At 45.5% G+C, this 61,697-nt stretch overlaps 2 protein-coding genes across 5 annotated transcripts; both read right to left on the minus strand.

Moving 5' to 3' along the window:
* Positions 1-4,935: 4,935 nt before the first annotated feature.
* prelid1a (PRELI domain containing 1a) lies at positions 4,936-35,802 on the minus strand. Of its 4 annotated transcripts, none has more exons than XM_071399787.1 (6): positions 35,678-35,802; positions 35,009-35,145; positions 24,296-24,521; positions 22,075-22,188; positions 17,132-17,210; positions 4,936-10,391 (listed from the first exon to the last, which is right to left on the minus strand). In XM_071399787.1, the coding sequence occupies exons 2-6, from the start codon at positions 35,098-35,100 to the stop codon at positions 10,267-10,269; spliced, it is 636 nt and encodes a 211-aa protein (XP_071255888.1). In that variant the 5' UTR covers positions 35,101-35,145; positions 35,678-35,802; the 3' UTR covers positions 4,936-10,266. The 4 variants fall into 4 exon arrangements, with proteins under 4 accessions (XP_071255888.1, XP_071255889.1, XP_071255891.1 ...); XM_071399788.1 differs by lacking the exon at positions 35,678-35,802 and adding an exon at positions 35,387-35,490; XM_071399790.1 differs by lacking the exon at positions 22,075-22,188 and having other exon boundaries at positions 35,678-35,793.
* A 4,261-nt stretch (positions 35,803-40,063) lies between these two features.
* Positions 40,064-48,840, minus strand: LOC139574841 (neuropeptide Y receptor type 2-like). The gene is made up of 2 exons (XM_071399792.1): positions 48,757-48,840; positions 40,064-43,418 (listed from the first exon to the last, which is right to left on the minus strand). Exon 2 carries the CDS (start codon positions 43,127-43,129, stop codon positions 42,038-42,040), a length of 1,092 nt encoding a protein of 363 aa, XP_071255893.1. The 5' UTR covers positions 43,130-43,418; positions 48,757-48,840; the 3' UTR covers positions 40,064-42,037.
* Between the last annotated feature and the right edge of the window lie 12,857 nt (positions 48,841-61,697).

Genomic DNA, 61,697 nt, shown 5'->3' on the forward strand with positions numbered 1-61,697 from the left:
TGTACAGAATTATACTTCAGACACATTTACAGTTGAAGTCGGAAGTTTAAATACACTTTAGCCAAATACATTTAAATTCGGTTTTTTACAATTCCTGAAATTTTATCCTAGTAAAAATTCCCTGTCTTAGGTCATTTAGGATCACCACTTTATTTTAAGAATGTGAAATGTCAGAATAATAGTAGAGAGAATGATTTATTTCAGGTTTTATTTCTTTCATCACATTCCCAGTGGGTCAGAAGTTTACATATACTCAATTAGTATTTGGTAGCATTGCCTTTAAATTGTTTAACTTGGGTCAAATGTTTTGGGTAGCCTTCCACAAGCTTCCCACAATAAGTTGGGTAAATTTTGGCCCATTCCTCCTGACAGAGCTGATGTACCTGAGTCAGGTTTGCAGGCCTCCTTGCTCACACACGCTTTTTCAGTTCTGCCCACACATTTTATATAGGATTGAGTCAGGGCTTTGTGATGGCCACTCCAATACCTTGACTTTGTTGTCCTAAAGCCATTTTGCCACAACTTTGGAAGTATGCTTGGGGTTGTTGTCCATTTGGAAGACCCATTTGCGACCAAGCTTTAACTTCCTGACTGATGTCTTGAGATGTTGTTTCAATATATCCACATACTTTTACAAATATTATGTTACTTTACCTCTAGTAACCCATTATACAAATATTATGTTACTTTACCCCTAGAAACCCATTATACAAATATTATGTTACTTTACCTCTAGTAACCCATTATACAAATATTATGTTACTTCTAGATTTTATAGTTATATAATCTATGGTTCCAATAGCATCTGTAGTTATATCATCTATAGTCCCTATAGTTATATCATCTATAGTCCCTATAGTTATATAATCTACAGTCCCTATAGTTATATCATCTATAGTCCCTATAGTTAAATCATCTATAGTCCCTATAGTTATATCATCTATAGTCCCTATAGTTATATCATCTATAGTCCCTATAGTTATATCATCTATAGTCCCTATAGTTATATCATCTATAGTCCCTATAGTTATATCATCTATAGTCCCTATAGTTATATCATCTATAGTCCCTCTAGTTATATCATCTATAGTCCCTCTAGTTATATCATCTATAGTCCCTATAGTTATATCATCTATAGTCCCTATAGTTATATCATCTATAGTCCCTATAGTTATATCATCTATAGTCCCTATAGTTATATCATCTATAGTCCCTATAGTTATATCATCTATAGTCCCTATAGTTATATCATCTATAGTCCCTATAGTTATATCATCTATAGTCCCTATAGTTATATCATCTATAGTCCCTATAGTTATATCATCTATAGTCCCTATAGTTATATCATCTATAGTCCCTATAGTTATATCATCTATAGTCCCTCTAGTTATATCATCTATAGTCCCTATAGTTATATCATCTATAGTCCCTATAGTTATATCATCTATAGTCCCTATAGTTATATCATCTATAGTCCCTATAGTTATATCATCTATAGTCCCTATAGTTATATCATCTATAGTCCCTATAGTTATATCATCTATAGTCCCTATAGTTATATCATCTATAGTCCCTATAGTTATATCATCTATAGTCCCTTTAGTTATATCATCTATAGTCCCTATAGTTATATCATCTATAGTTCCTCAGCATCTATAGTCCCTATAGTTATATCATCTATAGTCCCTTTAGTTAAATCATCTATAGTCCCTATAGTTAAATCATCTATAGTCCCTATAGTTATATCATCTATAGTCCCTATAGTTATATCATCTATAGTCCCTATAGTTATATCATCTATAGTCCCTATAGTTATATCATCTATAGTCCCTATAGTTATATCATCTATAGTCCCTATAGTTATATCATCTATAGTCCCTATAGTTATATCATCTATAGTCCCTATAGTTATATCATCTATAGTCCCTATAGTTATATCATCTATAGTCCCTATAGTTATATCATCTATAGTCCCTATAGTTATATCATCTATAGTCCCTATAGTTATATCATCTATAGTCCCTATAGTTAAATCATCTATAGTCCCTATAGTTATATCATCTATAGCCCCTATAGTTATATCATCTATAGTCCCTACAGCATCTATAGTCCCTATAGTTATATCATCTATAGTCCCTATAGTTAAATCATCTATAGTCCCTATAGTTATATCATCTATAGTCCCTACAGCATCTATAGTCCCTATAGTTATATCATCTATAGTCCCTATAGTTATATCATCTATAGTCCCTATAGTTATATCATCTATAGTCCCTATAGTTATATCATCTATAGTCCCTATAGTTATATCATCTATAGTCCCTATAGTTATATCATCTATAGTCCCTATAGTTAAATCATCTATAGTCCCTATAGTTATATCATCTATAGCCCCTATAGTTATATCATCTATAGTCCCTACAGCATCTATAGTCCCTATAGTTATATCATCTATAGTCCCTATAGTTAAATCATCTATAGTCCCTATAGTTATATCATCTATAGTCCCTATAGTTATATCATATATAGTCCCTATAGTTATATCATCTATAGTCCCTATAGTTATATCATCTATAGTCCCTATAGTTAAATCATCTATAGTCCCTATAGTTATATCATCTATAGTCCCTATAGTTATATCATCTATAGTCCCTACAGCATCTATAGTCCCTATAGTTATATCATCTATAATCCCTATAGTTATATCATATATAGTCCCTATAGTTATATCATCTATAGTCCCTATAGTTATATCATCTGTAGTCCCTATAGTTATATCATCTATAGTCCCTATAGTTAAATCATCTATAGTCCCTATAGTTAAATCATCTATAGTCCCTATAGTTATATCATCTATAGTCCCTATAGTTAAATCATCTATAGTCCCTATAGTTATATCATCTATAGTCCCTATAGTTATATCATCTATAGTCCCTATAGTTATATCATCTATAGTCCCTATAGTTATATCATCTATAGTCCCTATAGTTATATCATCTATAGTCCCTATAGTTAAATCATCTATAGTCCCTATAGTTATATCATCTATAGTCCCTACAGCATCTATAGTCCCTATAGTTATATCATCTATAGTCCCTATAGTTATATCATCTATAGTCCCTATAGTTATATCATCTATAGTCCCTATAGTTATATCATCTATAGTCCCTATAGTTAAATCATCTATAGTCCCTATAGTTATATCATCTATAGTCCCTATAGTTATATCATCTATAGTCCCTATAGTTATATCATCTATAGTCCCTATAGTTATATCATCTATAGTCCCTACAGCATCTATAGTCCCTATAGTTATATCATCTATAGTCCCTATAGTTATATCATCTATAGTCCCTATAGTTATATCATCTATAGTCCCTATAGTTATATCATCTATAGTCCCTGTAGTTATATCATCTATAGTCCCTATATATAACTATAGGGACTAGTCTTAACTGACTTGCCTAGTTAAAGGTTAAATAAATAAAAATACATCTTGATTGTACATGCAACAGATGCCACCATGTTAGGAAAGTAGTACATGTTTGGGCAAAAAGCATTATTTTGATATGTAATCCAGTACCTGCAGTTTACATGTATGTATCTGTAGCCTTGGATGGCTTATGAACCAGATGTGGAAGGATGGCTCCGCGAGACGAATGCAACGGTCTTACAAGTACCTGTATACTAAACTCACTGTGGATTTGATCCTGTTAGGTGACTGACTACCTTCAGGATTTTACCCACTGAGGTGTGCTGACTGCTTTCAGGATGTTACCCACTGAGGTGTGCTGACTGACTGGTTCAGGATGTTACCCACTGAGGTGTGCTGACTGACTTCAGGATGTTACCCGCTGAGGTGTGCTGACTGACTGGTTCAGGATGTTACCCACTGAGGTGTGCTGACTGACTGCCTTCAGGATGTTACCCGCTGAGGTGTGCTGACTGACTGGTTCAGGATGTTACCCACTGAGGTGTGCTGACTGACTTCAGGATGTTACCCGCTGAGGTGTGCTGACTGACTGGTTCAGGATGTTACCCACTGAGGTGTGCTGACTGACTTCAGGATGTTACCCACTGAGGTGACTGACTGCCTTCAGGATGTTACCCAGAGGTGTGCTGACTGACTGCCTGGTTCAGGATGTTACCCACTGAGGTGTGCTGACTGACTGCCTGGTTCAGGATGTTACCCACTGAGGTGTGCTGCCTGCCTTCAGGATGTTACCCACTGAGGTGTGCTGACTGACTGCCTGGTTCAGGATGTTACCCACTGAGGTGTGCTGCCTGCCTTCAGGATGTTACCCATTGAGGTGTGCTGACTGACTGCCTGGTTCAGGATGTTACACACTGAGGTGTGCTGCCTGCCTTCAGGATGTTACCCACTGAGGTGTGCTGACTGACTGCCTTCAGGATGTTACCCACTGAGGTGACTGACTGCCTTCAGGATGTTACCCACTGAGGTGACTGACTGCCTTCAGGATGTTAACCACTGAGGTGACTGACTGCCTGCCTGTTACCCACTGAGGTGTGCTGCCTGACTGCCTGCCTGTTACCCACTGAGGTGTGCTGACTGCCTGCCTGTTACCCACTGAGGTGTGCTGCCTGACTGCCTGCCTTCAGGATGTTACCCACTGAGGTGTGCTGACTGCCTTCAGGATGTTACCCACTGAGGTGACTGACTGACTGGAAGTTACCCACTGAGGTGACTGACTGCCTGCCTGTTACCCACTGAGGTGTGCTGCCTGGTTCAGGATGTTTATACCCCAACAAGATGCCTTGTGACCTTGTCATTGCAACAATAGAATATCTATCTGAAGGCACTAACCCGTTTTCCTGTTCCAGTACTATTATGTACGAATACATATTTAATACTAATCACTTCCTTGTTATTCAAGGTAGTATGCAATTATTTGAGGAAAACAAATGACAAAAGGATCCAGTAACATAAAATATTTATTGGTATTCATCAATAAGCCGATACTGTTGCTCAAACATAGCACATTCATCATTTGTATGCATTCATTTAAAAATAAAAAATAAAATAAAAATTCTCCAGTACTTTTGTATACTTTTCAGCAAGAGGTTCTGAAAGTAGTACTCACAAGCCAAAAGTGGTCCCCGAATATTGTGTACTACATCACATATGTGCACCACGTCATTGCTCCCTCTCTCGCTCTGCATCTAGCTGTCACTCAAAATGTCAAGGGGCTGAAGCTGACCGACTAGAACTAATTGCTTGAGGGCTGGCCCATGTGGCGGAAAAAGGGCTAGAAACTAGGGATTTCATGGCTAATTGAGGTAAGACAGTAATTCTGCTCATAGAGATTATGCATGTTTATAAACTGGGTGGTTCAAGCCCTGAATGCTGATTGGCCGACAGCCGTGGTATATCAGACCGTATACCATGGATATGACAAAAACATAAATTTTTTCACTGCTCTAATTACATTGGTAACCAGTTTATAATAGCAATAAGGCACCTCTGGATTTGTGGTATATTGCCAATCCACATTGGGTTGTTGCTTACGAACAGCCCTTAGCTGTGGTGTAATATAGGACACGTGCAAACATCCCCTCGAGCCTTATTGATTAAACTACACAGACACATCCAGCCCAAAGCGGGAGGTAAAAAACAAACAAACAGTCACACCCAGGATGTCTTTAAGTGTCATTTACAACTTCAGCAATTTGACTCACTTTCTGGAGCCAATATCTTCAAGCATACAGACATTGATATCCACAGCAATCCTGTCTTTTCACTATGTCAAGAGCAAGGTTCACTTTCAAGCAACGACTACAAATAACGTGGACCCCCCTCATCACACTAGTAACACGTTTAATTTGAAGCAATGAAATATCATTCTGAAATCAGTAAAAATTAAATGAAAAACGCCATAACTGAAATCAATGAATATGCAGCGAAGAGAGATGAATCAAGAGATTTATTTTGAGATTTGCTTTTTTTAGCTAGCAGAAATAAAAGATTTGATTTTGAAATGAAAAACAAATATTTATAAATCGTAAGGCTAAAACACAAAACGTAAATGAAGATATGTAGGCGGTCTCATCTACAGTGTGAGAAACAAGACTATATGAAGGTAAAGGAATTACAACAGACAGGAGAAATGCGTCCCGTAACGGAGAAGACAAGAGAGCACAAGAGGTTAAAGAGCTGAAGAGAAGAGAGCACTGAGGCTCAGTGCCAAAATGGCACCCTATTCCCTATTTAGGGCACTACTTTAGATCAGGGTCTATATGTCTCTGGGACACTACTTTAGATCAGGGTCTATATGTCTCTGGGACACTACTTTATATGAGGTCTATATGTCTCTGGGACACTACTTTATATCAGGGTCTACATGTCTCTGGGACACTACTTTATATCAGGGTCTACATGTCTCTGGGACACTACTTTATATCAGGGTCTATATGTCTCTGGGACACTACTTTATATCAGGGTCTATATGTCTCTGGGACACTACTTTATATCAGGGTCTATATGTCTCTGGGACACTACTTTATATCAGGGTCTATATGTCTCTGGGACACTACTTTATATCAGGGTCTATATGTCTCTGGGACACTACTTTATATCAGGGTCTATATGTCTCTGGGACACTACTTTATATCAGGGTCTATATGACTCTGGGACACTACTTTATATCAGGGTCTATATGTCTCTGAGACACTACTTTATATCAGGGTCTATATGTCTCTGGGACACTACTTTATATCAGGGTCTATATGTCTCTGGGACACTACTTTAGATCAGGGTCTATATGTCTCTGGGACACTACTTTATATCAGGGTCTATATGTCTCTGGGACACTACTTTAGATCAGGGTCTATATGTCTCTGGGACACTACTTTATATCAGGGTCTATATGTCTCTGGGACACTACTTTATATCAGGGTCTATATGTCTCTGGGACACTACTTTATATCAGGGTCTACATTCCTCTGGGACACTACTTTATATCAGGGTCTATATGTCTCTGGGACACTACTTTAGATCAGGGTCTATATGTCTCTGGGACACTACTTTATATCAGGGTCTATATGACTCTGGGACACTACTTTATATCAGGGTCTATATGTCTCTGGGACACTACTTTAGATCAGGGTCTATATGGCTCTGGGACACTACTTTAGATCAGGGTCTATATGGCTCTGGGACACTACTTTAGATCAGGGTCTATATGTCTCTGGGACACTACTTTAGATCAGGGTCTATATGTCTCTGGGACACTACTTTATATCAGGGTCTATATGTCTCTGGGACACTACTTTATATCAGGGTCTATATGTCTCTGGGACACTACTTTATATCAGGGTCTATATGACTCTGGGACACTACTTTATATCAGGGTCTATATGTCTCTGAGACACTACTTTATATCAGGGTCTATATGTCTCTGGGACACTACTTTATATCAGGGTCTATATGTCTCTGGGACACTACTTTATATCAGGGTCTACATGTCTCTGGGACACTACTTTAGATCAGGGTCTACATGTCTCTGGGACACTACTTTAGATCAGGGTCTACATGGCTCTGGGACACTACTTTAGATCAGGGTCTACATGACTCTGGGACACTACTTTAGATCAGGGTCTATATGGCTCTGGGACACTACTTTATATCAGGGTCTATATGTCTCTGGGACACTACTTTAGATCAGGGTCTATATGACTCTGGGACACTACTTTAGATCAGGGTCTATATGTCTCTGGGACACTACTTTAGATCAGGGTCTATATGTCTCTGGGACACTACTTTATATCAGGTTCTATATGTCTCTGGGACACTACTTTATATCAGGGTCTATATGTCTCTGGGACACTACTTTATATCAGGGTCTACATGTCTCTGGGACACTACTTTAGATCAGGGTCTATATGTCTCTGGGACACTACTTTAGATCAGGGTCTATATGTCTCTGGGACACTACTTTATATCAGGGTCTATATGTCTCTGGGACACTACTTTATATCAGGGTCTATATGTCTCTGGGACACTACTTTATATCAGGGTCTATATGTCTCTGGGACACTACTTTATATCAGGGTCTACATGTCTCTGGGACACTACTTTATATCAGGGTCTACATGTCTCTGGGACACTACTTGATATCAGGGTCTATATGTCTCTGGGACACTACTTTATATCAGGGTCTATATGTCTCTGGGACACTACTTTATATCAGGGTCTATATGTCTCTGGGACACTACTTTATATCAGGGTCTATATGTCTCTGGGACACTACTTTATATCAGGGTCTATATGTCTCTGGGACACTACTTTAGATCAGGGTCTATATGGCTCTGGGACACTACTTTATATCAGGGTCTATATGTCTCTGGGACACTACTTTATATCAGGGTCTATATGTCTCTGGGACACTACTTTATATCAGGGTCTATATGTCTCTGGGACACTACTTTATATCAGGGTCTACATGTCTCTGGGACACTACTTTAGATCAGGGTCTATATGTCTCTGGGACACTACTTTATATCAGGGTCTATATGTCTCTGGGACACTACTTTATATCAGGGTCTATATGTCTCTGGGACACTACTTTATATCAGGGTCTACATGTCTCTGGGACACTACTTTAGATCAGGGTCTATATGTCTCTGGGACACTACTTTAGATCAGGGTCTACATGTCTCTGGGACACTACTTTATATCAGGGTCTATATGTCTCTGGGACACTACTTTAGATCAGGGTCTATATGTCTCTGGGACACTACTTTAGATCAGGGTCTATATGGCTCTGGTTTAAAACTCTTCAGTGCCTATGGGGCTCTGGTTAAAAGTAGTGTACTATATAGGGAATAGGGCTCTGGTTATAGGGAGGGAATAAGGTGCCATTTGGGATGCAAGCCTTTGATTTGGGAGGGAATGGTGGGTTGGCCGACAGGTCTAGGATCAGCTTCTCCTTCCCCCCGATCCTAACCGTAGACGTTAGTGGGAGGGAATGGTGGGTTGGCCGACAGGTCTAGGATCAGCTTCTCCCTCCCCCCGATCCTAATCGTAGACGTTAGTGGGGGGGAAATGCTAAACTGACCCAAGATCAGCGTCTATGGACAGCTTCACCCAACTGTGTGGAACTCCATCATGGTGTTAAGACTTTTTAAGACTACGAAAGTATCGGTCACAAAAACAGCCAGATGGAAACCATAACGAGTCATTTCTGGAGACATGGACCAGTCTCTTGTACTAGCTCCCGATTAAAAAGGACAAGACCCGAGCGACACCGACCGTGCACAGTAGACCACCTGCTGGGTGGGACTGGTGTTGTCCTGTCCTTATGGCTGCCGCATGCCTCCAACAATAACAGTTACTCAGTTGACATTCTGTGTTGCAGCCTCTGCAGAAGTCAAGAGCAAAACGTACTTTTTTTTGCGTTTCGCAGAGCTGCTGTGAAGGAAGTAAGTTTGTGATAATACAGGACCCCCCCCCCCCGCGCGCTTACCGTCAACCAATCATGTCAACGCGGAGCTATACAGAGCTCTCTGCATTGTTACAACATTTGAGAGGCGCATGGCGATGCGTTACAGAGTTTGATTTAGACTGCATGCCTCCGGAAGCGCCGTAATTGCGTCATACGAAGCCTCCGGACCACATTTCCAAATCAAGCTCAGTCACACCTAGTGGAGCAACATTACCAAAGCATTTACAAAATTCCAGAAATGTTCCAGAAATCCTGGTTGGACGATTTCAGATTTCCTGCTTATTACCTCTTGATCCGGGAATCTTCCAACTGGTATCTCTGGAAAAACTTGGAATTTTGGAAAAGTTACCGGAATTTTGCAACCTTAAATCACAGATCTGGGATCAGATTCCCCTACCTCCAAATGTAATCATTAAGGGGGGTGAATAAGATCTGACTCTGGACAAGCAGTTAGGGCCAAACAGATCTGGGTTCAAATACTATTCAACATTTTTATTTATTTACTTTTTGTAATTGCTTGAGTCTGCCTGGAGTGCCAAATGAGCAGGGGTTTTCAGTATTCTATTGGTTCCATTGTGCCAGGCATACTTAAAATCGATCCCAGATAAACTACTTGAAATTATTCCTGAATAGTCTTTGAATCCAGGCAGGTCTGACAGGGGCCAATGTCTACTTCCTCCCACTGGCACCTCAGGCTCCAGGATAAAGTTTCTAGGAAGACATTTAGGATCAGATTCCCCTGCCCCCAATCCTAATCTTAAAACCATATCAGCATCTAGGGGAAACTTCACCCTACACTGGCAGCTCAGACATACTGTTGTTTCTTGTGAGCCTGTGAGGCCAGGTCTTTAGCTTTCTCTTTAGCTGCCAGAGCCGTCTCCCTGGCCCTCTCTGTAGCATGCTCAGCCATGGTCCTGGAGGGGGCCTCACCTGGAGGAGAGAGGAAACGTGGTTAGAGGAGAGAGGAGAGAGGAAACGTGGTTAGAGGTTAGAGGAGAGAGGAAACGTGGTTAGAGGTTAGAGGAGAGAGGAAACGTGGTTAGAGGTTAGAGGAGAGAGGAAACGTGGTTAGAGGTTAGAGGAGAGAGGAAACGTGGTTAGAGGTTAGAGGAGAGAGGAAATGTGGTTAGAGGTTAGAGGAGAGAGGAAACGTGGTTAGAGGAGAGAGGAAACGTGGTTAGAGGAGAGAGGAAACGTGGTTAGAGGTTAGAGGAGAGAGGAAACGTGGTTAGAGGAGAGAGGAAACGTGGTTAGAGGAGAGAGGAAACGTGGTTAGAGGTTAGAGGAGAGAGGAAACGTGGTTAGAGGTTAGAGGAGAGAGGAAACGTGGTTAGAGGTTAGAGGAGAGAGGAAACGTGGTTAGAGGTTAGAGGAGAGAGGAAACGTGGTTAGAGGTTAGAGGAGAGAGGAAACGTGGTTAGAGGAGAGAGGAAACGTGGTTAGAGGTTAGAGGAGAGAGGAAACGTGGTTAGAGGTTAGAGGAGAGAGGAAACGTGGTTAGAGGAGAGAGGAAACGTGGTTAGAGGAGAGAGGAAACGTGGTTAGAGGTTAGAGGAGAGAGGAAACGTGGTTAGAGGAGAGAGGAAACGTGGTTAGAGGAGAGAGGAAACGTGGTTAGAGGAGAGAGGAAACGTGGTTAGAGGAGAGAGGAAACGTGGTTAGAGGTTAGAGGAGAGAGGAAACGTGGTTAGAGGTTAGATGAGAGAGGAAACGTGGTTAGAGGTTAGAGGAGAGAGGAAACGTGGTTAGAGGTTAGAGGAGAGAGGAAACGTGGTTAGAGGTTAGAGGAGAGAGGAGAGAGGAAACGTGGTGGTTAGGTTAGAGGAGAGAGGAAACGTGGTGGTTAGGTTAGAGGAGAGAGGAAACGTGGTGGTTAGGTTAGAGGAGAGAGGAAACGTGGTGGTTAGGTTAGAGGAGAGAGGAAACGTGGTTAGAGGTTAGAGGAGAGAGGAAACGTGGTTAGAGGTTAGAGGAGAGAGGAAACGTGGTTAGAGGAGAGAGGAAACGTGGTTAGAGGTTAGAGGAGAGAGGAAACGTGGTTAGAGGTTAGAGGATTCGCAATTCAACAGCTCAGACACAAGAGGTATGTGGCAGGGTCTACAGTCTATCACGGATTACAAAAAGAAAACCAGCCCCGTCGCGGACCAGGATGTCTTGCTCCCAGACAGGCTAAATAACTTTTTTGCCCGCTTTGAGGACAATACAGTGCCACTGACACGGCCCGCTACCAAAACCTGCGGGCTCTCCTTCACTGCAGCCGAGGTGAGTAAAACATTTAAACGTGTTAACCCTCGCAAGGCTGCAGGCCCAGACGGCATTCCCAGCCGCGTCCTCAGAGCATGCGCAGACCAGCTGGCTGGTGTGTTTACGGACATATTCAATCAATCCTTATCCCAGTCTGCTGTTCCCACATGCTTCAAGAGGGCCACCATTGTTCCTGTTCCCAAGAAAGCCAAGGTAACTGAGCTAAACGACTACGACTACGCCACTTAATATAATGTTTACATACCCTACATTACCCATCTCATATGTATATGTATATACTGTACTCTATATCATCTACTGCATCTTGCCATCTTTATGTAATACATGTACCACTAGCCACTTTAAACTATGCCACTTTATGTTTACATACCCTACAGTACTCATCTCATATGTATATACCGTACTCTATACCATCTACTGCATCTTGCCTATGCCGTTCTGTACCATCACTCATTCATATATCTTTATGTACATATTCTTTATCCCTTTACACTTGTGTGTATAAGGTAGTAGTTGTGGAATTGTTAGGTTAGATTACTTGTTGTTATTACTGCATTGTCGGAACTAGAAGCACAAGCATTTCGCTACACTCGCATTAACATCTGCTAACCATGTGTATGTGACTAATAAAATTTGATTTGATTTGATTTGATGAGCGAGGAAACGTGGTGGTTAGAGGAGAGAGGAAACGTGGTGGTTAGAGGAGAGAGGAAACGTGGTGGTTAGAGGAGAGAGGAAACGTGGTGGTTAGAGGAGAGAGGAAACGTGGTTAGAGGAGAGAGGAAACGTGGTTAGAGGAGAGAGGAAACGTGGTTAGAGGTTAGAGGAGAGAGGAAACGTGGTGGTTAGAGGAGAGCGAGGAAACATGGTGGTTAGAGGAGAGCGAGGAAACATGGTGGTTAGAACATGGTTGGAGGTAAGGAGTCTAAATCACTCAAATTCAAACCCGACCTGCAAGCCAGTTCCACTGCTTTGTTCCATTGTTCCCCTGTAATCAGGGCCTGGTTTAGACCTGGGACACCAGTCATTGTTCCCCTGTAATCAGGGCCTGGTTTAGACCTGGGACACCAGTCATTGATCCCCTGTAATCAGGGCCTGGTTTAGACCTGGGACACCAGTCATTGATCCCCTGTAATCAGGGCCTGGTTTAGACCTGGGACACCAGTCATTGTTCCCCTGTAATCAGGGCCTGGTTTAGACCTGGGACACCAGTCATTGTTCCCCTGTAATCAGGGCCTGGTTTAGACCTGGGACACCAGTCATTGTTCCCCTGTAATCAGGGCCTGGTTTAGACCTGGGACACCAGTCATTGTTCCCCTGTAAATCAGGGCCTGGTTTAGACCTGGGACACCAGCCATTGTTCCCCTGTAATCAGGGCCTGGTTTAGACCAGAAAAGCAGCAGTAGTCTGAACCTCATAGGGTAAGAATTAAATGTAGTCGTTGGTTGAATATTATTGTAATTGATGAGAAGATTAGACTCCAGCATGTCTTGTTGCTATGAAAGATTCAAGCAAAGAGCCAGTTCCTTTTATAGCACATTGAACTGTAAAAGGAGAGAGTATAGACGGTCCCTCCCTGTGTACAGTCGTGGCCAAAAGTTTTGAGAATGACACAAATATTAATTTTCACAAAGTCTGCTGCCTCAGTTTGTATGATGGCAATTTGCATATAGTCCAGAATGTTATGAAGAGTGATCAGATGACTTGCAATTAATTGCAAAGTCCCTCTTTGCCATGCAAATGAACTGAATCCCCCCAAAAACATTTCCACTGCATTTCAGGCCTGACACAAAAGGACCAGCTGACAAAATGTCATTGTCTCTCTCGTTAACACAGGTGTGAGTGTTGACGAGGACAAGGTTGGAGATCTAACTCAATCAGCATGACAGAGTGAATAAAAGCCTGGAAGCTTCAAAAGGAGGGTGGTGCTTGGAATCATAGTTATTCCTCTGTCATCCATTGTTACCTGCAAGGAAACACGTGCCGTCATCATTGCTTTGCAAAAAAAGGGCTTCACAGGCAAGGATATTGCTGCCAGTAAGACCCAAATCAACCATTTATCGGATCATCAAGAACTTCAAGGAGAGCGGTTCAATTGTTGTGAAGAAGGCTTCAGGGCGCCCAAGAAAGTCCAGCAAGCGCCAGGACCGTCTCCTAAAGTTGATTCAACTGAGGGATCGGGGGGGCACCACCAGTACAGAGCTTGCTCAGGAATGGCAGCAGGCAGGTGTGAGTGCATCTGCACGCACAGTGAGGCGAAGACTTTTGGAGGATGGCCTGGTGTCAAGAAGGGCAGCAAAGAAGCCACTTCTCTCCAGGAAAAACATCAGGGACAGACTGATATTCTGCAAAAGGTACAGGGATTGGACAGCTGAGGACTGGGGTAAAGTCATTTTCTCTGATGAATCCCCTTTCTGATTGTTTGGGGCATCCGGAAAAAGCGCTACCATCAGTCCTGTGTCATGCCAACAGTAAAGCATCCTGAGACCATTCATGTGTGGGGTTGCTTCTCAGCCAAGGGAGTGGGCTCACTCACAATTTTGCCTAAGAACACAGCCTTGAATAAAGAATGGTACCAACACATCCTCCGAGAGCAACTTCTCCCAACCATCCAGGAACAGTTTGGTGACGAACAATGCCTTTTCCAGCATGATGGAGCACCTTGCCATAAGGCAAAAGTGATAACTAAGTGGCTCGGGGAACAAAACATAGATATGTTGGGTCCATGGCCAGGAAACTCCCCAGACCTTAATCCCATTGAGAACAATCCTCAAGAGGCGGGTGCACAAACAAAAACCCACAAATTCTGACAAACTCCAAGCATTGATTATGCAAGAATGGGCTGCCATCAGTCAGGATGTGGCCCAGAAGTTAATTGACAGCATGCCAGGGCGGATTGCAGAGGTCTTGAAAAAGAAGGGTCAACACTGCAAATATTGACTCTTTGTATCAACTTTATATAATTATCAATAAAAGCCTTTGACACTTATAAAATGCTTGTAATTATACTTCAGTATTCCATAGTAACATCTGACAAAAATATCTAAAGACACTGAAGCAGCAAACTGTGGAAATTAATATTTGTGTCATTCTCAAAACTTTTGGCCACGACTGAACCGCGCCGTTTCTACCGCAACACCGCGCCGTTTCTACCGCAACACCGCGCCGTTTCTACCGCAACACCGCGCCGTTTCTACCGCAACACCGCGCCGTTTCTACCGCAACACCGCGCCGTTTCTACCGCAACACCGCGCCGTTTCTACCGCAACACCGCGCCGTTTCTACCGCAACACCGCGCCGTTTCTACCGCAACACCGCGCCGTTTCTACCGCAACACCGCGCCGTTTCTACCGCAACACCGCGCCGTTTCTACCGCAACACCGCGCCGTTTCTACCGCAACACCGCGCCGTTTCTACCGCAACACCGCGCCGTTTCTACCGCAACACCGCGCCGTTTCTACCGCAACACCGCGCCGTTTCTACCGCGCCGTTTCTACCGCGCCGTTTCTACCGCGCCGTTTCTACTGCAACACCGCGCCGTTTCTACCGCGCCGTTTCTACCGCGCCGTTTCTACCGCAACACCACCGCAACACCGCGCCGTTTCTACCGCGCCGTTTCTACCGCGCCGTTTCTACCGCAACACCACCGCAACACCGCGCCGTTTCTACCGCGCCGTTTCTACCGCGCCGTTTCTACCGCAACACCGTGCCGTTTCTACCGCAACACCGCGCCGTTTCTACCGCAACACCGCGCCGTTTCTACCGCAACACCGTGCCGTTTCTACCGCAACACCGTGCCGTTTCTACCGCAACACCGTGCCGTTTCTACCGCAACACCGCGCCGTTTCTACCGCAACACCGCGCCGTTTCTACCGCAACACCGCGCCGTTTCTACCGCGCCGTTTCTACCGCGCCGTTTCTACTGCAACACCGCGCCGTTTCTACCGCGCCGTTTCTACCGCAACACCACCGCAACACCGCGCCGTTTCTACCGCGCCGTTTCTACCGCGCCGTTTCTACCGCAACACCGCGCCGTTTCTACCGCGCCGTTTCTACCGCAGCACCGCGCCGTTTCTACCGCAGCACCGCGCCGTTTCTACCGCAACACCGCGCCGTTTCTACCGCAACACCGCGCCGTTTCTACCGCAACACCGCGCCGTTTCTACCGCAACACCGCGCCGTTTCTACCGCAACACCGCGCCGTTTCTACCGCAACACCGCGCCGTTTCTACCGCAACACCGCGCCGTTTCTACCGCAACACCGCGCCGTTTCTACCGCAACACCGCGCCGTTTCTACCGCGCCGTTTCTACCGCGCCGTTTCTACCGCGCCGTTTCTACCGCAACACCGCGCCGTTTCTACCGCAACACCGCGCCGTTTCTACCGCGCCGTTTCTACCGCAACACCGCGCCGTTTCTACCGCGCCGTTTCTACCGCGCCGTTTCTACCGCAACACCGTGCCGTTTCTACTGCAACACCGTGCCGTTTCTACCGCGCCGTTTCTACCGCAACACCGCGCCGTTTCTACCGCGCCGTTTCTACCGCAACACCGCGCCGTTTCTACCGCGCCGTTTCTACCGCAACACCGCGCCGTTTCTACCGCGCCGTTTCTACCGCAACACCGCGCCGTTTCTACCGCGCCGTTTCTACCGCGCCGTTTCTACCGCAACACCGTGCCGTTTCTACCGCAACACCGCGCCGTTTCTACCGCGCCGTTTCTACCGCAACACCGCGCCGTTTCTACCGCGCCGTTTCTACCGCAACACCGCGCCGTTTCTACCGCGCCGTTTCTACCGCAACACCGCGCCGTTTCTACCGCGCCGTTTCTACCGCGCCGTTTCTACCGCAACACCGTGCCGTTTCTACCGCAACACCGTGCCGTTTCTACCGCGCCGTTTCTACTGCAACACCGTGCCGTTTCTACCGCGCCGTTTCTACTGCAACACCGTGCCGTTTCTACTGCAACACCGTGCCGTTTCTACTGCAACACCGTGTCGTTTCTACCGTGCCGTTTCTACCGCAACACCGTGCCGTTTCTACCGCAACACCGTGCCGTTTCTACCGCGCCGTTTCTACCGCGCCGTTTCTACCGCGCCACCGTGCCGTTTCTACCGCGCCACCGTGCCGTTTCTACCGCAACACCGTGCCGTTTCTACCGCAACACCGTGCCGTTTCTACCGCAACACCGTGCCGTTTCTACCGCAACACCGTGCCGTTTCTACCGCAACACCGTGCTGTTTCTACCGCAACACCGTGCCGTTTCTACCGCAACACCGTGCCGTTTCTACTGCAACACCGTGCCGTTTCTACTGCTCCACTGCACATAGTACAACTAATAATAAGGAACTGAATTGATAGCCCCACCTTATTTTACAGCGTAATAAAACAACTGGCCTCCACCTTACCTTGCATTTTGGCCAGGACGTATTCAAACCCTTTCATGGTCTTTGTAACACTGGTCTTGAACCGGGCAAGGCCGAACTCCTGTAAAGTGAGGCCAGACATTAATGATGGTTAGCGTATGACAGACAGGGAATGCTGGTCTTGTTGTGTGGTATGACTTAATTTTAATTTGTTTACTGTAAAATAGCATTGTATCTGGTCAAACACCATATTTTCCAAAACTTTACAATGGGTTGGTAACAGGTCAGCTATTTGAGCCAGTAAATTATTTTTTTTACTATTCTTAGGTAGCGGAATGACTTTTGCTTCCCTTCAGGCCTGAGGGCACATACTTTCTAGTAGGCTTAAAATTTAAGATATGGCAAATAGGAGCGGCAATATCGTCCGCTATTATCCTCTGTAATTTTCCATCCAGATTGTCAGACCCCGGTGGCTTGTCATTGTTGATAGACAACAATAATTTATTCACCTCTTCCACACTGACTTTACGGGAACTCAAAATTACAATGCTTGTCTTTCATAATTTGGTCAGATATACTTGATGTGTAGTGCCAGCGTTTGTCGCTGGCATGTCATGCCTAAATTTGCCAATGAAAACAATCATTAAAAGTAGATAGTCGGTTTTGTAATGAATGTGCTGATATTGCCGAGTTTTCCAACATTTAAGAACCTCCAAAGCTTTTTACTATCATTCTTTATGTCATTTATTTGTTTCATAGTATAGTATATTTTTTATTTAGTTTAGTCACATGATTTCTCAATTTGCAAGACGTTTGCTAATCGGTTGTGCAGCCAGACTTATTTGCCATTCCTTTTGCCTCGTCCCTCTCAACCATACAATTGTTCAATTCCTCATCAATCCACTGGGATTTAAGTTTACAGTTATTTTCTTAATGGGGGCATGCTTATTGGTAACTGAAATAAGTAATTTCATAAATGTGTCAAGTGCAACGTCGGTTTGCTCCTCATTACACACCACGGACCAGCAAATATTCTTTACATCATCAACATATGAATCACTACAAAACGTATTGTATGACCTCTTAGACACTATATTAGGCCCAGCCTTTGGAACCGTGGTTTTACTAGATATGGCTACTGTATTGTGATCACTACATCTGATGAATCTGGATACTGCTTTCAAGCACAATTTCTGCAGCATTAGTGAAGATGTGATCAATACATGTTGATGATTTAATTCCTGTGCTGTTTGTAACTACCCTGGTAGGTTGACTGACAACCTGAACCAGGTTGCAGGCACTGGTTACAGTTTGAAGCTTTTTCTTGAGTGGGCAGCTTGATGAGAGCTAGTCAATATTTAAAATCACCCAGAAAATATACCTCTCTGTTGATATCACATACATTATCCAGCATTTCACATGTTATCCAGATACTGACTGTTAGCACTTGGTGGTCTATAGAAGTGTCCCACTAGAATGGGCTTTAGGTGAGGCAGATGAACCTGTAGCCATATTACTTCAACACTATTTAACATGAGATCCTCTCTAAGCTTTACAGGAATGTGGCTCTGAATATAAACAGCAACACCTCCACTGGCATTTCAGTAGATGTTATAACCTTGTATTGCTACCACTGTATCATCAAAGGTATTATCTAAGTGAGTTTCAGAGATAGTCAGAATATGAATGTCATCTGTTACTAGCAAATTATTAATTTCATGAACCTTGTTTCTTAAGCTGCCGGCTATTTTTAACACTTTTCTGGGATGCTTGCTTGTTTTTTATTGCTTTACTGGGAAGCAGAAGTAGATATTTTCATATTATTTATGTTTGTGTAGTGATGTTAGTGTGGTATGACTGGCCGTGATGTTAGTATAGACATGTCTAAACTGATTCCCGTTGTCACTAACTTTCACAAGGCTCAGTAAACCCGACTGGGCAGTTTAATAGCCAACACACCAGCTGAGGATTTATCAAAGTCAGATAACAGACAGTAAATCAACAACTTCTACACAGGCTGAAACAGGCAAACTGCCAGCTTGTGGTTCCTTTACGACAGTCTTTCTGTAACTCATACATGGCTCCATATCTACATCCTATAGATGGCTCCATATCTATGTACTATACATGGCTCCATATCTACATCCTATAGATGGCTCCATATCTATGTACTATACATGGCTCCATATCTACATCCTATTGATGGCTCCATATCTATGTACTATACATGGCTCCATATCTACATCCTATAGATGGCTACATATCTATGTACTATACATGGAGGTAGAAAGATTGTCAAGTCAGGGACTTTCTAGGGACCCCACCCTTCTCAGCACCACTTAGTTCCCACTGGCCCTTTAACCTTTAACCCCACCGACCTGTATAAACACACACCTGTATAGCTCTGGAGAGCCCGTAGAGGTTAACCCCACCGACCTGTATAAACACACACCTGTATAGCTCTGGAGAGCCCGTAGAGGTTAACCCCACCGACCTGTATAAACACACACCTGTATAGCTCTGGAGAGCCCGTAGAGGTTAACCCCACCGACCTGTATAAACACACACCTGTATAGCTCTGGAGAGCCCGTAGAGGTTAACCCCACCAACCTGTATAAACACACACCTGTATAGGTCTGGAGAGCCCGTAGAGGTTAACCCCACCAACCTGTATAAACACACACCTGTATAGCTCTGGAGAGCCCGTAGAGGTTAACCCCACCAACCTGTATAAACACACACCTGTATAGCTCTGGAGAGCCCGTAGAGGTTAACCCCACCGACCTGTATAAACACACACCTGTATAGCTCTGGAGAGCCCGTAGAGGTTAACCCCACCGACCTGTATAAACACACACCTGTATAGCTCTGGAGAGCCCGTAGAGGTTAACCCCACCGACCTGTATAAACACACACCTGTATAGCTCTGGAGAGCCCGTAGAGGTTAACCCCACCGACCTGTATAAACACACACCTGTATAGGTTAACCCCACCGACCTGTATAAACACACACCTGTATAGCTCTGGAGAGCCCGTAGAGGTTAACCCCACCGACCTGTATAAACACACACCTGTATAGCTCTGGAGAGCCCGTAGAGGTTAACCCCACCAACCTGTATAAACACACACCTGTATAGCTCTGGAGAGCCCGTAGAGGTTAACCCCACCAACCTGTATAAACACACACCTGTATAGCTCTGGAGAGCCCGTAGAGGTTAACCCCACCGACCTGTATAAACACACACCTGTATAGCTCTGGAGAGCCCGTAGAGGTTAACCCCACCGACCTGTATAAACACACACCTGTATAGCTCTGGAGAGCCCGTAGAGGTTAACCCCACCGACCTGTATAAACACACACCTGTATAGCTCTGGAGAGCCCGTAGAGGTTAACCCCACCAACCTGTATAAACACACACCTGTATAGCTCTGGAGAGCCCGTAGAGGTTAACCCCACCGACCTGTATAAACACACACCTGTATAGCTCTGGAGAGCCCGTAGAGGTTAACCCCACCAACCTGTATAAACACACACCTGTATAGCTCTGGAGAGCCCGTAGAGGTTAACCCCACCAACCTGTATAAACACACACCTGTATAGCTCTGGAGAGCCCGTAGAGGTTAACCCCACCAACCTGTATAAACACACACCTGTATAGCTCTGGAGAGCCCGTAGAGGTTAACCCCACCAACCTGTATAAACACACACCTGTATAGCTCTGGAGAGCCCGTAGAGGTTAACCCCACCGACCTGTATAAACACACACCTGTATAGCTCTGGAGAGCCCGTAGAGGTTAACCCCACCAACCTGTATAAACACACACCTGTATAGCTCTGGAGAGCCCGTAGAGGTTAACCCCACCGACCTGTATAAACACACACCTGTATAGCTCTGGAGAGCCCGTAGAGGTTAACCCCACCAACCTGTATAAACACACACCTGTATAGCTCTGGAGAGCCCGTAGAGGTTAACCCCACCAACCTGTATAAACACACACCTGTATAGCTCTGGAGAGCCCGTAGAGGTTAACCCCACCAACCTGTATAAACACACACCTGTATAGCTCTGGAGAGCCCGTAGAGGTTAACCCCACCGACCTGTATAAACACACACCTGTATAGCTCTGGAGAGCCCGTAGAGGTTAACCCCACCAACCTGTATAAACACACACCTGTATAGCTCTGGAGAGCCCGTAGAGGTTAACCCCACCGACCTGTATAAACACACACCTGTATAGCTCTGGAGAGCCCGTAGAGGTTAACCCCACCAACCTGTATAAACACACACCTGTATAGCTCTGGAGAGCCCGTAGAGGTTAACCCCACCAACCTGTATAAACACACACCTGTATAGCTCTGGAGAGCCCGTAGAGGTTAACCCCACCAACCTGTATAAACACACACCTGTATAGCTCTGGAGAGCCCGTAGAGGTTAACCCCACCGACCTGTATAAACACACACCTGTATAGCTCTGGAGAGCCCGTAGAGGTTAACCCCACCGACCTGTATAAACACACACCTGTATAGCTCTGGAGAGCCCGTAGAGGTTAACCCCACCGACCTGTATAAACACACACCTGTATAGCTCTGGAGAGCCCGTAGAGGTTAACCCCACCAACCTGTATAAACACACACCTGTATAGCTCTGGAGAGCCCGTAGAGGTTAACCCCACCAACCTGTATAAACACACACCTGTATAGCTCTGGAGAGCCCGTAGAGGTTAACCCCACCAACCTGTATAAACACACACCTGTATAGCTCTGGAGAGCCCGTAGAGGTTAACCCCACCAACCTGTATAAACACACACCTGTATAGGTCTGGAGAGCCCGTAGAGGTTAACCCCACCAACCTGTATAAACACACACCTGTATAGCTCTGGAGAGCCCGTAGAGGTTAACCCCACCAACCTGTATAAACACACACCTGTATAGGTCTGGAGAGCCCGTAGAGGTTAACCCCACCAACCTGTATAAACACACACCTGTATAGCTCTGGAGAGCCCGTAGAGGTTGGACGAGATCCAGGCCTCTCTGTTAATCTCCGTCCAGCTGCTGTTGTCAGGGTTAATTCTGTACTCACAACGCTCCTCCACAGACTGACAGGGGAATCAAAACATACACCTTATTAGGACTGAAATTAAATATAGTGCATTCAGAAAGTATAGCGTTACAGCCTTATTCTAAATCGATTAAATTAATTGTTTTCCTCATCAATCTACACACAATGACAAAGCGAAAAACAGGTGTAGACATTTTTGCTAAAATATTAAAAATAGAAAAAACATCAATCAACCAAATGTATTTATAAAAGCCCTTCGTACATCAGCTAATATCTCGAAGTGCTGTACAGAAACCCAGCCTAAAACCCCAAACGGCAAGCAATGCAGGTGTAGAAGAAATAACTTTACATAAATGTTCAGACCCTTAAGAGGATCTGCAGAGAAGAATGGGAGAAACTCCCCAAATACAGATGAGCCGAGCTTGTAGCTTCATACCCAGGAAGACGAGGCTGTAATCGCTGCCAAAGGTGCTTCAACAAAGTACTGAGTAAAAGGTCTGAATACTTATGTAAATGTGATCTTTTTTTTTTTTTTTTTAAATACATTTGTAACAATTTCTAAAAACCTATTTTTGCTTTGTCATTATGGAGGTATTGTGTGTAGATTGATGTGAGGGGGGGGGGGGGAGAAACAATTTAATCCATTTTAGAATAAGGCTGTAACAAAATGTGGAAAATGTCAAAGGGGCCTGAATACTTTCCCAATGCTGGAGTAGGAGATATAGTCAGTCATTTTTATTAGGATCCCCATTCGCTAACGCCAGCTAATCTTCCTGGAGTCCACATTGTATTAAGAGCTGGTTCATGTCTTCATGGTGACTTCAGGGGAACTCCCACCAGAGAAATACTGCTCAAAAGTATGTGGACACTTCAAATTAGTAGATTTGGCCATTTCAGCCAAACACATTGCCAACAGGTGTATAAAAGAAAATAAATCGAGCTCACAGCCATGCAATCTCCATAGACAAACATTGTCAGTAGAATGGCCTTACTGAAGAGCTTAGTGATTTTCAACGTGGCACCGTCACAGGATGCCACTTCTCCAACAAGTCAGTTCGTCAGATTTCTGCTCTGATAGAGCTGCCCCGGTCAACTGTAAGTGCTGTTATTGTGAAGTGGAAACGTCTAGGAGCAACAACGGCTCAGCCACGTAGTGGTAGGCCACACAAGCTCACAGAACGGAATCGCCGAGTGCTGAATTGCGTAAAAATTGTCTCTCCTCATTTGCAACACTCACTACTGAGTTCCAAACTGCCTCTGGAAGCAACGTCAGCACAACTGTTCGTCGGGAACTTCATGAAATGGGTTTCCATGGCCGAGCAGCCGCACACAAGCCTAAGATAACCATGCACAATGCCAAGCATCGGGTGGTATAAAGCTCGCCGCCATTGGACTCTCGAGCAGTGGTTCTCTGTAGTGATGAATCACGCTTCACCATCTGGCAGTCCGACGGACGAATCTGGGTTTGGCGGATGCCAGGAGAACGCTACCTGTCCCAATGCATAGTGCCAACTGTAAAGTTTGGTGGAGGAGGAATAATGGTCGGGGGCTGTTTTTCATGGTTCGGGCCTCTTAGTTGCAGTGAAGGGAAATCTTAACGCTACAGCATACAATTACATTCTAGATGATTCTGTTCTTCAGCCTTTGTGGCAAAAGTTTGAGGAAGGCCCTTTCCTGTTTCAGCATGACAATGCTCCCGTGCACAAAGCGAGGTCCATACAGAAATGGTTTGACAAGTTATGTGTGGAAGAACTTGACTGGCCTGCACAGAGCCCTGACCTCAACCCCATCGAATACCTTTGGGATGAATTGGAACGCCGACTGCGAGCCAGGCCTAATCGCCCAACATCAGTGCCCGACCTCACTAATACTCGTGGCTGAAGGGAAACAAGTCCCTGCAGCAATGTTCCATCATCTAGTGGAAAGCCTTCCCAGAAGAGTGGAGGCTGTTATAGCAGCAAAGGGGGGGACCAACGTTATATTAATGCCCATGATTTTGGAATGAGATGTTCGACGAGCAGGTGTCCACATACTTTTGGTCATGTAGTGTAGATTCAAAGATAAAGACTCCCTGAGCTAATAACGAGGCTTTAGCTCAGCAGGCTAGCACAGTCACAGTACGAATCCCAGTCGATCACACGTACCATCATGCGTGCGTGGCTGATGTTCCAAGTCAGCGTTGTCATGGTTCTGTTCTGGGGGTCCACGATGGAATCCTCGATGATGTAGGCGTGCCTGGCCATGGTAACCGGCAAGTACTTCTCCATCCAGCGAGGGGCGCGGTTAGTTTTGGTCAGCAGTCGCCTAGAGACCAGACGGTTACCGGGAGTAACGTCCCTGAAGATGATGTCCTCCGTCAGGACATGGTTACTGTGGGGGAGAGAAGAGAGGAGAGTTCATTGTAATATTGTATTACAGTTAGAGACATGCTGGGGAGAAAGGAGATGGGAGGTGTGAATGTGTGATTCAGAGACACTTTACGGCTTAAAAGGATACTAACAGATTAGAGGTCGAAACGTATCTGTCTCAATGGCGCTGCCCGAACCCTCACATAATGGGACAGCTACAACGTTGCGATCTCTATCCGTCTCTATGCTACAGCGTTACGATGTCTATCCGTCTCTATGCTACAACGGGGGTAAGAATGAGGAAGTGGATAGAATGTAATTTCTTATGATTATCAGTGAAATGAACATGATAAAAGAGATACTATCACAACAAAAGGTGTATTAACCAAAGTCCCAGAATGGCCCTTGATCCAGACATGTAAACTCAGCTACTGCTCTGTTCATATCATTGGGCATCTTTTGAGTTCAGTATCATTATATATATTTATATTATATATTTATTTATTTAAATACATCAAAACAATTCAAAGACAGTCATGCATTAATGAATAAATTATAGAAATCAGACTGTTTTTACCAATCTAAGTACACATGCACTCAGAACCCTTCACTTTTTACACCGTTTGGTTAAATTACAGCCTTATTCTAAAATGGATTGAATTAAATATTTTCCTCATCAATCTACAAACAAAACCCCATAATGACAAAGTGAAAAGGTTTTTAGAAGTTTTTGCAAATGTATAACAGAAATACCTTATTTACGTAAGTATTCAGACCTTTTGCTATGAGACTCGAAATTGAGCTCAGGTGCATCCTGTTTCCATTGATCATCCTTGAGATGTTTCTACAACTTGATTGGAGTCAACCTGTGGTAAATTCAACTGATTGGAAAAGCACACACCTGTCTATATAAGGTCCCACAATTGACAGTGCATGTCAGAGCAGAAACCAAGCCATGAGGTCAAAGGAATTGTCCGTAGAGCTCCGAGACAGGATTGTGTCGAGGCACAGATCTGGGGAAGGGTACCAAAAAATGTCTGCAGCATTGAAGGTCCCCAAGAACACAATGGCCTCCATCATTCTTAAATGGAAGAAGTTTGGAACCACCAAGACTCTTCCTAGAGCTGGCCGCCCGGCCAAACTGAGCAATCGGGGGAGAAGGGCCTTGGTCAGGGAGGTGACCAAGAACCCGATGGTCACTCTGACAGAGCTCCAGAGTTCTTCTGTGGAGATGGGAGAACCTTCCAGAAGGACAACCATCTCTGCAGCAGTGAAAGGCACATGACAGCCCGCTAGGAGTTTGCCAAATGGCACCTAAAGGACTCTGACCATTTGAAACCAAGATTTAATTATTTGGCCTAAATGCCAAGCGTCATGTCAGGAGGAACCCAGGCAACACTCATCACCTGGACAATACCATCCCTATGGTGAAGCATGGTGGTGGCACCATCCCTACGGTGAAGCATGGTGGTGGCACCATCATGCTGTGGGGATGTTTTTCAGCGGCAGGGACTGGGAGACTAGTCAGGATCGAAGTACAGGGAGATCCTTGATTAGAACCTGCTTCACAATGCTCAGGACCTCAGATTGGGGCAAAGGTTCACCTTCCAACAGGACAATGACCTGAAGCACACAGCCAAGACAACGCAAAACTGGCTTCGGGACAAATGCACATTTGTGGCCTGCTGGAGATCATTTTGCAGGGCTCTGGCAGTGCTCCTCCTTGCACAAAGGCAGGGGTAGCGGTCCTGCTGCTGGGTTGTTACCCTCCTACGGCCTCCTCCACGTCTCCTGATGTACTGGCCTGTCTCCTGGTAGCGCCTCCATGCTCTGAACACTACGCTGACAGACACAGCAAACCTTCTTGCCACAGCTCGCATTGATGTGCCATCCTGGATGAGCTGCACTACCTGAGCCACTTGTGTGGGTTGTAGTCTCATGCTACCACTAGAGTGAAAGCACCGCCAGCATTCAAAAGTGACCAAAACATCAGCCAGGAAGCATAGGAACTGAGAAGTGGTCTGTGGTCACCACCTGCAGAACCACTCCTTTATTGGGGGTGTCTTGCTAATTGCCTATAATTTCCACCTTTTGTCTATTCCATTTGCACAACAGCATGTGACATTTATTGTCAATCAATGTTGCTTCCTAAGTGGACAGTTTGATTTCACAGAAGTGTGATTGACTTGGAGTTACATTGTGTTGTTTAAGTGTTCCCTTTATTTTTTTGAGCAGTGTATATTATTCAATAGGTCTCGTCACAATACAGGTAATATATATTATTCAATAGGTCTAGTTACAATACAGGTAATATATATTATTCAATAGGTCTCGTCACAATACAGGTAATATATATTATTCAATAGGTCTCGTCACAATACAGGTGAATATATAATAATATTCAATAGGAGTGAGTCAACTATGTAAAGAAAAAAGTATTTAATAAGAATATTTCATTCATTCAGATCTAGGATGTGTTATTTTAGTGTTCCCTTTATTTTTTTGAGCAGTGTATATTATTCAATAGGAGTGAGTCATGCATTGAGTTGAGCTGGTTGTAGCTGATTTCACGGGGCTACAGATGACAGTCTGTTTTCCCATTTGGGACTTATTTTAATTGTACTGATCAACAACATTTACATAGAAGTAGCTTATTTTATAAAAATGCTCGCTCTCTCTTTTACCAGTAATGACATCATTCATGAGGCAAGAGGTGGGCGGCCTGTCGAGAGCAGTCAGTTCGCTGAGGGCAATAGATCATCTTTGGTGGAGACGTGTGAGAGATACCGAATAAGTGAATTGATCAAGTTTTGGTGGCTATCAGCTTTGAAAATCTGCATATTTTGCTTTATGGTTTGGATATTATCACAAAAGTACCAGGGTGGTGAATTAATGTTAGCTTCAGCTGTCAGCTAGCTAGGAAAGTTATCCTACAAAGATGGAAGATACCGGTATCTTCTTGCATTGTAAAGGGTTCTAGCCTGTAGGACATTGTTTTGCGAACAGTAACGAACAGTTTCAACATTTCTACATGCTGTGTTAGCTCTCCACTCATGCTGCACAGAAGTTAACAAGTGCGCTATAAAAAGGGGGACATCTGCTGCGCTGATAGACCGGTTTGATCCGTGAGACACATTTGACAGAAGTACCGAAAGTTAAAAATAAATCTAGTGCCAAAACCAGTGGAGGCCGGCACATAATAATGCCTTGACATTGAGTCAATGGAGTGAAACGTGTGGTTGTTACCATTCCATTGACTCCATTCTAGGCATGACTATGAGCCGTCCTCCCCTCAGCAGCCTCCCCTGCACCAAACCATTTTTCATGTTCTAGTACCGGGAGATTAACAGTAATTGCACTAAGCTAACGATATGCTAATTTCAATCATTTCCAAACTGCACGCAGACACAGAAAAATGGTTTCCATGAGTTCGTCTGACTGGGTAAGTATCTTGCAGTAACCCTTGAATCACTGACAGTGAATGTTTTGCCAGGTGTGTGTGTGTGTGCACTAACAATGCTTCAACTTCACTATGGCTTTAGTGATACAGCAAATAACCTGTTTTACAGGTTGGGCATTTATATGGGTTTGTCTAGGACTATTTATAGTACAGCCTAGTCACATTAGGGTTAGTCAAAGTCTATTTATAGTATAGCCTAGTCACATTAGGGTTTGTCAAAGTCTATTTATAGTATAGCCTAGTCACATTAGGGTTTGTCAAAGTCTATTTATAGTATAGCCTAGTCACATTAGGGTTAGTCAAGGTCTATTTATAGTACAGCCTAGTCACATTAGGAGGGTTAGTCAAGGTCTATTTATAAACTGGGTAGTTTGAGCCCTGAATGCTTATTGGCTGACAGCTGTGGTATATCAGACCGCATACCACGGGTATGACATTTTTATTTAGGTATATGGTTCTCTCTGCTTCTATTTTCAATCACTTGATGCATTCGTACCTGATGCACACTACGTAAACAATAGCCAAACGTAACCGTGAAAATACACCCACGGAAATACAAAGCTACGGATAATTATATAGACCAGCGTTCTGGAAGTCAGTTTAATAACACTTGCCTGTGGATATTTTGCCTCATATTTCCACCCGACTAAGGCTGAAATCAGCAGACAACAGGTAGAGTAAGTTCAAATTAAGTTTATTCAACATTGACTTGAAATGGGACTTTGGGGGATTTATGAACATATAGATGGGCAGGGGTGGAAAAAGTACCCAACTGTCACACTTCAGTAAAAGTATAGATACATTAATAGAAAGTTGCTCAAGTAAAAGTCACCCAGTAAAATACTACTTGAGTAAAAGTCCAAAAGTATTTGGTTTTAAATATACTTAAGTATCAAAAGTAAAAGTATTAATCATTTCAACTTTCTTATAGTAAGCAAAGCAGATGGCAACGTTTAAAAAAATTGACAGATAGCCAGGGACACACTCCAACACTCAGACATTATTTACAGATAACCAGGGGCACACTCCAACACTCAGGCATTATTTACAGATAGCCAGGGGCACACTCCAACACTCAGACATTATTTACAGATAGCCAGGGGCACACTCCAACACTCAGACATTATTTACAGATAGCCAGGGGCACATTCCAACACTCAGACATCATTTACAGATAGCCAGGGGAACACTCCAATACTCAGACATTATTTACAGATAACCAGGGACACACTCCAACACTCAGACATAATTTACAGATAGCCAGGGGCACACTCCAACACTCAGACATCATTTACAGATAGCCAGGGGCACACTCCAACATTATTTACAGATAGCCAGGGGCACACTCCAACACTCAGACATTATTTACAGATAGCCAGGGGAACACTCCAATACTCAGACATTATTTACAGATAGCCAGGGGCACACTCCAACACTCAGACATTATTTACAGATAGCCAGGGGCACACTCCAACACTCAGACATTATTTACAGATAGCCAGGGGAACACTCAAACACTCAGACATTATTTACAGATTGCCAGGGGCACACTCCAACACTCAGACATTATTTACAGATTGCCAGGGGAACACTCAAACACTCAGACATTATTTACAGATAGCCAGGGGAACACTCCAGCACTCAGACATTATTTACAGATTGCCAGGGGCACACTCCAACACTCAGACATCATTTACAGATAGCCAGGGGCACACTCCAACACTCAGACATTATTTACAGATAGCCAGGGGAACACTCCAATACTCAGACAACTCAGACATTATTTACAGATAACCAGGGGCACATTCCAACACTCAGACATCATTTACAGATAGCCAGGGGAACACTCCAATACTCAGACATTATTTACAGATAGCCAGGGGCACACTCCAACACTCAGACATTATTTACAGATAACCAGGGGCACACTCAGACATTATTTACAGATAGCCAGGGGAACACTCCAATACTCAGACATTATTTACAGATAGCCAGGGGCACACTCCAATACTCAGACATTATTTACAGATAACCAGGGGCACACTCAGACATTATTTACAGATAGCCAGGGGAACACTCCAATACTCAGACATTATTTACAGATAGCCAGGGGCACACTCCAATACTCAGACATTATTTACAGATAACCAGGGGCACACTCCAACACTCAGACATTATTTACAGATAGCCAGGGGCACACTCCAACACTCAGACATTATTTACAGATAGCCAGGGGCACACTCCAACACTCAGACATTATTTACAGATAGCCAGGGGAACACTCCAATACTCAGACATTATTTACAGATAGCCAGGGGCACACTCCAACACTCAGACATTATTTACAGATAGCCAGGGGCACACTCCAACACTCAGACATTATTTACAGATAGCCAGGGGAACACTCAAACACTCAGACATTATTTACAGATTGCCAGGGGCACACTCCAACACTCAGACATTATTTACAGATTGCCAGGGGAACACTCAAACACTCAGACATTATTTACAGATAGCCAGGGGAACACTCCAGCACTCAGACATTATTTACAGATTGCCAGGGGCACACTCCAACACTCAGACATCATTTACAGATAGCCAGGGGCACACTCCAACACTCAGACATTATTTACAGATAGCCAGGGGAACACTCCAATACTCAGACATTATTTACAGATAGCCAGGGTCACACTCCAACACTCAGACATTATTTACAGATAACCAGGGGCACACTCAGACATTATTTACAGATAGCCAGGGGAACACTCCAATACTCAGACATTATTTACAGATAGCCAGGGGCACACTCCAATACTCAGACATTATTTACAGATAACCAGGGGCACACTCCAACACTCAGACATTATTTACAGATAGCCAGGGGCACACTCCAACACTCAGACATTATTTACAGATAACCAGGGGCACACTCAGACATTATTTACAGATAGCCAGGGGCACACTCCAACACTCAGACATTATTTACAGATAACCAGGGGCACACTCAGACATTATTTACAGATAGCCAGGGGAACACTCCAATACTCAGACATTATTTACAGATAGCCAGGGGCACACTCCAATACTCAGACATTATTTACAGATAACCAGGGGCACACTCCAACACTCAGACATTATTTACAGATAGCCAGGGGCACACTCCAACACTCAGACATTATTTACAGATAGCCAGGGGAACACTCCAATACTCAGACATAATTTACAGATAGCCAGGGGCACACTCCAACACTCAGACATCTTTTACAGATAGCCAGGGGCACACTCCAACACTCAGACATCATTTACAGATAGCCAGGGGCACACTCCAATACTCAGACATTATTTACAGATAACCAGGGGCACACTCAGACATTATTTACAGATAGCCAGGGACACACTCCAACACTCAGACATTATTTACAGATAGCCAGGGGCACACTCAGACATTATTTACAGATAGCCAGGGGCACACTCAGACATTATTTACAGATAGCCAGGGGCACACTCAGACACTCAGACATAATTTACAGATAGCCAGGGGCACACTCCAACACTCAGACATCATTTACAGATAGCCAGGGGCACACTCCAACATCATTTACAGATAGCCAGGGGCACACTCAGACATTATTTACAGATAGCCAGGGGCACACTCAGACATTATTTACAGATAGCCAGGGGCACACTCAGACATTATTTACAGATAGCCAGGGGCACACTCAGACATTATTTACAGATAGCCAGGGGCACACTCAGACATAATTTACAGATAGCCAGGGGCACACTCCAACACTCAGACATTATTTACAGATAGCCAGGGGCACACTCAGACACTCAGACATCATTTACAGATAGCCAGGGGCACACTCAGACATTATTTACAGATAGCCAGGGGCACACTCAGACATAATTTACAGATAGCCAGGGGCACACTCCAACACTCAGACATTATTTACAGATAGCCAGGGGCACACTCAGACACTCAGACATTATTTACAGATAGCCAGGGGCACACTCCAACACTCCAACATCATTTACAGATAGCCAGGGGCACACTCCAACACTCCAACATCATTTACAGATAGCCAGGGGCACACTCAGACACTCAGACATCATTTACAGAAGATGCATTTATGTTTAGTGAGTCCGCCAGAACAGAGGTCGTAGGGATGACCACGTGTTCTCTTGATAAGTGCGTGAATTTCACAATTTTCCTGTCCTACTCAGCATTCAAAATGAGTACTTTGGGTTGTGAGGGAAAATGTAGTGAAGTAAAAGTAAAATATTTTCTTCAGGAATCTAGTGAAGTAAAAGTTGTCAAATATAAATAGTAAAGTACAGATACCCCCAAAAAACTACTTAAAGTACTTTTACACCACTGTAGACAGGTTGGTTGTTTAGCAACGAAACCAACACATGCACAACTATGGGGCAGAACAGACAGGATTGGCATAGAGTGTTGACAACATGTAAAATATATTTAGTCTCCAATGTTTATTGAAAATATACATTTCCACAATGAGCACTCGTTATACATCGTTACAGTTGTTGGTTAGCTAGCTAGCTAATATTAGCATAGAGGTGACGTCAGTCAAAACAAGTCAAAGTATCAAGAACAAGATAAAAACAAGCTATCTGGCAGCAGCTTGTCATTGTCGGTGGCTATCTGGCAGCAGCTTGTCATTGTCGGTGGCTATCTGGCAGCAGCTTGTCATTGTCGGTGGCTATCTGGCAGCAGCTTGTCATTGTCGGTCGCTATCTGGCAGCAGCTTGTCATTGTCGGTCGCTATCTGGCAGCAGCTTGTCATTGTCGGTGGCTATCTGGCAGCAGCTTGTCATTGTCGGTGGCTATCTGGCAGCAGCTTGTCATTGTCGGTCGCTATCTGGCAGCAGCTTGTCATTGTCGGTCGCTATCTGGCAGCAGCTTGTCATTGTCGGTCGCTATCTGGCAGCAGCTTGTCATTGTCGGTCGCTATCTGGCAGCAGCTTGTCATTGTCGGTGGCTATCTGGCAGCAGCTTGTCATTGTCGGTCGCTATCTGGCAGCAGCTTGTCATTGTCGGTCGCTATCTGGCAGCAGCTTGTCATTGTCGGTGGCTATCTGGCAGCAGCTTGTCATTGTCGGTGGCTATCTGGCAGCAGCTTGTCATTGTCGGTGGCTATCTGGCAGCAGCTTGTCATTGTCGGTGGCTATCTGGCAGCAGCTTGTCATTGTCGGTCGCTATCTGGCAGCAGCTTGTCATTGTCGGTGGCTATCTGGCAGCAGCTTGTCATTGTCGGTGGCTATCTGGCAGCAGCTTGTCATTGTCGGTGGCTATCTGGCAGCAGCTTGTCATTGTCGGTGGCTATCTGGCAGCAGCTTGTCATTGTCGGTGGCTATCTGGCAGCAGCTTGTCATTGTCGGTGGCTATCTGGCAGCAGCTTGTCATTGTCGGTGGCTATCTGGCAGCAGCTTGTCATTGTCGGTGGCTATCTGGCAGCAGCTTGTCATTGTCGGTGGCTATCTGGCAGCAGCTTGTCATTGTCGGTGGCTATCTGGCAGCAGCTTGTCATTGTCGGTCGCTATCTGGCAGCAGCTTGTCATTGTCGGTCGCTATCTGGCAGCAGCTTGTCATTGTCGGTCGCTATCTGGCAGCAGCTTGTCATTGTCGGTCGCTATCTGGCAGCAGCTTGTCATTGTCGGTCGCTATCTGGCAGCAGCTTGTCATTGTCGGTCGCTATCTGGCAGCAGCTTGTCATTGTCGGTCGCTATCTGGCAGCAGCTTGTCATTGTCGGTCGCTATCTGGCAGCAGCTTGTCATTGTCGGTCGCTATCTGGCAGCAGCTTGTCATTGTCGGTCGCTATCTGGCAGCAGCTTGTCATTGTCGGTCGCTATCTGGCAGCAGCTTGTCATTGTCGGTCGCTATCTGGCAGCAGCTTGTCATTGTCGGTGGCTATCTGGCAGCAGCTTGTCATTGTCGGTCGCTATCTGGCAGCAGCTTGTCATTGTCGGTGGCTATCTGGCAGCAGCTTGTCATTGTCGGTGGCTATCTGGCAGCAGCTTGTCATTGTCGGTGGCTATCTGGCAGCAGCTTGTCATTGTCGGTGGCTATCTGGCAGCAGCTTGTCATTGTCGGTCGCTATCTGGCAGCAGCTTGTCATTGTCGGTCGCTATCTGGCAGCAGCTTGTCATTGTCGGTGGCTATCTGGCAGCAGCTTGTCATTGTCGGTCGCTATCTGGCAGCAGCTTGTCATTGTCGGTGGCTATCTGGCAGCAGCTTGTCATTGTTGGTCGCTATCTGGCAGCAGCTTGTCATTGTCGGTGGCTATCTGGCAGCAGCTTGTCATTGTTGGTCGCTACAGACGGACTTCTGCCCCACTGAGACGCACGCATCATTTTCATGATGTCAGCTAACACGTCTATAAATGCGTGGCGTTGTCTAGATAAATTTGAATGCGTCACACGTTCCGTGGCTAGGGTTGTGGTATCTTTCTTACCTGTAGAGGCTAGTCCTTCGTCATAACTCTCAGTTCCATAGGGTTAGGGTTCCCACACGAACATAATTATATACTACAGCGCTTGTATACAGATGGAAGACAGAGTGGATTACCTGTGCTATTGTCACTGAAAATTACTGCTAGCTGCAACTGTGTACAATAAATGTGACTTTTTACATTTGTGAAATAATTTATGTGATATGAAAGTAGAGATATGTTTCTAGGACCATACCGCAATTGAGTATCGATTCACATTTAGATGGAGTATGTGTCTGTTTTGGCTTCCAGAGCCAATCCGCCCTATAAACAGAACGTGTAAGGTCCTTGGACAAAGGAAGTGTTTCCCAAACCCCAAGGGGTGAACGTTTAGATTTTTGCCCTAACACTACACAGCTGATTCAAATAACGAACTCATCATCAAGCTTTGATTATTTTAATCCGCTGGTGCAGTGTTAGGGCAAAAACCAAAACGTGCACCCGTTGTGGTCACAGGGCCGAGTATGTGAAACGCTGGACTAAGGAATAAGGTGAGGCTCCTTTTGTCCAGTATTGGGCTAGGGTATCTTTCTTACCTGTAGGGGTTGGGGTATCGCTCCCAGAAAGCGATGCAGACTTGGTCCCAGGAACTTTTCAGAAGACCCACACAGGCAAAGTACTTCACCATTGTTCCCGTAAAAAGACGACTTTATATGTACACTTTGGTAAATACCTGTTAGAAGAATAGTACACGTGAGTAAGATCAAATGAGCTAGTATATTATCAATTACATGCACATTTGCCCAATTAATCGTGAAATTAGAAGGCTGCACCAAAAAGCGAAACTCCTAGATAAAGCATAGAAAGTGGAACGTTGCGCTTTAAAATAACAACTGTCAATCAACTTTGGTTAAATTTAAAAACAGTTAACGTGCGCACAAGCCATAGTTAACGTTAGCTAAGTTAACGTTTACCCGTCTGTCCATATTATCGCTATATGCATGTCCATATACCGCTCGATATGCAACACAGTTCTGCTAACGACATCGCTAGTGACAGTTTGACAGGAAACGGTCACGTCTGCACTCAGTCTCTCGAGTCTTACTAGAATGCTAAGGTAACGAGCTAGTTAGCTTAGCATAGAGTGGGTGGTCAACGCCATCAATTAATTAGCTACATAGCTAAAGTGACCCATTTTCATATGAAGGAAAAAAAAATCTACACATCTTTTCGCTTGAATATGAAAAAGTAAGAAAGCCACTTACCTCGTTGGCAATACCATTTACAGCGGAGATAAGTGCATTTTTCTACTACTTTTAGAAGAATGTAGCTTGCAGCTACACGACAGACTGATTCCGGCCAATTGAAAGGGAAGGTCAAGAATAACGACATATCCGGTGAGACCAAGAGCAGAGAGGAAGCGAGAGCGATCCAAAATCTGGCTTCTCCACAGCAGGTGGCGTTGTTTCGGGGGAAGGAGGATGGTGGAAGCAGAGAAGGAACTTGAATCTGATTGCAACTAAACTACTGAAAGAGCTGCTTCATGTGCTTGGCCCTCCTATGTTGAACATAATAAACGGCTCTCTATCCACCGGATGTGTATCAAACTCATTAAAAGTGGCAGTAATAAAGCCTCTCTTGAAAAAGCCAAACCTTGACCCAGAAAATATAAAAAACTATCGGCCTATATCGAATCTTCCATTCCTCTCAAAAATGTTTGAAAAAGCTGTTGCGCAGCAACTCACTGCCTCCCTGAAGACAAACAATGTATACGAAATGCTTCAGTCTGCTTTTAGACCCCATCATAGCACTGAGACTGCACTTGTGAAGGTGGTAAATGACCTTTTAATGGCGTCAGACCGAGGCTCTGCATCTGTCCTCGTGCTCCTAGACCTTAGTGCTGCCTTTGATACCATCGATCACCACATTCTTTTGGATAGATTGGAAACCCAAATTGGTCTATACGGACAAGTTCTGGCCTGGTTTAGATCTTATCTGTCAGAAAGATATCAGTTTGTCTCTGTGAATGGTTTGTCCTCTGACAAATCAACTGTACATTTCGATGTTCCTCAAGGTTCCGTTTTAGGACCACTATTGTTTTCACTATATATTTTACCTCTTGGGGATGTCATTCGAAAACATAATGTTAACTTTCACTGCTATGCGGATGACACACAGCTGTACATTTCAATGAAACATGGTGAAGCCCCAAAATTGCCCTCGCTAGAAGCCTGTGTTTCAGACATAAGGAAGTGAATGGCTGAAAACGTTCTACTTTTAAACTCGGACAAAACAGAGATGATTGTTCTAGGTCCCAAGAAACAAAGAGATCTTCTGTTGAATCTGACAATTAATCTTGATGGTTGTAAAGTTGTCTCAAATAAAACTGTGAAGGACCTCAGCGTTACTCTGGACCCTGATCTCTCTTTTGACGAACATATCAAGACTGTTTCAAGGACAGCTTTTTTCCATCTACGTAACATTGCAAAAATCAGAAACTTTCTGTCCAAAAATGATGCAGAAAAATGAATCCATTTTTTTGTTACTTCTAGGTTAGACTACTGCAATGCTCTACTTTCCGGCTACCCGGATAAAGCACTAAATACACTTTAGTTAGTGCTAAATACGGCTGCTAGAATCCTGACTAGAACCCCAAAATGTGATCATATTACTCCAGTGCTAGCCTCCCTACACTGGCTTCCTGTTAAGGCAAGGGCTGATTTCAAGGTTTTACTGCTCACCTACAAAGCATTACATGGGCTTGCTCCTACCTATCTTTCCGATTTGGTCCTGCCGTACATACCTACACGTACGCTGCGTCACAAGACGCAGGCCTCCTAAATGTCCCTAGAATTTCTAAGCAAACAGCTGGAGGCAGGGCTTTCTCCTATAGAGCTCCATTTTTATGGAATGGTCTGCCTACCCATGTGAGAGACGCAGACTCGGTCTCAACTTTTAAGTCTTTACTGAAGACTCATCTCTTCAGTAGGTCATATGATTGAGTGTAGTCTGGCCCAGGAGTGTGAAGGTGAACGGAAAGGCTCTGGAGCAACGAACCGCCCTTGCGGTTCTATAACACATGGAACAGATCTACTGCTTCTTAGACGTTTCTATGTGAATATTACAGTATTAAAATGCTTTTGCCTGGTCAATATAATGCATAATCTGTGGCAAAAGCCATCCCTGTGCATCCTCATATTGACAGCCAGGTGGCAGTATATGACCTGTTAACATCTATTATCCTCATATTGACAGCCAGGTGGCAGTATATGACCTGTTAACATCTATTTTCCTCATATTGACAGGCAGGTGACTGTATAAAACCTGTTAACATCGATTATCCTCATATTGACAGCCAGGTGACTGTATAAGACTTGTTAACATCTATTATCCTCATATTGACAGTCAGGTGACTGTATAAGACCTGTTAACATCTATTATCCTCATATTGACAGCCAGGTGGCAGTATGTTAACATCTATTATCCTCATATTGACAGTCAGGTGACTGTTAATGACCTGTTAACATCTATTATCCTCATATTGACAGTCAGGTGACAGTATAAGACCTGTTAACATCTATTATCCTCATATTGACAGGCAGGTGACTGTATAAAACCTGTTAACATCGATTATCCTCACATTGACAGCCAGGTGACTGTATAAGACCTGTTAACATCTATTATCCTCATATTGACAGTCAGGTGACTGTATAAGACCTGTTAACATCTATTATCCTCATATTGACAGCCAGGTGGCAGTATGTTAACATCTATTATCCTCATATTGACAGTCAGGTGACTGTTAATGACCTGTTAACATCTATTATCCTCATATTGACAGTCAGGTGACAGTATAAGACCTGTTAACATCTATTATCCTCATATTGACAGTCAGGTGACTGTTAATGACCTGTTAACATCTATTATCCTCATATTGACAGTCAGGTGACTGTTAATGACCTGTTAACATCTATTATCCTCATATTGACAGTCAGGTGACAGTATAAGACCTGTTAACATCTATTATCCTCATATTGACAGTCAGGTGACAGTATAAGACCTGTTAACATCTATTATCCTCATATTGACAGCCAGGTGACTGTATAAGACCTGTTAACATCTATTATCCTCATAGTGACAGCCAGGTGACTGTTAATGACCTGTTAACGTTTCAGAAATGCAACACTTTTTTTTCAGAACGACTGAGTCGTGAATACAAAATGTCGAACAATTTCTATTTATTTTGGGGTTTATACCTAATAAGGCCTATTAGACCATTTTCCTATTACAACAACAATGGTTTGGTTTTGAAATGTACCTCAACAAGCATTTTATTGGAGAGAAACAGACGAGACCTACGTTACCTGGGTGTGTACAGATCAATCATTCAAGGTGTTGTGAAAGATCCACCTCTAGAGTTCAGTGACCTAGCTGTCTTACCTGTCTAATTAAAGGTTTCAGATATGACCGTGCAATTTAACAATGAGTCAGGATCATCCTCTCAACCATATAAACCTCTCTTACTCGATGTCGCTACCTCAGTTCAGAATAAAAATATTTACCTCTTCCTTGTCGGCTTGTGTCAAACTGTGTGTGGAATGTTGGGCTAGTTAAAACTGTTAGTTGAATCTTCACTTTATTGTTGAAGTATGTTGTATAGTTGATGTGACTAGCAACAGTAAAGAGGACAACTACATTTGACCACCACACCATCTCAGAATGTCTCTTTATCTGTGACAGATGCACTACACATTAGACATGGACTGGCGTGCTTGTTCCTCTTAGCCTGGTCCCAGCTCGGTTAGTGCTATCATGCAGATAGTTCCCTGATCTCTATTATTCCAAATTCCCAGAACATCCAGCAGATACTGCATTGCACTGAGTTCAATGAATGAAAGCCTAGATGTATCTGATGACTTAATCAAATAATATGAATTCATTCTTCATATTTGCAATGCCAGAGACGTCAGCCTGCCATTGTGAGAGAATCCCCACAGTGAGGATTGAGGGCTCTTTTCTCTGCTTTAAATACAAAAGAAGCCTACGACGCTGGAGGCCCCCGACGCTGGAGGCTCACGACGCTGGAGGCCCACGACGCTGAAGGCCCACGACCCTGAAGGCCCACGACCCTGAAGGCCCCCGACGCTGGAGGCCCCCGACGCTGGAGGCCCCCGACGCTGGAGGCCCACGACGCTGAAGGCCCACGACGCTGGCTAATATATGAGCCACATCCTGTTGTGAAGTGAACGTTGTAGAGCGTTGACACCGGCTATTCCCTTTCTAGTGCACTACAAATGACCAGGCTCTGATCTAAAGAAGTCCACTATATAGGGAACAGGGTGACGCGTGGGACTCACTCACAGTGAATAACAAATCAACTTCATTATGCTGCCAATTATATCCCTTTGTCTAACGATCCACTCCAACTAGAGTAGGCGTGAACATTTTTACTGTGTGTCCCTTAGCGAACAGTGACAGGGTCTGCCTCCAAAATGGCGCCCTACTCTATATATAGTGCACTACCTTAGCCCATAGGACTATGGTCAACAGTAGTGCACTATATAGGGAATAGGGAGCCATTTTGGGACGCAGTCACTGATTTAAACAAGTCTATTGTTCCGTGTCAATAACCATGTGTTCTCTCTACCTCATCCTGTTATAGTCAGTTTTAATGAGTTCTGTTACAACCAAAGATAACGGCTTGATCAATCAACACGTCTTTGAATTCATCGGACAAGAGTAGTTAATTATTTAGAAGTACCACGGACAGTTAGATGAAGTAGCGAAACATAAAACATTTACACATGCAATGCCTTCTTTCAACTTTGAACCTCAGTCAGTCAGTAATCTCAAGGTAGATATTCAAGGTGAGGTCATTCGATTCAGACAGTTTCACCACAACCTTATTAAGGTCCTTGTAAAGTCTCATATTAATAATCCTCAAATAGGACCAGGAGTTTTTCCTGATCCACACCACATGATCTGACCAAGGCTATATAACTAGGACCCAGAGTTCATCTTAGTTATCCCACACGGTCAGGTAACTGTAGGGTCCAGAGTTTATCCTAGTTATCCCACACGGTCAGGTAACTGTAGGGTCCAGAGTTTATCCTAGTTATCCCACACGGTCAGGTAACTGTAGGCTCCAGAGTTTATCCTAGTTATCCCACACGGTCAGGTAACTGTAGGGTCCAGAGTTTATCCCAGTTATCCCACACGGTCAGGTAACTGTAGGGTCCAGAGTTTATCCTAGTTATCCCACACGGTCAGGTAACTGTAGGGTCCAGAGTTTATCCTAGTTATCCCACACGGTCAGGTAACTATAGGGTCCAGAGTTTTTCTTGCTCAGGTCGGTTGTGAGGTCAGGAAAAACTCCTGGTCCTAGCATCATTGAAGAGATGCTTTAACAATAATAAGTGCAGCAATTCCCGATTTCCTTTCTGTTGGCACTAATATCACTCCATACAGCAGTATAGTGTCCTGTCCTTTCTGTTGGCACTAATATCACTCCATACAGCAGTATAGTGTCCTGTCCTTTCTGTTGGCACTAATATCACTCCATACAGCAGTATAGTGTCCTGTCCTTTCTGTTGGCACTAATATCCCTCCATACAGCAGTATAGTGTCCTGTCCTTTCTGTTGGCACTAATATCACTCCATACAGCAGTATAGTGTCCTGTCCTTTCTGTTGGCACTAATATCACTCCATACAGCAGTATAGTGTCCTGTCCTTTCTGTTGGCACTAATATCACTCCATACAGCAGTATAGTGTCCTGTCCTTTCTGTTGTCACTAATATCACTCCATACAGCAGTATAGTGTCCTGTCCTTTCTGTTGGCACTAATATCACTCCATACAGCAGTATAGTGTCCTGTCCTTTCTGTTGGCACTAATATCACTCCATACAGCAGTATAGTGTCCTGTCCTTTCTGTTGGCACTAATATCACTCCATACAGCAGTATAGTGTCCTGTCCTTTCTGTTGGCACTAATATCACTGCATACAGCAGTATAGTGTCCTGTCCTTTCTGTTGGCACTAATATCACTCCATACAGCAGTATAGTGTCCTGTCCTTTCTGTTGGCATTAATATCACTCCATACAGCAGTATAGTGTCCTGTCCTTTCTGTTGGCATTAATACCACTCCAAACAGCAGTATAGTGTCCTGTCCTTTCTGTTGGCATTAATATCACTCCATACAGCAGTGTAGTGTCCTGTCCTTTCTGTTGGCACTAATATCACTCCATACAGCAGTATAGTGTCCTGTCCTTTCTGTTGGCACTAATATCACTCCATACAGCAGTATAGTGTCCTGTCCAGGGGGTGTACTTATACATCAATATATTATATTAACAGACGCTTTAATCCAAAGTTATTTATGGGCCGTTCTGGTTCACTCTACAGAAACAGGAGATGGACTCCTGCCCTATGGGCCGTTCTGGTTCACAAGGCTTATTTTTGTTTTTTTTACAGCAGCCTCAGATTCTCTTTCTAATGGTGCTAATATCACTCCATACAGCAGCCTCAATCAGACAGCAGATCAATCAACCAATCAGACGGCAGATCAATCAACCAATCAGACGGCAGATCAATCAATCATTCAGACGGCAAATCAATCAACCAATCAGACGGCAGTAGGAGGGTGTCCTCCGTTCCTCCTGTTCAGAGACATCCTCCTTAGTGACCGGCTCCTAAAGGATCCCTCAGGGTGAATACTGTCTGGTTTATCCTCACACCTGAACACCATGAGGAACCCATTCCTGTAGTTCTTATTCATCCAGCCGTACAGGAGCGGGTTGGCGAAGGTGGAGCACATGGCTACAATGTGGAAGAGAGTATAGATGAGCTTGTATTGTCTTAAGCTGAGCACCAGGTCTAGGTCACTGGCTAGTTGAAACACGTGGAAGGGTAGCCAGCATGTGGCGAAGACTACAACCACCATAACCAGCATCTTGGTGGTCTTCTTCCTGCGCTGGACGGCGTCGACGCGGCTCGCTGGACTCACGTGGTTCTTCAGCTTCACCCAGATGCAGATGTAGGCATAACTGATGATGGAGAGTGGCAGCACGTACTGCAGCAGTAACATAGACAGGCTGTAAATGACTCCATCTCTGCTGCTGCCGTAAGGCCACTTCTCATAGCAGACTGAGATCCTCAGGTTGATGGACGGGATCTCCTCCTGACGGTACTCTCTGAAGATGGCGAGCGGGCTGGCCAGCACGGAGGACAGCGTCCAGGTGAGAGCCATGATGAGCAGGCTGCTTCGCCAGGTGAGGCGCTGGCCCAGGTGGAACACGATACACCTGTAGCGCTCCAGAGCGATGACGGTCAGCGTCAGGATCGATACGTGCACGCTCAGCGCCTGGGCGAACGGGACCATGTGACACAGCACCGCGCCGAACTTCCACTCGTCGAGCAAGGTATAAACCAGTGTGAACGGTAAGCACAACGTATCCACCAGCAGGTCGGCCAGGGCCAGGTTAGCTATGAAGAAGTTAGTGACTGTCCTCATGTTCCGGAAGCGGATGATCATGTAGATGACTAGGGCGTTGCCTACTAGGCCCAGTAAGATGATCAGACTATACGCCGTGATCAAAGCAGCCTGGACTCCTACATGCTTGGTGATGTCAGAGTGGAACCCCGGCCGGTCGAGGTGGAGGCTGAGACTGTCGTTACCCAGGATGCCTTGCTGCCAGTGGGTGGAGGTGGTGTCCATGTGGACTGGCTGTTGGAGGGGTCTGGGTTTAAAGGGTCTGAGGGGTCATGTTGTCAGCTGGGAGGGAAGGAGGGAGGATCACTGGAGCTGGTCAGTCAGTCCAAATACAGTTTATATAGTCCAATACTGATGGTAACACTGCAGAGGCCAGTCACTGAGGCCAAATAGTCCCTGGTCCAGTCCAGATACACTGGGAGCACTGCCTGGTCTGGTCTGGTCTGGTTATTCAGTCTACTGGTAGGGAAGACAACACTGCCTGGTCTGTCAGTCAGCTGGGAAGTCCAGATACCTGCAGTGGGAGAAACAACAGATGGAACATTCTCAGTGATAACACAGAGGAGAGGGGTCAGGGGTCAGGTGAAAGACAAATTCTACAACCACCAGAGTAAAACATGAGCCAAATATGGGTTGTTAGCTCTCTGAGTCTGGAGGAGGCTACAACTAACTTAGAGAGGTTCATAGATAGCTCTGGAGGAGGGGACAACTAACTTAGGGAGGTTCATAGATAGCTCTGGAGGAGGCTACAACTAACTTAGGGAGGTTCATAGATAGCTCTGGAGGAGGGGACAACTAACTTATGGAGGTTCATAGATAGCTCTGGAGGAGGCTACAACTAACTTATGGAGATTCATAGATAGCTCTGGAGGAGGGGACAACTAACTTAGGGAGGTTCATAGATAGCTCTGGAGGAGGCTACAACTAACTTAGGGAGGTTCATAGATAGCTCTGGAGGAGGCTACAACTAACTTAGGAAGGTTCATAGATAGCTCTGGAGGAGGGGACAACTAACTTATGGAGGTTCATAGATAGCTCTGGAGGAGAGGACAACTAACTTAGGGAGGTTCATAGATAGCCTGGTCCTCTGGAGGAGGGGGCAGCTAATTTAGGGAGGTTCATAGATAGCCTGGTCCTCTGGAGGAGGGGACAGCTAACATAGGGAGGTTCATAGATAGCCTGGTGCTCTGGAGGAGGGGGCAGCTAACTTAGGGAGGTTCATAGATAGCCTGGTCCTCTGGAGGAGGGGACAACTAACTTAGGGAGGTTCATAGATAGCTCTGGAGGAAGCTACAACTAACTTAGGGAGGTTCATAGATAGCTCTGGAGGAGAGGACAACTAACTTAGGGAGGTTCATAGATAGCCTGGTCCTCTGGAGGAGGGGGCAGCTAATTTAGGGAGGTTCATAGATAGCCTGGTCCTCTGGCGGAGGGGACAGCTAACTTAGGGAGGTTCATAGATAGCCTGGTGCTCTGGAGGAGGGGGCAGCTAACTTAGGGAGGTTCATAGATAGCCTGGTGCTCTGGAGGAGGGTACAACTAACTTAGGGAGGTTCATAGATAGCTCTGGAGGAGAGGACAACTAACTTAGGGAGGTTCATAGATAGCCTGGTCCTCTGGAGGAGGGGGCAGCTAACTTAGGGAGGTTCCTAGATATTCTGGTGCTCTGGAGGATGGGACAGCTAACTTAGGGAGGTTCATAGATAGCCTGGTCCTCTGGAGGAGGGGACAGCTAACTTAGGGAGGTTCATAGATAGCCTGGAGGAGGGGACAGCTAACTTAGGGAGGTTCATAGATAGCCCGGTCCTCTGGAGGAGGGGACAACTAATTTAGGGAGGTTCATAGATAGCCTGGTCCTCTGGAGGAGGGGGCAGATAACTTAGGGAGGTTCATAGATAGCCTGGTCCTCTGGAGGAGGGTACAGCTAACTGGTACAGTTCATAGATATCCCTGGCTTCTCAATATACACCCTGATATACAACATTACTCATCTTCCTCTCTCTGGTCTATCTCTCTGTCTGTTCCAGCTCTCTCTCTCTCTCTCTCTCTCTCTCTCTCTCTCTCTCTCTCTCTCTCTCTCTCTCTGTGTACCTACAATATTGTGCTCTTCTTTCTAGGTTGTAATTTGTGGAAGTCTATATAAATCATGATCGGTGGTCATCTCTCCTGAAGTTCCCTACCGTCCGGGTTTATAGTCTTTGTGTGTGTGTGTGTTTATAATTCATAATCAGTGGGCATCCCTCCTATCCTTCCTCACTGTGTGTTTATAGGAGAGGGCTTGAGGAGAGAGATATACTGCTGCATGGCGTACACTGTTTACTGTCTCTGTGTCCTGTGTCTCCACCGCAAAACCAGAACACTGTTTACTGTCTCTGTGTCCTGTGTCTTTACCGCAAAACCAGAACACTGTTTACTGTGTGTCCTGTGTCTCCACCACAAAACCAGAAACCTGAAATGACACTAGTGCTGCAAAAACATTTCCCAGGTCCAGAAATCTTGGTTAGTTTGGAAGATTCCTGATTCTCCGGAATCAGAAGGGAGTAAGCATGAAATCCAGAATACTCACATTTCTGGAAAACCTGGGTATTTTAGGAAACCCAAATGACACCCTAATCCCTAAATAGGGCACCTATCCCCTATATAGTGCACCTATCCCCTATATAGTGCACCTATCCCCTATATAGTGCACCTATCCCCTATACAGTGCACCTGTCCCCTATACAGTGCACCTGTCCCCTATATAGTGCACCAATTTTGACCAGAGACCCTATATAGGGGATAGGTGTCATGGTTCCACCTGTCACCAGAGGGCAGCAGAGACCGTCCTAGCGACATTAACCACACTCAGGTGTGTCCTATTTACCCATTATATGTCCCTGTTAAAAGAGGTGTGTTTTCTGTTGTCCTTTGCTGAAGCTTGAATTGTTTCCTGAGTGAGGTCGCTTCCTGAGTGAGGTCGCTTCCTGAGTGAGGTCGCTTCCTGAGTGAGGTCGCTTCCTGAGTGAGGTCGCTTCCTGAGTGAGGTTTTGAGACCAAGCGGTTATCTTTTCGTTATTTAATTAATTGTCTTCCTTATTCTTCTTCTTCCCAATTGTACTGTGATCCCGTGGCTACCGTTTCCCAGTAAAGTATTATGTTAATCCTTAACCACTGATTCCACGTCTCGTCTTTTCTCTGCACCTGGGTAGCAAACCTCACCACGTCAAAATAGGGTGCCATTTGGGACTCACATACACAGCGTGCAGAAAGCTCCTTGATTATTTGCACAAAGGAAAAACTCTGTAGATGGTCTCTAAATAGAGTCTATTAATTGAAATTCAGTGCACACCACACGCATGCTGGTCGACTCTCAGTACAGTGCACTCACCATCCTCCTGCCAGGTAGCTTGCTCAATAGCTGATGTCAAATTAAATGTACACGTTAAATTGTGTGCAAGTTTGAGGGTGTTCTTGGACAGTGAGTTTGGGGAAACAGAATCATTACTGCCGCAAAAACAATCAAATACGGATGCGTCCCAAATCGTACCCTATGCCATGTACACTTCATTCAGTACTCTGGTATGATATATGATCTGATATGATCTGATATGATCTATTATCTGATATGATCTATGATCTGACATGATCTATTATCTGATATTACCTATTATCTGATATTAGGGGTGAGCTAATCTACCCTCCCAGCACTTTATCCCTCCCAGCCTCAGCCTCCAACCCTCCCAGCATCTCATCCTTCCCAGCCTCCAACCCTCCCAGCACCTTATCCCTCCCAGCCTCAGCCTCCAACCCTCCCAGCACCTCATCCCTCCCAGCCTCAGCCTCCAACCCTCCCAGCACCTCATCCTTCCCAGCCTCCAACCCTCCCAGCACCTCATCCTTCCCAGCCTCCAACCCTCCCAGCACCTGATCCCTCCCAGCCTCAGCCTCCAACCCTCCCAGCACTTTATTCCTCCCAGCCTCAGCCTCCAACCCTCCCAGCACCTCATCCTTCCCAGCCTCCAACCCTCCCAGCACCTTATCCCTCCCAGCCTCAGCCTCCAACCCTCCCAGCACATCATCCCTCCCAGCCTCAGCCTCCAACCCTCCCAGCACTTTATTCCTCCCAGCCTCAGCCTCCAACCCTCCCAGCACCTCATCCTTCCCAGCCTCCAACCCTCCCACCCTCCCAGCACCTCATCCCTCCCAGCCTCAGCCTCCAACCCTCCCAGCACTTTATCCCTCCCAGCCTCAGCCTCCAACCCTCCCAGCACCTCATCCCTCCCAGCCTCAGCCTCCAACCCTCCCAGCACTTTATCCCTCCCAGCCTCAGCCTCCAACCCTCCCAGCACCTCATCCTTCTCAGCCTCCAACCCTCCCAGCACCTCATCCTTCTCAGCCTCAGCCTCCAACACTCCCAGCACCTCATCCTTCCCAGCCTCAGCCTCCAACCCTCCCAGCACCTCATCCTTCCCAGCCTCCAACCCTCCCAGCACCTGATCCCTCCTAGCCTCAGTCTGCAACACTCCCAGCACCTCATCCTTCCCAGCCTCCAACCCTCCCAGCACCTGATCCCTCCCAGCCTCAGCCTCCAACCCTCCCAGCACCTGATCCCTCCTAGCCTCAGTCTCCAACCCTCCCAGCACCTGATCCCTCCTAGCCTCAGTCTGCAACACTCCCAGCAATTCAGCTCCAGGGGAGACAAACACAGATACAATGGCAGGCCAGAAGGAATTCAGACTGAAATATGGAATCAGAAGCATACTGCATGTGTCTGGGTCAGAAATAAGACTTGTCAATTAATACATCTATCTGGGTTGGTGGGTTTGTGTTTATTATGCAGGCTATACTAAGATTTGGATCAGAACAACTGCCTACCTACACTTAGCATTATAAAACAACCTTCCTTCGTTCTCAGCTCTAATCACTCTTTGTCAATGTGGTGCTGTCAGCAGACATATGGGGATAGCATTCAGACAGACAGACAGGGGGACAGACATGGGGACAGACAGGGGGATAGAGAGACAGACAGACAGGCGGATAGACAGACAGACAGACAGACAGGGGGATAGACAAGGGGATAGACAGACAGACAGGGGGACAGACAGACAGACAGACAGATGGACAGACAGACAGGGGGACAGACAGGGGGACAGACAGGGGGATAGACAGACAGACAGTGGGATAGACAGGGGGATAGACAGGGGGATAGACAGACAGAGGGATAGACATGGGGGAGACAGGGGGATAGACAGATGGATAGACAGATGGACAGACAGGTGGACAGACAGGGGACAGACAGACAGGGGGACAGACGGTCAGACAGACAGACAGACAGACAGACAGGCAGACAGACAGACAGGGGAATAGAGAATGGGTGCAGTTTATCTGAAGTATTAGGTGCTTAGTAATTGTCTCCAAAGCAGGCATTTGTCTGCAATAAGCTGTAACCTGCCATGAACCAACACAAACAGAACCAACTAGTGAAATGTATGCTACAGACTTTACTATCGATATGTCAATCTCACGATTTAAATACGACACTAAAGTAAACTCACCATCGTAGACCTCTATTCATGATCTGATGACAACGTCTGCTATTGTGTGTTAGGCTTTAGGCTACATGGTTGTTATTTCATTATGTCTCAGTAGCCTCTATTTACCAAAGACAGTGCTGATACATTTAATCAGAATCCATCTGTATCAGGGAAATGAGAGGTGACGAAAGTGCGTTGCGTTAAGCTACGGATGTAACTTTTGATCCTAAACTATTAACCGTGATATATATATATATACAGTCACAAATCAGTTCTATATTATTGTACAGGTAAACTGTGTACATCTTCAGTAACCTATCCAATCATTCAATTACTCACCTTTCCCCCTCTTAGTCGCAGGCTATAGCTCCTTGGTAAACGAGTCTTCAAATGAGATGTTGCACGGAACAAGTGAAAATCCTGAAGCTCCTCCTAAGCAGAGTGGAGCGCACATATGCTGCGTGTGCTCTCTCCCTCTCTCCTTTTATTTATTTCTCTCTCTCTCCTTTTATTTCTCTCTCTCTCCTTTTATTTCTCTCTCTCTCCTTTTATTTATTTATCTCTCTCTCTCTCACCTTTATTTATTTATCTCTCTCTCTCCTTTCATTTCTCTCTCTCTCCTTTCATTTCTCTCTCCTTTTATTTCTCTCTCTCTCTTTTTATTTCTCTCCTTTTATTTCTCTCTCTCTCTTTTTATTTCTCTCCTTTTATTTCTCTCTCTTTTTATTTCTCTCTTTTTATTTCTCTCCTTTTATTTCTCTCTCTCTCCTTTTATTTCTCTCTCTCCTTTTATTTTTCTCTCTCTCTCCTTTTATTTCTCTCATTTTATTTCTCTCTTTCTCTCTCCTTTTATTTCTCTCTCTCCTTTTATTTCTCTCCTTTTATTTCTCTCTCTCTCTCCTTTTATTTATTTATTTATTTCTCTCTCTCCTTTTATTTATTTCTCTCTCTTTCTCTCTCCTTTTATTTATTTCTCTCTCTCTTTCTCTCTCTTATTTATCTCTCTTTTATTTATCTCTCTCCTTTTATTTCTCTCTCTCCCTCTTTCTCTCCTTTTATTTCTCTCCTTTTATTTTTCTCTCTCTCTCTCTCTCTCTCTCTTTTCTCTCTCTCTCTCTACTTTTCTGTATCTCTCTCTCCCTCTCACAGACCTCATATATAGTGGATAGATTTCCCTGGCTATATAAGAATAATATATTATTTTCCTATTGATTTTAAATATGAACCAAAGCAATGCATGTCAAATCAAATTGTGCCAAATGTTTCTTTCAGTGCTAGTTCTCTCTCTCTCTCCCTCACGTTTGACCTTGCTGGTGTTTTCATCATGTCAGTGTCACGCCCTGGCCATACAGAGGTTTTTATTCTCTATTTTGGTTAGGCCAGGGTGTGACTAGGGTGGGCATTCTAGTTTCCTTATTTCTATGTTAGTGTGGTTCCCAATCAGAGGTAGCTGTCTATCGTTGTCTCTGATTGGGGATCATATATAAGTGGTAATTTTCCGTTTGGGTTTTGTGGGATGATGTTTTCTGTTTAGTGTTTTTTCCTGACAGAACTGTTCGCTTTCGTTTTCTCCTTTTGTTATTTTGTTTGAGTGTTTTTTGAGAACATTAAATCATGAACACTTTCCACGCTGCGCTTTGGTCTCATTCCGACGACAGCCGTTACAGTCAGATCCAGAAGGAAACACCAAAGTGGTGTTTTTCCATTACTGTGGTTGATGCAGCATTGAACCTACCAATCAGGCAGCATATCTCAATCTCTTCCTCTTCAGGTTTCTGGGTCCACAGTGTTACGGCACACAGACAGATACAGTGTTACGGCACACAGACAGATACAGTGTTACGGCACACAGACAGATACAGTGTTACGGCACACAGACAGATACAGTGTTACGGCACACAGACAGATACAGTGTTACGGCACACAGACAGATACAGTGTTACGGCACACAGACAGATACAGTGTTACGGCACACAGACAGATACAGTGTTACGGCACACAGACAGATACAGTGTCACGGCACACAGACAGATACAGTGTTACGGCACACAGACAGATACAGTGTTACGGCACACAGACAGATACAGTGTTACGGCACACAGACAGATACAGTGTTACGGCACACAGACAGATACAGTGTCACGGCACACAGACAGATACAGTGTTACGGCACACAGACAGATACAGTGTTACGGCACACAGACAGATACAGTGTCACGGCACACAGACAGATACAGTGTTACGGCACACAGACAGATACAGTGTTACGGCACACAGACAGATACAGTGTTACGGCACACAGACAGATACAGTGTTACGGCACACAGACAGATACAGTGTGTTACGGCACACAGACAGATACAGTGTTACGGCACACAGACAGATACAGTGTTACGGCACACAGACAGATACAGTGTCACGGCACACAGACAGATACAGTGTTACGGCACACAGACAGATACAGTGTGTTACGGCACACAGACAGATACAGTGTTACGGCACACAGACAGATACAGTGTTACGGCACACAGACAGATACAGTGTCACGACTTCAGCCGAAGTTGGCTCCCTTGCCTGTTCGGCCGGTGCTCGGCGGTCGTCGTCACCGGCCTACTAGCCGCCACCGATCCCTTTTTCGTTCTCTGTTTGTTTTGTCTTATTAGTTGCACCTGTGTCTATTTGTGTGCTTGATGGGCTTCCTTATTTAAAGTACGTTTACCCGACCTTGTTTTGTGCGGGATTATTCTTGTGTTACGTGTGTGCGTTATTTAGGTGTGTGCGTGTTCTAGACCTGGTACCCTGTATTTTGGGTGGTCCATTTATTTCCGCGCCCTGTTGTTGTGGGCTTGCTTTTGTGCCTTATTAAAGTGCACTTTTCCCTGTGGAACTCTCTGCTCTCTGCGCCTGATTCTTCCTCACACACCTAGTCCCGCGTGACATACAGTGTATTTGTTACCTTGCTGGTCATTTACTATACCAAGGACCCGGCCTCCCGGGTGGCGCAGTGGTCTAGGGCACTGCATCGCAGTGCTAACTGCGCCACCAGAGTCTCTGGGTTCACGCCCAGGCTCTGTCGCAGCCGGCCGCAACCGGGAGGTCCGTGGGGCGACGCACAATTGGCATAGCGTCGGCCGGGTTAGGGAGGGTTTGGCCGGTAGGGGTATCCTTGTCTCAGTATGTAAATGTAATAAAAATGTATGCACTCTACTGTAAGTCGCTCTGGATAAGTGCGTCTGCTAAATGACTAAAATGTAAATGTAAAAAATGTGTAAAGTGGATACTAGCACCAAAACAGGATCGTTTCTACAATTGTTTGTGTCACCAAAGCTAGGGAATCTCGACCCTGCAAATCTCTGATCAAAATAGTCACTAGACCAGTACATTGTAATATAAGAATATCATAAAGACATCGTGAGCTCTGAGAAGATCACGAAGACATCGTGAGCTCTCAGGAGACCACGAAGACATCGTGAGCTCTCAGGAGACCACGAAGACATCGTGAGCTCTCAGGAGACCACGAAGACATCGTAAGCTCTCAGGAGACCACGAAGACATCGTGAGCTCTCAGGAGACCACGAAGACATCGTGAGCTCTCAGGAGACCACGAAGACATCGTGAGCTCTCAGGAGACCACGAAGACAGAGTAAGCTCTCAGGAGACCACGAAGACAGAGTAAGCTCTCAGGAGATCACGAAGACAGAGTAAGCTCTCAGGAGACCACGAAGACAGAGTAAGCTCTCAGGAGACCACGAAGACATCGTGAGCTCTCAGGAGACCACGAAGACAGAGTGAGCTCTCAGGAGACCACGAAGACATCGTGAGCTCTCAGGAGACCACGAAGACAGAGTAAGCTCTCAGGAGACCACGAAGACAGAGTATGTTCTCAGGAGACCACGAAGACAGAGTAAGCTCTCAGGAGATCACGAAGACAGAGTAAGCTCTCAGGAGACCACGAAGACATCGTGAGCTCTCAGGAGACCACGAAGACATCGTGAGCTCTCAGGAGACCACGAAGACATCGTGAGCTCTCAGGAGACCACGAAGACATCGTGAGCTCTCAGGAGACCACGAAGACAGAGTAAGCTCTCAGGAGATCACGAAGACAGAGTAAGCTCTCAGGAGACCACGAAGACAGAGTAAGCTCTCAGGAGACCACGAAGACAGAGTAAGCTCTCAGGAGACCACGAAGACATCGTAAGCTCTCAGGAGACCACGAAGACATCGTAAGCTCTCAGGAGACCACGAAGACATCGTAAGCTCTCAGGATATCACGAAGACAGAGTAAGCTCTCAGGAGACCACGAAGACATCGTGAGCTCTCAGGAGACCACGAAGACATCGTGAGCTCTCAGGAGACCACGAAGACAGAGTAAGCTCTCAGGAGACCACGAAGACAGAGTAAGCTCTCAGGAGACCACGAAGACATTGTGAGCTCTCAGGAGACCACGAAGACAGAGTAAGCCACATAAAAAGAGAAAGATACATTGATTAATGAGCATGAATCCTATATGACACCTTATTATCTCTGTAGTGCAGAGCCCTGGTCAAATGGCACCCTATTCCCTATGAGCCCTGGTCAAAAGTAGTGCACTAGATAGGGAATAGGGTGCATTTGGGAGACAGTAAATATCAGATTCTGGTGTTATCCACCTCACCTTCACATATTCAGAATGGGTCCGCTGTCTACATCACATGCGTGGGTGTTTAATTCCCTGAAACAAGGCTGCACCTAGTGTCCTGAGATCTAATAACAGCCCTTGGTGGAATCACTACGGTGCATGTTCCAAATGGCACCCTATTCCCTATGGGCTCTGGTCAAATGGCACCCTATTCCCTATGGGCTCTGGTCAAATGGCACCCTATTCCCTGTGGACCCTGGTCAAATGGCACCCTATTCCCTATGGGCTCTGGTCAAATGGCACCCAATTCCCTATGGGCTCTGGTCAAATGGCACGCTATTCCCTATGGGCCCCGGTCAAATGGCACCCTATTCCCTATGGGCTCTGGTCAAATGGCACGCTATTCCCTATGGGCCCCGGTCAAATGGCACCCTATTCCCTATGGGCTCTGGTCAAATGGCACCCTATTCCCTATGGGCTCTGGTCAAATGGCACGCTATTCCCTATGGGCCCCGGTCAAATGGCACCCTATTCCCTATGGGTCCTGGTCAAATGGCACCCTATTCCCTATGGGCTCTGGTCAAATGGCACCCTATTCCCTATGGGCCCTGGTCAAATGGCACCCTATTCCCTATGGGCTCTGGTCAAATGGCACCCTATTCCCTATGGGCCCTGGTCAAATGGCACCCTATTCCCTATGGGCCCCGGTCAAATGGCACCCTATTCCCTATGGGCCCTGGTCAAATGGCACCCTATTCCCTATGGGCCCTGGTCAAATGGCACCCTATTCCCTATGAGTCCTGGTCAAATGGCACCCTATTCCCTATGGGCCCTGGTCAAATGGCACCCTATTCCCTATGAGCCCCGGTCAAATGGCACCCTATTCCCTATGGGCCCTGGTCAAATGGCACCCTATTCCCTATGAGTCCTGGTCAAATGGCACCCTATTCCCTATGGGCCCTGGTCAAATGGCACCCTATTCCCTATGGGCCCTGGTCAAATGGCACCCTATACCCTATGGGCCCTGGTCAAATGGCACCCTATTCCCTATGAGTCCCGGTCAAATGGCACCCTATTCCCTGTGGGCCCTGGTCAAATGGCACCCCATTCCCTATGGGCCCTGGTCAAATGGCACCCTATTCCCTATTCGCCCTGGTCAAATGGCACCCTATTCCCTATAGGCCCCGGTCAAATGGCACCCTATTCCCTATGGGCCCTGGTCAAATGGCACCTTATTCCCTATGGGCCCTGGTCAAATGGCACCCTATTCCCTATGGGTCCTGGTCAAATGGCACCCTATTCCCTATGGGCTCTGGTCAAATGGCACCCTATTCCCTATGGGCTCTGGTCAAATGGCACCCTATTCCCTATGGGCCCTGGTCAAATGGCACCCTATTCCTTATGGGCTCTGGTCAAATGGCACGCTATTCCCTATGGGCCCCGGTCAAATGGCACCCTATTCCCTATGGGTCCTGGTCAAATGGCACCCTATTCCCTATGGGCTCTGGTCAAATGGCACGCTATTCCCTATGGGCCCCGGTCAAATGGCACCCTATTCCCTATGGGTCCTGGTCAAATGGCACCCTATTCCCTATGGGCTCTGGTCAAATGGCACCCTATTCCCTATGGGCCCTGGTCAAATGGCACCCTATTCCCTATGGGCTCTGGTCAAATGGCACCCTATTCCCTATGGGCCCTGGTCAAATGGCACCCTATTCCCTATGGGCCCCGGTCAAATGGCACCCTATTCCCTATGGGCCCTGGTCAAATGGCACCCTATTCCCTATGGGCCCTGGTCAAATGGCACCCTATTCCCTATGAGCCCCGGTCAAATGGCACCCTTTTCCCTATGGGCCCTGGTCAAATGGCACCCTATTCCCTATGAGTCCTGGTCAAATGGCACCCTATTCCCTATGGGCCCTGGTCAAATGGCACCCTATTCCCTATGGGCCCTGGTCAAATGGCACCCTATTCCCTATGAGTCCCGGTCAAATGGCACCCTATTCCCTATGGGCCCTGGTCAAATGGCACCCTATTCCCTATGGGCCCCGGTCAAATGGCACCCTATTCCCTATGGGCCCTGGTCAAATGGCACCCTATTCCCTATGGGCCCTGGTCAAATGGCACCCTATTCCCTATGGGCATTGGTCAAATGGCACCCTATTCCCTATGGGCCCTGGTCAAATGGCACCCTATTCCCTATGGGCCCTGGTCAAATGGCACCCTATTCCCTATGGGTCCTGGTCAAATGGCACCCTATTCCCTATGGGCTCTGGTCAAATGGCACCCTATTCCCTATGGGCTCTGGTCAAATGGCACCCTATTCCCTATGGGCCCTGGTCAAATGGCACCCTATTCCCTATGGGCTCTGGTCAAATGGCACGCTATTCCCTATGTGCCCCGGTCAAATGGCACCCTATTCCCTATGGGCTCTGGTCAAATGGCACACTATTCCCTATGGGCCCCGGTCAAATGGCACCCTATTCCCTATGGGCCCTGGTCAAATGGCACCCTATTCCCTATGGGCTCTGGTCAAATGGCACCCTATTCCCTATGGGCCCTGGTCAAATGGCACCCTATTCCCTATGTGCCCTGGTCAAATGGCACCCTATTCCCTGTGGACCCTGGTCAAATGTCACCCTATTCCCTATGGGCCCTGGTCAAATGGCACCCTATTCCCTATGGGCCCTGGTCAAATGGCACCCTATTCCAGTTTGTTATCCATTGATTGCACGTTGGCTAATAGGACGGATGGTAGAGGCAGATTACCCACTCACCGTCGGATCCTTACAAACCACCTCGACCTACGTCCCCGATATCTCTGTCTCCTCTTCATGCGAATGACGGGGAATGGGGCCTTGTCTGGTTAAGAGCCCGTAAGCAGCCATCTCCTCCGGCACCGTTGTATTCGTACTTGCACAACTCAAATCGCTGTTTGAAAACTGTTTTCTGCCCCTCCCAAAATATGTAATTTGTGGATAATTGGCCCTCTTTCTGGGACTCCCCCGCAAACAGGACCAAGCCTGGCCTGCTGAGGAGTGATGGACTCCATTCTAGCTGGAGGGGTGCTCTCATCTTATCTACCAACATAGACAGGGCTCTGACTCCTCTAGCTCCACAATGAGATAGGGTGGAGGCTAGGCAGCAGGCTGTCAGCCAGACTGTTAGCCAGCCTGCCAGCTTAGTGGAGTTTGCCCCTAGCACAGTCAGTGTAGTCAGCTCAGTTTTCCCAATCAAATGAAATCAAATGATACAACCCCTCCCAAAAAATCTATTTTAATTCCAGGTTGTAAGGCAACAAAATAGGAAAAATGCAAAGGGGGTTGAATACTTTCGCAAGCCACTGTATGTTGAACATAATAAACGTCTCCCTATCCACAGGATGTGTACCAAACTCACTAAAAGTGGCAGTAATAAAGCCTCTCTTGAAAAAGCCAAACCTTGACCCGGAAAAAAATAAAAAAATACACTACCGTTCAAAAGTTTTAGAACACCTACTCATTCAAGGATATTTCTTTATTTTTACTATTTTCTACATTGTAGAATAATAGTGAAGACATCAAAACTATGACATAACACATATGGAATCATGTAGTAACCAAAGAAAAGTGTTAAACAAATCTAAATATATTTTATATTTGAGATTCTTTAAATAGCCCGCCATTGCCTCGATGACAGCTTTGCACATTCTTGGCATTCTCTCATTCTTGGCCCAGGGATGTGAAGGTAAACGGCAAGGCAATGGAGTGATGAACCACCCCTTGCGGTCTCTGCCTGGCCTGCTCCCCTCTCTCCACTGGAATTATCTGACCCTATTACGGGAGATGAGTCACTGGATTGCTAGTGCTCTCCCATGCCATCCCCAGGAGTCGTGCATCACGTCGTGCCAGGCTTTTCTTCTGATATAGTCAACCTGAGTGGGTTCAGTCACTGACGTGATCTCCCTTTCTGTCCTCGTGCTGTGGAGAAGATCTTTGTGGGCTGTACTCGGCCTTGTCTCAGGGTAGTAAGCTAGTGGTCTGTTAATATCCCTTTGGTGTGGTCTTTGGAAAAGTAACTTTGGACGAGGCACAGTGTTACCTGACCCCCCCGTCTCATCCTCCAGTATATATGTAGCAATAGTCTATGTGCCGGGGGACTGGGGTCAGTCTGTCCTATCTGGTATAAATATCCTGTCTTATCTGGTGTCCTGTGTGATCTTATGTATGCTCCCTCTAATTCTCCTCTCTCTTCCTCCCCATGCCTCACTACCTGGCCTGATGACTCCTTGCTGTCTCCAGTCCACCTGGTCGTGCTGCTGATCCAGTTTTAACTGTTCTGCCTGCGGCTATGGAACCCTGACCTGTTCACCGGACGTGCTACCTTGTCCCGGACCTGCTGTTCTCTCACAATCTCTCACTCTCTCTCACTTCTGTGGTGCTGACCTGTTGCACCCTCTATAACCTCTGTGATTATTATTTGACCCTGCTGGTCATCGATGAACGTTTGAACATCTTGTAGAACGATCTGACCTTAATGTCCATGTCCACTTACAATCTCCACCCGGCACAGCCAGAACAGGACTGGTTCCTCTCTAGGTTTCTTCATAGGTTCCAGCATTTCTAGGGAGTTTTTTTAGCCACCGTGCTTCTATATCTGCATTGCTTGCTCTCTGTGGTTTTAGGGCCGGGTTTCTGTATAAGCACTTTGTGACAACCACTGATGTAAAAAGAGCTTTATAAATACATTTGATTAATTGATTGAGAGCACCAGCTGTTCCGGATGACTGTGTGATCACGCTCTCCATAGCCGATGTGAGTAAGACCTTTTAAACAGGTTAACATTCACAAGGCTGCGGGGCCAGATGGATTACCAGGACGAGTATTACCAGGACGAGTATTACCAGGACGAGTATTACCAGGACGAGTATTACCAGGACGAGTATTACCAGGACGAGTATTGAACATGCTCTGACTAGCTGGCAAGTGTCTTCACTGACATTTTCAACCTCTCCGGACCCAAAGGCTGGTCATGGCTCACATCAATACCATCATCCCAGACTCCCTGGACCCACACCAATTCGCATACCGCCCCAACAGATCCACAGATGACGCGATCTCTATTGCACTCCACACTGCCCTTTCCCACCTGGACAAAAGGAATACCTACGTGAGAATGCTTTTCATTGACTACAGCTCAGCGTTTAACAACATAGTGCCCTCCATCACTAAGCTAAGGACCCTGGGATTGAACACCTCCCTCTGCAACTGAATCCAGGACATCCTGACAAGCCATCCCCAGGTGGTGAGGGTAGGCAGCAACACATCCGCCACGCTGACCCTCAACACGGGGGCCCCTCAGGGGTGCGTGCTCAGTCCCATCCTTTACTCCCTGTTCACCCACGCGTGGCCGCACACGACTCCGACACCATCATTAAGTTTGCAGACGACACGAAAGTGGTAGGCCTGATCACCAACGACGATGAGACAGCCTATAGGGAGGAGGTCAGAGACCTGGCAGTGTGGTGCCAGGACAACAACCAACAAACAAAAAGGAAAACTCGGCTCCATCATTCATTGAATCAGATGCCTCATTCATCACAAAGCCCACTGATATTGCCAACTACTTTAATGACTTTTTTCATTGGCAAGATAATCAAACTTAGGGATGACATGCCAGCAACAAACGCTGACACTACACATCCAAGTATATCTGAACAAATTATGAAAGACAAGCATTGTACTTTTGAATTCCGTAAAGTGAGTGTGGAAGAGGTGAAAAAATAGTTGTCTATAAACAATGACACCGAGGTCTGACAACTTGGATGGAACATTACTGAGGATAATAGCGGACGATATTGCCACTCCTATTTGCCACATCTTCAATTTAAACCTACTAGAGAGTGTGTGCCCTCAGGCTTGGAGGGAAGCTAAAGTCATTCTGCTACCAAAGAATAGTAAAGCCCCCTTTACTGGCTGAAATAGCCGACCAATCAGCCTGTTACCAATCCTTAGTAAACTTCTGGAAAAAATTGTGTTTGACCAGATACAATGCCATTTCACAGTAAACAAATTGACAACAGACGTCCAGCATGCTCATAGGGAAGGACATTCAACAAGCACAGCACTTACACAAATGACTGATGATTGGCTGAGAGAAACTGATGACAAAATTATTGTGGGGGCTGTCTTGTTAGACTTCAGTGCGGCTTTTGACATTATCAATCATAGTCAGCTTCAGAAAAAAACGTATGTGTTATGGCTTTACACCCCCTGCTATAATGTGTTATGGCTTTACACCCCCTGCTATAATGTGGATAAAGAGTTACCTGTCTAACAGAACACAGAGGGTGTTCTTTAATGGAAGCCTCTCCAACATAATCCAGGTAGAATCAGGAAATCCCCAGGGAAGCTGCATAGACCCCTTACTTTTTTCAATCTTTACTAACGACATGCCACTGGCTTTGAGTAAAGCCAGTGTATTTATGGATGCGGATGGGTCAACACTATACACGTCAACTACTACAGTGACTGAAATGACTGCAATACTTATCAAAGAGCTGCAGTTAGTTTCAGAATGGGTGGCAAGGAATAAGTTAGTCCTAAATATTTCAAATTTAAAGCATTGTATTTAGGACAAAGCATTCACTAAACCCTAAACCTCAACTAAATCTTGTAATAAATAATGTGGAAATTTAGCAAATTGAGGTGACTAAACTGCTTGGAGTAACCCTAGATTGTAAACTGTCATGGTTAAAACATATTGATGCAGTAGTAGCTAAGATGAGGGGAGAAGTCTGTCCATAATAAAGCGCTGCTCTACCTTCTTAACAACACTATCAACAAGGCAGGTCCTACAGGCCCTAGTTTCTACCTTCTTAACAACACTATCAACAAGGCAGGTCCTACAGGCCCTAGTTTCTACCTTCTTAACAACACTATCAACAAGGCAGGTCCTACAGGCCCTAGTTTCTACCTTCTTAACAACACTATCAACAAGGCAGGTCCTACAGGCCCTAGTTTCTACCTTTTTTTATTTAATATTTTTTTTATTTCACCTTTATTTAACCAGGTAGGCTAGTTGAGAACAAGTTCTCATTTGCAACTGCGACCTGGCCAAGATAAAGCATAGCAGTGTGAACAGACAACAACACAGAGTTACACATGGAGTAAACAATAAACAAGTCAATAACATAGTAGGAGAAAAAAAAGAAAAAAAAAGAGAATCTATATACAATGTGTGCAAAAGGCATGAGGAGGTAGGCAATAAATAGGCCATAGGAGCGAATAATTACAATTTAGCAGATTAACACTGGGGTGATAAATCATCAGATGATCATGTGCAAATAGAGATACTGGTGTGCAAAAGAGCAGAAAAGTAAATAAATAAAAACAGTATGGGGATGAGGTAGGTAAATTGGGTGAGCTATATACCGATGGACTATGTACAGCTGCAGCGATCGGTTAGCTGCTCAGATAGCAGATGTTTAAAGTTGTTGAGGGAGATAAAAGTCTCCAACTTCAGAGATTTTTGCAATTCGTTCCAGTCGCAGGCAGCAGAGAACTGGAAGGAAAGGCGGCCAAATGAGGTTTTGGCTTTAGGGATGATCAGTGAGATACACCTGCTGGAGCGCGTGCTACGGGTGGGTGTTACCATCGTGACCAGTGAACTGAGATAAGGCGGCGCTTTACCTAGCATAGCCTTGTAGATGACCTGGAGCCAGTGGGTCTGACGACGAACATGCAGCGAGGGCCAGCCGACTAGAGCATACAGGTCGCAGTGGTGGGTGGTATAAGGTGCTTTAGTAACAAAACAGATGGCACTGTGATAAACTGCATCCAGTTTGCTGAGTAGAGTATTGGAAGCTATTTTGTAGATGACATCGCCGAAGTCGAGGATCGGTAGGATAGTCAGTTTTACTAGGGTAAGTTTGGCGGCGTGAGTGAAGGAGGCTTTGTTGCGAAATAGAAAGCCGATTTGATTTTGGATTGGAGATGTTTGATATGAGTCTGGAAGGAGAGTTTGCAGTCTAGCCAGACACCTAGGTACTTATAGATGTCCACATATTCTAGGTCGGAACCATCCAGGGTGGTGATGCTAGTCGGGCGTGCGGGTGCAGGCAGCGACCGGTTGAAAAGCATGCATTTGGTTTTACTAGCATTTAAGAGCAGTTGGAGGCCACGGAAGGAGTGTTGTATGGCATTGAAGCTCGTTTGGAGGTTAGATAGCACAGTGTCCAAGGAAGGGCCAGAAGTATACAGAATGGTGTCGTCTGCGTAGAGGTGGATCAGGGAATCGCCCGCAGCAAGAGCAACATCATTGATATATACAGAGAAAAGAGTCGGCCCGAGAATTGAACCCTGTGGTACCCCCATAGAGACTGCCAGAGGACCGGACAACATGCCCTCCGATTTGACACACTGAACTCTGTCTGCGAAGTAGTTGGTGAACCAGGCAAGGCAGTCATTAGAAAAACCGAGGCTACTGAGTCTGCCGATGAGAATATGGTGGTTGACAGAGTCGAAAGCCTTGGCCAGGTCGATGAAGACGGCTGCACAGTACTGTCTTTTATCGATGGCGGTTATGATATCATTTAGTACCTTGAGCGTGGCTGAGGTGCACCCTTGACTGGCTCGGAAACCGGATTGCACAGCGGAGAAGGTACGGTGGGATTCGAGATGGT

The sequence above is a fragment of the Salvelinus alpinus genome, chromosome 4 (genome assembly GCF_045679555.1).
Source record: "Salvelinus alpinus chromosome 4, SLU_Salpinus.1, whole genome shotgun sequence".
NCBI lineage: Eukaryota > Metazoa > Chordata > Actinopteri > Salmoniformes > Salmonidae > Salvelinus > Salvelinus alpinus.

Coding starts and splice junctions, on each gene's coding strand:
- LOC139574841 (XM_071399792.1), bottom strand. CDS start 43,129: ATGGACACCACCTCCACCCACTGGCAGCAAGGCATCCTGGGTAACGAC.
- prelid1a (XM_071399787.1), bottom strand. CDS start 35,100: ATGGTGAAGTACTTTGCCTGTGTGGGTCTTCTGAAAAGTTCCTGGGAC. Junction 17,211..22,074: donor GGCTCTCCAGAGCTATACAG/GTGTGTGTTTAT, acceptor CTCACTTTACAG/GAGTTCGGCCTTGCCCGGTT. Junction 10,392..17,131: donor CGTCCTGGCCAAAATGCAAG/GTAAGGTGGAGG, acceptor TCTCTCCTCCAG/GTGAGGCCCCCTCCAGGACC.